The sequence below is a fragment of the Chrysemys picta genome, chromosome 3 (genome assembly GCF_011386835.1).
Source record: "Chrysemys picta bellii isolate R12L10 chromosome 3, ASM1138683v2, whole genome shotgun sequence".
In the NCBI taxonomy this organism is placed as follows: domain Eukaryota; kingdom Metazoa; phylum Chordata; order Testudines; family Emydidae; genus Chrysemys; species Chrysemys picta.
In genome coordinates this window covers 181,824,428-181,896,516 of record NC_088793.1, presented here as the reverse complement: position 1 = coordinate 181,896,516, position 72,089 = coordinate 181,824,428, and the positions used below count along the sequence as shown (strand labels likewise).

At 43.4% G+C, this 72,089-nt stretch overlaps 1 pseudogene; it reads left to right on the top strand.

Moving 5' to 3' along the window:
- The first annotated feature begins 32,058 nt into the window (after window positions 1–32,058).
- LOC101936917 (histone H2A-beta, sperm-like) lies at window positions 32,059–32,434 on the top strand (annotated as a pseudogene).
- Window positions 32,435–72,089: the final 39,655 nt, after the last annotated feature.

Here is a 72,089-nt window from a genome sequence, read left to right as displayed (position 1 = left end):
TTGGACAGCAAACATTAAAAGAGAAAAATTAGGGAAAAAAGTGATACTTTGATAATGCTCTGAGGCTACTTTGTTTTATTCTTTGAGAATTGACAGTTCTACAGAACAAACAAACCTTAAAACTCAAATTATGAATCTTGTTTTTATGAGATTGTGAATAGTTGAAAATGCCCATTTTCCCTCTTAGGACATTTAAAAATTTCCTGTATAAATTTCTCAGACTTTGATGACAAACCAACACATTTTGGGGTTTCTAAAACAGTTTTTAGTTAACATTTTATCCTTTATTTTTTGCCGTTGAAGAACGTGAAAATTTCTAGTACAATGAAAATTTTCTTCAATGTATATCACAAAAACATTTTTTTGTTGAAAAAGACGTTTCAAAGAAAATATTTTGACTAGCTTTAAGGTAAAACTTTACAGAGGTGAAAGAAGAACTAGTGTCATTTTACTCTTAAGAATGAGCCCTATCTTCAGAGGTGCTAAGTGACTTCAACTCCCATATAATTTACTGGAAAAACTCAGTACCTCTTTCTCAGGGGATGCTGTTTGACACCTCACAGGTTTGGGCCTCAAAGGAAACCTCTAAATGTAGAAACCTAATTTAGAAACAATCTCCTCTTTCACTGTGTTTATTCCTGTAGTATGAACAGGACAGGCTACTTATTCCAAGATTTATAGTTAATATACTGTGTAATTCTATAGCATGTTCCACCCAGGATTTCATTGCACTTAGACATTAATGAATTAAGTTTGACAACATCCATGCAAAATAGGGAAATAGTAATAGGCCCATTTCACAGAGGAAGAAACTGAAGCCCAGGGAGATTAAGAGACCTTAGCTCCCATTGAAAATGCTCAGCACTTTGCAGGCTTGAGTCCTAAGAGATAAAGAAACTGATTCTGCCTCTTTCACTCATACCTTACTCTATAAGTAGCCCTATAAGTACCCAAAGTACTATTCAACAGAATCAAGCCAAAAGGCTCCCATCTTTCAAACACTTACACATGTTCTAATTTACTCATCGGAATAGCCTCACTGAAGTCACTTGCAGGATCAGGGCCTAAATTTGTACTGGAGTTGGAAATAAAATGCAGACATACCAACTCCCTGACCTTTGCTTCAGCCACAAAACCACCCATGCTCCCCTTAACTGACTGGAGGTCCATGTACTGAGGCAGATATTTTGTATAGGTTGACTATAATAGCAAATAATATAGACAATATACTGAGCCTCAGAAAGTTCATTCCCTTTATTCATACTCTACTGAAGAATTGCACCATTCCACATATAAAACTTCCTAGGCACAGTTGCTTTTTCTGAGACTAGAAGAAGCTAAAGAATATTTGTGTTTCTCAAGGCCTCTGTGCCATTATAAAACATTCCGAAGACTGAAGAACTTTTAAAAACATACACTTGTTTCTAGGAGAGTTGAACAAAAATGTAACACCTCATTTTTCTAAATGAAGTGATCATTTTCAACTTTTGGGATGAAAATAGTGCATATGAGTCTCCCTTCCACTGTAAGCTCTGTGGGATCAGGGCTGTCTTTAACATGTGTTTGTACAATGTCTAGCATAATGCAAGCCTAGTCTGTGACCTGGGCTTCTAGTTGGTACCAAATGTAAACAAGCAGCATCAACTGCCAGGCTCCTAATGCTCCTGTGGCTGTTAGCTTATTCAGTCCTACTTTCCCCAAGTAACCAATTGTTAATCATATCTGTTTTTCCTAGCACTGGGGAATACAATTATTCTCAGGTCCCAATTTATTTCCATCTAGAGGAGGCCCTCACACCTGTCCCTTCCACTGTTTGATCAGCTCAGCTTGCTGCTCTCTGGTGGTCAATTTGGAAGCCAGCAACTGCTGCAGTTTGCAGCTTTTCCTTTACATGACAAAATATTTCAAATGTTCCCTTTAAGCTCTTTTCAAGGACTACTTAAGACATGGAAGGGAGGGCAGGGGTAAAGTTTTTAGGCTACATTTTAGCCATTTTTGCTAGATTTACCAGGATAAAACTATTTGTTGGACAACAAAGCTCCAGACATTTGTTTGCACTCAAAGTTCGACTGTAAGAGAGATATTACCAGCCTTTGCAAACTACTTATCTGATATTAGCAAGTGAAGCAACAGGCAATGCATAGTCAATCATTTCAAAGCAATGGGCAACATAGTAAAAGGTTGAAGACTCAACAGGATGATCATATGATCAGGGCACTGAGCTGGGATGCAAAATATGGATTCAATTACTGGCTCTGCTACTGACTTCCTGTGTGACTATGGACAAGTCACTTAATCTGTCAGTGCCCCAGATCTGTCTGTAAACTGGAAATAATTATACAGCCTTTGTCTTTCCTATGTATTTAAATTTTAAGTGTTTGGGGGAAAGGGTGAACTCTTGTTGTGTGTATCTACAGCACCTAGCATAATAGCTCTGATGTTATTTGGGATTTCTATGTACTACCATAATAGAAATATTAGTGAATAATAAAATACAGCAAAGCAGAGTATTAGGCATATTGCCAGCCATTCACACAAGTAGGTACCTACAGAAATGCCTGTACCCAGGAACTAATACAATTAATCAGATGGGTGTGACAGTAACACAACTACACAGATACTCAAAATCCTGAGAAAAGGGAGCTTCCGACTTTTCGACTTCAAAAGGAGCTGGATATCTGGTAAAAGGCACCTGATTGAATCTGAGTGCAGTGCCCCAGGGGTCGGTCCTGGGGCTGGTTTGGTTCAACATCTTTATTAATGATCTGAATGATGGGACGAATTGCACCCTCAGCAAGTTCGCAGATGACACTAAACTGGGGGGAGAGGTAGATATGCTGGAGGGTAGGGATAGGGTCCAGAGTGACCTAGACAAATTGGAGGATTGGGCCAAAAGAAATCTCATGAGGTTCAACAAAAACAAGTGCAGAGTCCTGCACTTAGGAAGGAAGAATCCCATTCACCTCTACAGGCTGGGGACTGACTGGCTAAACAGCAGTTCTGCATAAAAGGACCTGGGGATTTCAGTGAACGAGAAGCTGGATATGAGTCAACAGTGTGCCCTCATTACCAAGAAGGCCAACAGCATATTGGGGTGTATTAGTAGGAGCATTGCCAGCAGATCGAGGGAAGTATTTATTCCCCTCTATTTGGCACTGGTGAGGCCATACCTGGAGTATTGTTTCCAGTTTTGGTCCGCCCACTACAGAAGGAATGTGGACAAATTGGATTGCATCCAGTGGAGGGCAACAAAAATTATTAGGAGACTGGGGCACATGATTTTACAAGGAGAGGATGAGGGAACCGGGGTTATTTAGTCTGAAAAAGAGAAAAGTGAGGGGGTATTTGATAGCAGCCATCAACTACCTGCAGGACGGTTCCAAAGAGGTTGGAGCTTGGCTGTTCTCAGTGGTGGCAGATGACAGAACAAGGAGCAATGGTCTCAAGTTGCAGTGGGGGAAGTCTAGGTTGGATATTAGGAAACACTATTTCACTAGGAGGGTGGTGAAACACTGGAACGGGTTACCTAGGGAGGTGGTGGAATCTCCATCCTTAGAGGTTTTTAAGGCCTGGCTTGACAAAGCCCTGGCTGGGATGATTTAGTTGGGGTTGGTCCTGCTTTGAGCAGGTGGTTGGACTAGATGACCTCCCGATGTCTCTTCCAACCCTAATATTCTATGCTTCTATGATTCTATGACTGTTTATGTTAAAAGTCATGAACCCCTACTGTTTCCCTTTTGAATTGAGCAGACTCAGTGCATAATACAGAGATACAAACACACTAGGAATGGGTACTTAGCCGGGTGAGTCACTCTAAGGGGCCAATTTCTACTTTCTTAAGCAACGCTTGCAAAAGGAGCCAATATATTTAGGTAAACAGCACATTGTACCTAACTGATACCATTCTTTACCAATTGTACTTAATTGGTACCAATTTCAGGCTACCATTTTTTTTGGCTGAGCTCACCAAAAACAAAAATAATGCCAATGATAAAGTAGATTTTTTTAAAAAATGCCCTATCCCTTTCTAATAGTTACTTGTCTTGGCATTAGAATATATTTTATTGCAACTGTGTTTACAAAACATTTGATTGTGGGATCTCTCTTTTTTGCCCACAGCCTGTCATTGCTAATGAGCAAAGAATGCATGAAAGAAGTTACAGTTCTTTTCTTTCTCATCATTCCTCAAGGTGAAATGTGTTTTTTTTCAAGAGCTTTGCTTCCAGAACAGTAAAGATTTTGTGAAAGGCACAGAGGTAAAAATATTAATTGCTTTTCCCACTTTACTGACAGTTCCAATAGAAGCAAATGTTATCACAAAGGGGGGAAAAAACTTAACTGCAAAATCAAATCTGTCCTGAAGCTGACTCAACCATTGTTGTCCACTCCGCTTCCTCCCCCACCAATAAAGCCCCGAGAGAAACAACATACATCTTCTCTTACAGGGCCATGAAGGAAAAAAGGTCAAGATCCTTAGCCAGATTAAATGAAGCTGTGAATATGATTCCTGCAGAAATGGAATGCATAGGAATCTGAAAGATGGAACAATGGGAAGATCAGGAGGGACCCTTTTATTTCTTTCATAATATATCAACTTTCCTCCCACACTTTTGATTTCAAGACTGAGAGTTTTCACTATGAACTGCTTGTTTCGTGCCTAAGAAATAATGGAGGAGGAAAAACATCCAACATCTGCAGTCTATAATAAAACCTTAATGTTTATATCCAGCCTTCTACTTGAATGAGATCCTACAAACAAACCCGGAGTGAAGGCAGACTTAGTGGCAGATATAGGTCACCACAATCCTCCGTAGCAATTCTCCTTGTAAAAAGTCATGATATAAAAGTGACTTTTGTTCTCCTTAATTATATCAATTATTACACCCCTTTTCCTCCCTGCCCCGCATAGTGTCCCCATGCATAGTTAATTAATAACACAGACCTGGGCTGAGGCATCCACCATCATGGCCTGAACTTTCAGGCATACTAAGGTCCCTTTTAGAATCAAAGAATCATAGAAGGCAATAAAGAAACTGTCTTTTGGAAGGGATCTCAGGAGGTCATCTAGTACAACCCCCTGCTCAAAGCAGGACCAATCCCCAACTAAATCATCCCAGCCAGGGCTTCGTCAAGACTGACCTTAAAACCTCTAAGGAAGGAGATTCCACCACCTTCCTAGGTAACCCATTCCAGTGCTTCACCACCCTCCTAGTCAAAAAGTTTTTCCTAATATCCAACCTAAACCTTCCCTTCTGCAACTTGAGACCATTACTCCTCGTTCTGTCATCTGGTACCACTGAGAACAGTCTAGATGCATCCTCTTTGGAACCCCCTTTCAGGTAGTTGAAAGCAGCTATCAAATCCCCCCTCATTCTTCTCTTCTGCAGACTAAATAATCTCAGTTCCCTCAGCCTCTCCTCATAAATCATGTGCTCCAGACCCCTAATCATTTTTGTTGCCCTCTGCTGGACTCTTTCTAAATTTTCCACATCCTTCTTGTAGTGTGGGGCCCAAAACTGGACACAGTATTCCAGATGAGGCCTCACCAATGCTGAAAAAGGGGAATGATCACGTCCCTCGATCTGCTGGCAGTGCTCCTACTTATACAGCCCAAAATGTTGTTAGCCTTTTTGGCAACAAGGGCACACTGTTGACTCATATCCAGCTTCTTTTCCACTGTAATCCCGAGGTCCTTTTCTGCAGAACTGCTGCCTAGCCACTCGGTCCCTAGTCTGTAGCAGTGCATGGGATTCTTCCATCCTGAGTGCAGGACTCTGCACTTATCCTTGTTGAACCTCATCAGGTTTCTTTTGGCCCAATCCTCTAATTTGTCTAGGTCCCTCTGTATTCTATCCCTAACCTCCAGCGTATCTACCACTCCTCCCAGTTTAGTGTCATCTGCAAACTTGCTGAGAGTGCAGTCCATGCCATCCTCCAGATCATTAATGAAGATATTGAACAAAACTGGCCCCAGGACCGACCCTTGGGGCACTCCACTTGATACCGGCTGCCAACTAGACATGGAGCCATTGATCACTACCCGCTGAGCCCGACGATCTAGCCAGCTTTCTATTCACCTTATAATCCATTCATCCAGCCCATACTTCTTTAACATGCCGGCAAGAATACTATGGGACACCGTATCAAAAGTTTTGCTAAAGTCAAGGAATAACACGTACACTGCTTTCCCCTCATACACAGAGTCAGTTATCTCATCATAGAACCAATTCGGATAGTCAGGCATGATTTGCCCTTGGTGAATCCATGCTGACTGTTCCTGATCACTTTCCTCTCCTCTAAGTGCATCAGAATTGATTCCTTGAGGACCTGCTCCATGATTTTTCCAGGGACTGAGGTGAGGCCGACTGGTCTGTAGTTCCTCAGAGCCTCCTTCTTCCCTTTTTTAAAGATGGGCACTACATTAGCCTTTTTCTAGTCATCCAGGACCTCCCCCGATCACAATGAGTTTTCAAAGATAATGGCCAATGGCTCTGCAATCATATCCACTAAGTCCTTTAGCATCCTCGGATGCAGCACATCCAGCCCCATGGACTTGTGCTCGTCCAGCTTTTCTAAATAATTCTGAACCACTTCTTTCTCCACAGATGGGTGGTCATCTCCTCCCCATGCTGTGCTGCCGAGTGCAGTAGTCTGGGAGCTGACCTTGTTCGTGAAGACCAAGGCAAAAAAAGCATTGAGTACATTAGGATTTTTCACATCCTCTGTCAATAGGTTGCCTCCCTCATTCAGTAAGGGACCCACACTTTCCTTGACTTTCTTCTTGTTGAAGAAACCCTTCTTGTTACTCCTAACATCTCTTGCTAGCTGCAACTCCAAGTGTGATATGGCCTTCCTGATTTCACTCCTGCATGCCTGAGCAATATCTTTATACTCCTCCCTAGTCATTTGTTCAATCTTCCTCTTCTTGTAAGCTTCTTTTTTGTGTTTAAGATCAGCAAGGATTTCACTGTTAAGCCAAGGTGGTCGCCTGCCATATTTACAATTCTTTCTACACATCATGTTGGTTTGTTCCTGCAACCTCAATAAGGATCACCATGGCAGTATAAAGGGGACTTAAAGTAACTTTAAGGCCTCTTAACTGCCAGAGCCATGTAAAGGGTCCTTATTATAAATGAGAAGCAGACTCCATGGCTTTATCAAAGGGTCATTTACTATCACTAAACAGCCACAAAGAATAGATCCAGGCTCTGCATGTAGTCTCATTGGTTTCAATGGAACGAACTGCAGTCAGGCACTACACAATTTATCAAGGGCAGCAGAACTAGCCCTTAGCAACTGTTTAACCATGTGCTGCTGAGAGTGAATGTTACATGGGGAACAAATATGAACTGGGATCTGCCACTTATACCAAATATGCAAGTTGTGAATTAATGCAATTCTTTTGGAAGTCTGATGCATTTTAATGCAGCACAGAAGAGAGTAGGTAGAGACAAGTCTGGGACTCCAGATGAAGAAACAGCACAGAACTATGGTGGGGGAGTAGACACTACTTTCAGCATAACAAAGAATGAGTTGTCCAGACAATTCCCACAGAGCCTCCCATGTAGGACAATTTTAGGTGCACCGATGAATGCCGCTAGTGTTGCTGCTAGATTGATAGGACATACGCATCAGCCATTTTTACCATAGTTTTAAATGAAGTATCTATTCAAATATGTTGAGGTTACACTGAAGAAGTGAGTTGTATTTCCTGGAAATACCTGGCTCACCTGGTAGAGCGTTAATGAGGCTACTGCTTGGAAAAAAGAAAGCCATATGTCACTTGACTGTTAGAAAAACCCACCCATGTAAGGACTGAGTTGATGAGAATCCAGAAATTTATGGGTAGGGAAGTGGAGAAACAACACTCAGCAGCAATTACTGTAACTGTAGTATGGTGAGAGGGATTCAATTTTGTGGTTGATATTTTGTTTTTTTTACAACAATTTGTAAAATGTGCTGTTATAAAGAAATCTGAAAATATTTAATAACATGGGATCCTCTGTGGCAAAATCTGGATGGATGGTGACATAGTGGGTTACTTCCTAATGAACCATTTCCTTGGTTATAGACAACACATAACAAAAGCAATTACCACTCTTATAAAATAGTTACAGAGCATCCATCAATTCTAAGATGCTGACGATGAGTCTGGAAGCAAGTGACCACAGTCTTATATGAATTCCATTGAAAACTTTCAGAACAAAATCAGGGAGAAATGTTTTAATTCAGAAAATCCAAAGCAGTACAAAAACTGGTGTTTGTGCTACCCAGTGTTTGCCAGCCATCTGATCCTGGGGGACATGTGTTACAGCAGGTTTTGGAGAGCATCACACGCCCACAGAAACTTCTGATACAATCATCCAATAGTCAGGTTCCGATTCTGTCAATGAGTATTGCAATATTTTCCATCTGGCAGCATTTGGCGGGGGATTTACTCTGCTCTGAATCACAACTTCACAATTATAAGCTATGAGGATGGAATAACTAAAGCTGTATTCTGGAAGATAGCATGGGCTAAATTACAAGGAGATACTTGTTCCTTGCAGCTGTCACTGGGAAATTGGTAGCCATTCCTGTTTTGATCATAAAATGGAGCAACCTGACCCAAGACGTTGGAAGAAATAACAACACCCCCCCCACACACACCTCATCTCTCAACATTACAAATATCAGAAGAGGGAAATTTTTCAAAATGTTTAGGTTATTTATTGGAAATTTTAAATATCAGGAATTTACTTGGTAGAGGGTTCTAAAAAGAGGTTATATTCAGAAAAAACATAAAAAGGTTGTTTTATGATTGTAACTCAAACTAATTGACCTGAAAATTTATACTGTGCCAAAAAAAAGAGATGTAGGTTTAGGGAGGATAAACTACATTATTCATACAGAACAAAGAGGTTTATTCCTTATGTGAATGCAGCATTAACTAGAGACTCCATAATAAAATTGAATACATATGTGTTCACATGCATATGCACAAAATTGTATTTAACAATATATACACAGTACAAGATTCTACCAAGAGAAGGTAAGAGGAGAACAAGCTATTTGTTTAAGAAAAATATATTAAGTGCTTGATTATGCCCCCAACAAAGTCAAAATCAAAACTCCCAGGGATGAAATCTCTTTCCCATTAAAGTTAATGGCAAAACTCCCATTAACTTCAATTAGACCAGGATTTTGCCCTCCAGTGAAAACGGGATCAGGCCCCAGAGCTGTTAAGCAGATCACTGGAGTCTTTAAAGCCAGCTATTTCTGAGGCTCTGTTGTCTATCTGCATCTGCACAATGAAGTATGCTCCACAAACAGTGGAACACAAGAAATCCTCTAGTGCAGGTTCTCTTCTCTCTCTCTGTAGTATCCCATTATCTGGAAATAATAACAAATGTTTTCAAGACCATTGTCTTAAGAGTAAAATTCAGGAGTAGGCACAGTCCAGCCATCTCAATGTGCTTTCCCTTTTTGGTTTATTTTTTTCTTTTTCAGTGTACCTTTTACCTTCTGCTTCATAGCCCTCCCAGTCAGTGAAGATGTGCAGCTATAGCATAACCTATATGGTATACCTTGGAATGAAAACCTTCTTTCAAAGATGCTTCTGTTCTTTTTTTTCACATGTGGTTTTGTTAAGTACATACTGTATTTCTGAAATCCAGCTGGGAAAACCTAGAAAAGTCATCCAATTGTAATCCTTGATATTTCCCCTAAAGCTAAACCAAAGCCCCTTTGAACAAGAAAAATGTCTTTCAAAAATGAGAAGAGTAAGACCTGAACTTTCCTATCTGCAGTCTTCTGGTCCAGGACTAGTTTCTTCACATTTTCCCTCAGCAAAAAAAACCACTATTTTTTTTCCTGTGACTATTTTTAGCTAATTTGACTATCCTCCTCGATATATGTCCCAGCCAATGCTTGTGTTAGTCACATGAGCATTATTTACATTATGTGTTTACATCAACAGTAGCAGCTTCCCTGGTGTATATTTGAAAGCAGTACAGGAGAGGTAAATGAGACTTTATAGTGCTCTTTGTCAAAAATCCATAGAGACAGGCAAGTTTATTGATCCGTTTTTCCAACAATGAGGTTTACAGATTAGCCTATGTTCATGTTAAAAGATAGTTTCCATTAGAAAGCCAGTGCCTCCATAAGATACAGATGGATTTAGTATATAAATCCAAAGCTATTTTGAATGGCCGCACTGTGAAGTTACTGAGTGATTTCAAGGAAGAAAGATTTCATCATACTCATGTCCATCTTAGCTAATGTTTTTTTCTCCCTGTGGATCCTTTGTGTAGCAAGGCTTTAAAAATCTATGCGCTGTGTTTGTTAGCATAACTACTCCAATGCAGGTGGTTTAGAAAACATATAGGTAACATTAATGTGAACCTTGTAGTTAAGAATAACAAGGTGCAGTAAGGGTGTAATTAATAGAAAGGGCATAAGACCAATTTTTCTAATGGGCTTTGAGTCCGCATATGAAGAAAGGCAGTTTAGCTTCTTAAATGATTGAAAGTAGCACCCTTTGCTTAAAACTTATTACTTTTGTGCTTGATTTAAATTTTGAACATAATATTATGCCCAGAATCTGAACTAAAAAGGAAATCAAGAAACTGACTTTTGGGACCAGGACAGCAATGAAACTTCCATTTTCATAACTCACCAACACGGAGTGCAGTGGATCAAATTTGTTCTCGCAGAATGTTTAACAACTAAACAGTGAAACATATTCAAGCAAAACAATGTTCAGTATTTCAACTCAAGGTCTATATGAGGGCAAGTAATCATCCATTTTGGTTAATTGCTTCACACATATTCCTGTTTTTTAACACCTCCCTGGCAAATTAGACAAGACTCCTCAATGTGTTATTGGAGCTGTGTCAAAGATCCTCCTCGTACATTTTATCCAGAAAAGTAAAAGTCCAGGAGTTAGGCAGAGGACAAAATAGACCATATTGAAGCAAAATGGCTGCAGAGTCATTTGGCCACAAAAGAGAAAGAGCGAGGACCCAAGTATATGACTCTATAGCTTGGTGATTAGAACACTCACGTAGGATATAGGAATCATAGAATCATAGAATATCAGAGTTGGAAAGGACCTCAAGAGGTCATCTAGTCCAACCCCCTGCTCAAAGCAGGACCAATTCCCAGCTAAATCATCCCAGCCAGGGCTTTGTCAAGCCGGGCCTTAAAAACCTCAAAGGAAGGAGACTCCACCACCTCCCTAGGTAACGCATTCCAGTGTTTCACCACCTTCCTAGTGAAATAGTTTTTCCTGATATCCAACCTGGACCTCCCCCACTGCAACTTGAGACCATTGCTCCTTGTTCTGTTATCTGCCACCACTGAGAACAGCCGAGCTCCATCCTCTTTGGAACCCCCCTTCAGGTAGTTGAAGGCTGCTATCAAATCCCCCCTCATTCTTCTCTTCTGGAGACTAAACAATCCCAGTTCCCTCACCCTCTCCTCATAAGTCATGTGCTCCAGACCCCTAATCATTTTTGTTGCCCTCCGCTGGACTCTTTCCAATTTTTCCACATCCTTCTTGTAGTGTGGGGCCCAAAACTGGACACAGTATTCCAGATGAGGCCTAACCAATGTCGAATAAAGGGGAACGATCACGTTCCTCGATCTGATGGCAATGCCCCTACTTATACAGCCCAAAATGCCGTTAGCCTTCTTGGCAACAAGAGCACACTGTTGACTCATATCCAGCTTCTCGTCCACTGTGACCCCTAGGTCCTTTTCTGCAGAACTGCTACCTAGCCATTCAGTCCCTAGTCTGTAGCAGTGCATGGGATTCTTCCGTCCTAAGTGCAGGACTCTGCACTTGTCCTTGTTGAACCTCATCAGGTTTTTTTTTGCCCAATCCTCTAATTTGTCTAGGTCCCTCTGTATCCGATCCCTACCCTCTAGTGTATCTACCACGCCTCCTAGTTTAGTGTCATCTGCAAACTTGCTGAGAGTGCAGTCCACACCATCCTCCAGATCATTAATAAAGATATTAAACAAAACCGGCCCCAGGACCGACCCTTGGGGCACTCCGCTTGAAACCGGCTGCCAACTAGACATGGAGCCATTGATCACTACCCGTTGAGCCCGACGATCTAGCCAGCTTTCTATCCACCTTACAGTCCATTCATCCAGCCCATACTTCTTTAACTTGGCGGCAAGAATACTGTGGGAGACCGTATCAAAAGCTTTGCTAAAGTCAAGGAATAACACATCCACTGCTTTCCCCTCATCCACAGAGCCAGTTATCTCATCATAGAAGGCAATTAGGTTAGTCAGGCACGCCTTCCCCTTCGTGAGTCCATTCTGACTGTTCCTGATCACTTTCCTCTCCTCTAAATGTTTCATAATTGATTCCTTGAGGACCTGCTCCATGATTTTTCCAAGGACTGAGGTGAGGCTGACTGGCCTGTAGTTCCCCGGATCCTCCTTCTTCCCTTTTTTAAAGATGGGCACTACATTAGCCTTTTTCCAGTCATCTGGGACCTCCCCTGATCGCCATGAGTTTTCAAAAATAATGGCTAATGGCTCTGCAATCTCACCCGCCAACTCCTTTAGCACCCTTGGATGCAGTGCACGTCCAGTTTTTCTAAATAGTCCCGAACCACTTCTTTCTCCACAGAGGGTTGGTCACCTTCTCCCCATGCTGTACTGCCCAGTGCAGCAATCTGGGACCTTGTGCGTGAAGACAGAGGCAAAAAAATCATTGAGTACATTAGCTTTTTCCACATCCTCGGTCACTAGGTTGCCTCCCTCATTCAGTAAGGGGCCCACACTTTCCTTGATTTTCTTCTTGTTGCTAACATACCTGAAGAAACCCTTCTTGTTACTCCAAGTGTGATTTGGCCTTCCTGATTTCACTCCTGCATGCCTGAGCAATATTTTTATACTCCTTCCTGGTCATTTGTCCAATCTTCCACTTCTTGTAAGCTTCTTTTTTGCGTTTAAGATCAGCAAGGATTTCACTGTTTAGCCAAGCTGGTCGCCTGCCATATTTACTATTCTTTCTACACATTGGGATGGTTTGTTCCTGCAACCTCAATAAAGATTCTTTAAAATACAGCCAGCTCTCCTGGACCCCTTTGCCCTTCATGTTATTCTCCCAGGGGATCCTGCCCATCTGTTCCCTGAGGGAGTCAAAGTCTGCTTTTCTGAAGTCCAGGGTCCGTATTCTGCTGCTCTCCTTTCTTCCTTGTGTCAGGATCCTGAACTCGACCATCTCATGGTCACTGCCTCTCAGGTTCCCATCCACTTTTGCTTCCCCTACTAGTTCTTCCCTGTTTGTGAGTAGCAGGTCAAGAAAAGCTTTGCCCCTAGTTGGTTCCTCCAGCACTTGCATCAGGAAATTGTCCCCTACACTATCCAAAAATTTCCTGGATTGCCTGTGCACCGCTGTATTGCTCTCCCAGCAGATCTCAGGGTGATTAAAGTCTCCCATGAGAACCAGGGCCTGCGATCTAGCAACTTCTGCTAGTTGCCAGAAGAAAGCCTCGTCCACCTCATCCCCCTGGTCTGGTGGTCTATAGCAGACTCCAACCACGACATCACTCTTGTTGCTCACACTTCTCAACTTTATCCAGAGACTTTCAGGTTTTTCTGCAGTTTCATACCGGAGCTCTGAGCAGTCATACTCCTCTCTTACATACAACGCAACTCCCCCACCTTTTCTGCCCTGCCTGTCCTTCCTGAACAGTTTATATCCATCCATGACAGTACTCCAGTCATGTGAGTTATCCCACCAAGTCTCTGTTATTCCAATCACATCATAGTTCCCTGACTGTGCCAGGACTTCCAGTTCTCCCTGCTTGTTTCCCAGGCTTCTTGCATTTGTGTATAGGCACTTAAGATAACTCATCGATCGTCCCTCTTTCTCAGCATGAGACAGGAGTCCTCCCCTCTTGCGCTCTCCTGCTTGTGTTTCCTCCCAGGATCCCATTTCCCCACTTACCTCAGGGCTTTGGTCTCCTTCCCCCGGTGAACCTAGTTTAAAGCCCTCCTCACTAGGTTAGCCAGCCTGCTGGCGAAGATGCTCTTCCCTCTCTTCGTTAGGTGGAGCCCGTCTCTGCCTAGCACTCCTTCTTCTTGGAACACCATCCCATGGTTGAAGAATCCAAAGCCTTCTCTCCGACACCACCTGCGTAGCCATTCATTGACTTCCACGATTCGACGGTCTCTACCCTGGCCTTTTCCTTGCACAGGGAGGATGGACGAGAACACCACTTGCGCCTCAAACTCCTTTATCCTTCTTCCCAGAGCCACGTAGTCTGCAGTGATCCGCTCAAGGTCATTCTTGGCAGTATCATTGGTGCCCACGTGGAGAAGCAGGAAGGGGTAGCGATCCGAGGGCTTGATGAGTCTCGGCAGTCTCTCTGTCACATCGTGTATCCTAGCTCCTGGCAAGCAGCAGACCTAGGATTCAGTCCCCCTGCTCCAGTGACTTTCATTATGTATCCAGAGTGCAACAGTATCACCAGGAAAGATTGTGGGAGTTCCCCCACCAGCATAGTCCAGTGATTAGAGAACTCACCTGAGACATGGCAGATACCTGCTCAGCCCTCTTATCCCTCTCAGGTAGAGGGGGATTTGAACCAGGGGTCTTCCACATCCTAGTGAGTACCTTAACCACTGGACTAAAAGTTATGAGGGAGGAGCTGCTCCACCTCCTCCTTCTAATAAGAGGGTTCCCATCTATGAATTGCTAGCAGAGGTAGGCACTTATCTGCTTGAGACACGTGGGGTTTAGCATATATCCCTCTCATTGGCATCTCCCATTGGCTAGTGTAGACAACACCCTGCCTCGTGTGCTGGCTTCTGTGAATTGCAATCTAAGGTACCTATCTCTCCACATTCATTGTAGAGGAAACCTAACTCCTAACTGCAGCTTTATGAATCACAGTGATTTAGAAAATCACCTAAAAGATAGGCACTGTGATGTTGAACCACAGCAAGCTTCTGTGCTGCTTCAGGGTATTGGAGTGAAGACCCCTAATGGACTTTTATAAGGAAAATACATGTCTTCTGGAGTTGATGGGTCTGAGAGTCTCTCCTCTTAGCCTGAATTGCCATATTGGAGGGAAGCTTTGAAGCATAGACTGGTTCTCTCTAAGCTGACAGTGCAATTGGGAGCTGTCAGCCTCCGAGTTCTCTGGGTGACCCATATCAGTCTAATTATCGTCAGTCAGCTGGAGCAACCTACCCACATACTTCATTGGGGGTATTCCTCATGGCAATACTAATATATGCAGCTTGAAGGTGGGAGGGAGTCATGGTAAAGGCTCTACCCTGGGCAGGGATGTAGCCATCCTTGAGGTGAGAGAAAGGTCTCCACTCAGGATCTGAATTGGCTGTGGAGGCGCAAACCAGGGTGGGCTAGAGCATACAAGAAATCATTGCAACATCAGGGCATTTATAAACTAGGGCAATTTCCTATACTTAGAAGACAGTATCTCAGTGAGTGGTTTATATCACTGTCTCCTCTCCAGGCTGCCTATTGTGCAGTACATACTTCAATAGAATGTGTATTTAAGTACGGTAAATACAAACTAAAATATGGACTCCATTTTTGTGAAGAAAACTGAGAGGGGAAAAGGATAGCTGGCATTCAGAAACACAATCTACTAATTATAATCGATTAATTTATTAGCTATATAGAAACACTATCAAGGGGGCACCTATCCATATGCATCACTGACATAACTTACAAATGCATCCTAAGTGCAGCAGCACAATTCACGATATCTCACTACCAGCAATAAGCCAAGTCCCCCTATCCTGTAAATAGTTCCTTACACTTTTAAGTCCCATCTCCCTGCTGCCCAACTAATTTCAAGGGCCTAGAAAAAAAATGAGTTTTCCAAAGTCCCCTGAAAGTCAGACCAAGGGGATGGGAACAAATTTCAGAGCAATGGGGCACTCTCATAGAATATCATTCTCGAAACACCCTAATTTAAATCAACAGGGCTCTGGCTTAGATCAGCTGCTGATCACTTCTGGGGTTTACTATGATTAGGTCATTAGTATTTTATGCATTTATGTATAGAGGGACTACGTGTTCATAGGCATGTTTTAAGAGTATCAATTTGGGACGGCCCCATTACTCCTGAATGGCATGTGCATGTGTGCACACACACATGCAGAATTAAATCACTATGGCCCATTTGTGTGTTATCAACCTAGCCAAAACATCTATTGAACATTACCAGGAATTTTGTTTGGCTCAAGAGAGCAAGATTAAGAACATAAGAATGGCTATACTAGGTCAGACCAATAGTCCATATCATCATCATCCCCTGTCATCCAGCCCCCACTTCTGGCAGTCAGAGGTTTAGGGACAGCAGAACATGGGGTTGCATCTCTGACCATCTTGACTAATAGCTACTGGTGGACCTATCCTCCATGAACTTATCTAATATTTTTTTTGAACCTACTTATAGTTTTGGCCTTCACAACATCCCATAGGAGAGAGTTCCACAGGTTGATTGTGCATTGTGTGAAGAAGTACTTCTTTTTGTTTGATTTAAACCTGCTGCCTATTAACTTTATTGGGTTACCCCTGGTTCTTGTGTTACATAACACTTTCCTCTCTTTCTGTACACCATTCATGATTTTATAGACCTCTATTATATCCCCCCTTTAGTCTTCTCTTTTCTAAGATTAAAAAGACTGGGACAGTTTATCTCTCCTCATATGGAAGCTGTTCCACAACAATAATATTTTTTGTTAACCTACTCTGTACTTTTGCCCAGTTCTAATATATATATATTTATATTTAGATGGGGGCAACCAGAACTGTATGCAGTATTCGAGGTGTGGGCATACCATGGATTTATATAGTGACATTATGATATTTTCTGTCGTATTATCTGTCCCTTTCTTTGGTTGCTAACATTCTGTTAGCTTTTTTGACTGCCACTGCACATTGAGCAGATGTTTTCAGAGAACTATCCACAATGACTCCAAGATCTCTTTCTTGAGTGGTAACAGCTAATTTTGTATGTATAGTTGGGATTATGTTTAACAATGTGCATTATTTTGTACTTATCAACACTGAATTTCACCTGCCACTTTGTTGCTGAGTGACCCAGTTGTGAGATCCATTTGTAACTCTTTGCAGTCAGCTTTGGACTTAACTATCCCGAGTAATTTTGTATCATCTGCAGACTTTGCCACCTCACTGTTTACCCCCTTTTCCAGATCATTTATGAATATGTTGAACAGTGCTGGTCCCAGTAAAGATCCCTGGGGGACCCCAGTATTTACCTCTCCCCACCCTGAAAACTGACCATTTATCCCTACCCTTTGTTTCTTATTTTTTAACCAGCTACTGATCTATGGGAGGATCCTCCTTTTTATCCCACAACTGCCTACTTTGCTTAAAAGCCTTTCTGAAAGTCCAAGTACACTATATCCACTAGATCATCCTTGTCCACATGCTTGTTGACACCCTCAAAGCATATTACTAGATTGGTGAGGCATGATTTCCCTTTACAAAAGCCATGTTGACTCTTCCCCAACATATCGTGTTCATCTACATGTTTGATAATTCTGTTCTTTATTATAGTTTCAACCAATTTGCCTGGTACTGGAGTTAGATTTGCCATCCTATAATTGCCACGATTGCCTTGACAGCCTTTTTAAAAAAGAGGCATTACATTAGCTACCCTCCATTCAGCTGGCACCGAGACTGATTTAAGCGATAACTTACATACTACAGGTAGTAGTTCTACAATTTCATATTTGTGTTCCTTCAGAACTCTTGGGTGAATACCCTCTGGTCCCAGTGACTTATTGCTGTTTAATTTATCAAGTTGTTCCAAAACTCTTCTACTGATATCTCAGTCTGGGACAGTTCCTCAGATTTGTCACCTAAAAAAGAATGCCTCAGATGTGGGAATCTCCCTCAGATGCTCTGTAGTGAAGACCGACATCAAGAATTCATTTAGCTTCTCTGCAATGGCCTAGTCTTCCTTGAGTCCTCCTTTAGCGCCTTGAGCATCTAGTGGCTCCACTGACTGTTTGGCAGGCTTCCTGATTCTGACTGTTAGAGGGCTTTCCCTTTACCCTCTCCCTCGTTCTTGTCATGCAGACAGAAAGCAGAAGAACAGAAGTCCAAAGTGCAGCAATGTGATGTTTATTGGGGTTAGTTCCAAGCAAACATATCCATAGCGCTACATGCCAGCAGAGTGTTTCCCAGTGTTTGGTTCCCAGCTCTGACAGCACAGAGCCTTTATCCCATATGTCCCTTCCCAGCTCTGACACCACAGAGCCTTGTCTGTGTACCCCATTTCCCAATTCCCACCTCCTCCTCCTTAGCAGGCCTAAATATACCTGCAGTGCACGCCACTAGTCACACCCCTTACAACTTATGGTCATGTTCCATTCTGGAGGGTCATGAGTCTAGGGTCTTCTTCCCACCTCTTTTGTATCCCATAGTAAGGAGTGAGGTTGTGTTCTGGCAAAGACCAGGCTTTGCTTTGGCTTTTAGTGTTTCTTATGCCACCCGTCCATTCCTCCTTGCCCCTCCGAAATGGTTGCTTGACCCTGGCTTGAGAGAAGAGCCAGACAGCCTTCTAGTGTATACCCTGTAACACTTTAATTGCTCTATCCCTTATCTCTTCCCATTGTATTAACAAAACCATCTGGCTAGAGAGAAGCAACACAGAGTGTCTTTTGTTCTTTTTTCACACATATTAGTATAAGATATAAGAGTATCAAAAAGTCAACCCCAAAATTCTATCTCAGGCTGACAAACAAGCCTATATGCTAACACTCCACCCCTCTTTTCTTTTCTTCTGGGATCCGCCTGGCCAGGTATCCTGGGAAAAGTATCAGACATATGGGAGCACATTTCCTGATAGGGCTGTGTAGCAGTGCGGGACTCACCCCTGCTGGTCTCTTCTGGGAATTAGCTATTCCAGTGCCCTGGAACACCCCCTACAGGCTGGTGGTCCTCCTCACCACTGGCCCCGTGTCCCTCCCAGGACCCCGGTGCTCCTTTCTTTGGGTGCTGCCCCTCCAGCAGTAACCCCCAATCTCAGGATCTCCCCTCCCAGGGGAACCCCCACCCACTATCCCCACCTCGCCTCAGTATATGGCTACTGCCAGTCATTGTCTAGCCCCCGTGCCCTGGGACAGACTGCAGTATCAGCCTACTCATCACTGGCAAGGTTGGGTTTGGGCCTGCTGCCTTTGCCTACCCCTGGGCTGCCCTCAGCAACCCCCAGTACCTATTAGCCTTATGCTAGGCTGCAGCCTGGGGCTTTCCACGCTGGAGCTCCCCGGCTCCTCTGCCTTTCCCCAGCCCTGCTCCACTCAGGTACTCTGTCTCTAGCTCCCTACAGCCAGACCCATCTCTCTCTACAGCTAGAGAGAGACTGCTGAGCTCCTGGCTCCCAGCTGCGGCCACTTCCCCAATCAGCCTAGCTTTTAGAGCTGCAGCCCTCTCCAGGGCTGTTTTCAAGCCCTTCCAGGCAGGAGCAGGTGTCCACCCCGCTACAGGCCAGCTATCAATATGGAACGTGTCAGTACTCCATTTGCCCCACTGCCCCCTATGCAGTACAGTGCCCTGCACCTTCCCTCATAAGTACATACTGCGCATATATTCCAATTAGTGTGTCAAACTCCCCATAGTGACAGGCCTGAGAAGGTTGGGTCTGGGTATCTGTTACACTTTGGTGGAGGGCCTATTACATTACTCATATGTTAGCCACCGCAGTATACACACTACAGGATTAGTATATTTAGTAATAGGTTAATAGCCATAATAATCCACAGTAACATCAGGAGCCCTGACCATTGTAATTTAGTCCAACATTTGGGCCATTACCAAAACCACTGCTTCTCTTTTGACAGGGTTAAAATCCTGTAACACCATTCTGGAGTGTATATTTTAAATGTGTCCAGTTGTTGGCAGTTGCAGTGAGCTGCTTTTGCAGTGTTCATGTACACTTGTCCATATCATAAGTCCTCTGGATATTCACAGAAAGATGGGGTATTGTCCAAACCAGCTTGACCATTTGGTATGGAATTGGGTAGTATGCACTGGTTCCATTATTCACAGCAATGAGTTCCACAGATCCATTTGTGCATCAAAGTCCCAATGGCAGCGTGTAAATGTGTGTTACTGTGCCAGATGCTGGTGCACTTGTACTCCCAAGTGTTATATTACAGAGTTATGTACTTTCCCAGCAGATCACTCCATATCCCATATACATTACACCCAATCATCCACCCCGGCAACAGGCCATTGGGTCTGCTCCTCCATGGCCATCGGGGAGGGGCACATCCAAATATTTTCTCTGGACAATTACTTAACAGAATTATTGTCCAATTTACACCATTTCATCCTCCCCATCTATCCCCCAATGGGTCCCAGTGAGCTCCTCCCTTTCTCATTACTCCCACAGGGCTCATGGGGACAACCTTAATTGCCGTCCCATTCCAAGGTACCACATAACTATTACACAGGTGCTAGCCCCCTAGTTGCGCATTTTGCATTCCCACACACACCTTCTCCCCCGCATCCCAAGTTAGTCTTTTGAAGCCATCCCCGAGCCATGTCATAATGTTTCCTGTCCATTGAGCTAGGGTCAGGTTTACCTCTGCGGTCCTTTTCCATCCCATTGCAATTGCAGATGTTTGCTGTGCCAGTAGTTCATTGATTTGCTGCTACAATTTCACATTTCAGCTTATCAATTGCTTGGTTACCCAACTGCCCCCCAGATTCCATACACCCAGCCCTGTGTTTCCTGCTGCCGATAAATCCCTTTTCCGGTGATGATTCCATGTGTGTCCCCTCACCCACCAATTAAATTGTTGTTTCAGCCCTTCTATGTACGTGCTGCAATTGGGGTGTACCACCCATATAATGGACTGGAAAGACATGTTGAAAAGCATTGGTTGCACCCGCTCCCACTGTAGCTCCGACATGTTCGCCCATCAGTAAGTATTTCCGGCTCCAGGCTGCAACCAGCTTAAATCAGGATTTTCCCAGCTTGGCATCCATATTACCTGTAGGGTTACATTCTGCAAAGTGGTTAAATTGTGAGATAGTCAACATCCCAGGGGAGACTTTATGCCCAATGTGATGTGTACATAACTGCATGCCCAGAGATTGTCTTCTATGGAGGTACCATTATGATTACCCATGGTACTATCACACTCCAACTGCGGGACCCCCTAACCCAAACACCCCAGAAGGTCAGAGGGTTATATTTTTGGTCCCTCCATGATAAACCACATGTCTGGATGACTGTTTCCCACTGTCATTCATTATGGCATATCCTAGGGAATACCATGAAATGATTACTGATCAATTTGATATTCTCCACCAGGTTAGGATCCCCCTCTTCCAATCAGTATACCACATACCAACACTGCCAAATTCCCCTGCGGGGGATCAGAGGCACAATTTTCTACTGGTAGATCCTTAAAGTCCTCATCTGCGTTATTACCATAACTTGGGGGTGTAGCAGTCCACGTATTTCCTCCCTTTGCCATCTCACATCGCTGTGTTTGGGTAGGGCTTACAATAGCGACAATTGTGATTAGCAACAGTGATTGTTCTCTTCTGGGCCAAAGGGGTCCTTGTTTTCCCCTTGTGGGTTCACCTGTAAGATGCATTCAACATAATTTATCCATCCTTCTCCTTAATCCCCATTCTGTGCCTTTTTATTTGCATGCAATGAACCCATTTCCACCGTTTATTCTTTGATTCCAATAGCAGCAAGCTGGGCCCCAATCGGTTAAAGACTAGGTAAGGGCCCCTCCATTTAGGAACGGGGAATGGGAATAGATGGTATTCTTCTGGAATGCAGTAAATCATTTGATTTCCCCCTCTTGGATAGGCTGTGCTCGCCAAGGAGGCCATACCATGCGTTGACCTTTGCTGCTATATGTGCTAAACCTCCTTGTACAATATCCACCAAAATAACAGTAATAACAAGACAAACAACACAAAACACACAACACAATCTTCGTCGCAACAGTAGAATCATAGCGTTCTGGGTTGTTCTTCCACTGGCGTCAGCTTGACTATAGAGAGTCTGAAAAACAAAAGAAACATTTCCCAGCCCCTTGGTGGGGACAGATTATTGCTTAAAAATACCCCTTCTTTTTACAAATCTCCTTGCTGACTGCAGGAAAAACAGAAGAATTACCTCCATACTTTCCTTGTTTCGTTCTATTGACAGGCCAGGTTTCTACCCTTAAAGGAAAGGGTGAATTATCCCACTGTTCATTTATGAAATTCATAAGGTGGTGTACCTCAGTTTCCCCTCTTGTACAACAGACTGGGTTTGTGTTGGTTTTTCTGCTGTGCCAAGCTTTAAGGTTATTTACAAGTAATAGCTGAGAGGCAGCATTACCATGAGATCTTTGACATGAGATTTGCTTTCAATTACCATTTTTAGCATGCTTAAAATTTCCCCCCAAAACCATACACATTATTAATTCTTATGGGATTACTCACTAGCATTTATCCCAATGTTTAACACTGTGATAGTTTGATTACTCAGAGCCACCTCAAGGCTCGGTGTTTCTGACATTGCTTCTTTTGTGCATTCCACCCCTGCCTATGCTTCAGAGGTACACTGTCTTTTAACGGTTTGTTCCCCTCCTGCTATTTCTTACCAAAAGAGGATCCAGAACCTCTTCTGATTCTTCCAGTTCTGGCTGCCCCAGTCAGGGCCACATTCGCTGGTCCTTATTTAAAAAGATATTAAACTTTATAAAAACATGGAAGTACCCAGAGAGTTACGTGCTAAATACCAAAGCCACATCACACTAGCTGCCCATGTCTGGCACAACATGTCAGTGTTGCAATTTTGAATGAGAGATTCAAACGGAGTTTTAGTGGCATTGTTCTTTTTATTAAAAAAAAAAACAATTTAATTTAAACCTACAAACAGGACTTTGCAAACCATGAGTGTTGGTTTAAGCCCTTAAAATCTTACATAATTACAAACACACACAAATTCTCTTTTGCCCAACACCCCTCGCACTGCTTTAATTATTTTTACACAACTGTACTCAAACTACATTCCCATCTTGTACAATCAGAGACAGTCAAGTTAAGTTCCAATAGAAACCCCTTATATTTCTTTAGTGAATTTGTTTAAATCATATTTACAAACCATTCCTGTGGGAAAAAGAGCCAATTTTCCTTCAGAATAGCTGTAAAGTCTCCTGGGGACAAAAACATAGTGGTGGTAGAAGCCACCTGACCCCCTTGTATAATTTGTTTAACTAACAGGTTTCCACCTAATCTGACTGTACCAAGTGCCACATATAATTACATTTACATAACTGGATTTTTTTTATCAAACCAAAAACTTCCTTTTTATAACACCAGAACTGTTATTCTTTAACATCTTCACTGCGTAGACTGTCGGTCCTTCATCAGTTGAGACTGAGCCGATCACGACACGTCTTCCAATCTTCTCTCGCTCTGGCCATACTTGCCATGTTTGTCCATATCTCCTTGTTAGGAAATCATCCCACCTCTTTGGAGGCTGACCGCATGGCCGTTTCTGTTCTTGTGGATACCACTCGGATATAGCTGCGATCCACCTGTTGTCGCTGAATCGGGCCACATGTCCCACCCACCGCATTTTGCTGAGCCTGCTTTCAACAACAACATCTTGCACTCCAGACTGCTGCCTGATTATTTCACTGGGGATGTGATCACAGAGCAAAATGCCCAAAAATGTTCGTTCCATCGCCCTATGTGTGACAGACAGTTGATGTTCTTCAATCTTTGTCAGTGACCATGTTTTGCTGCCATATAACCTTGTGGAAACACGGTGGAGTTGAAAAGATTTGCACAAGTTGTTTCGCTGATCTTTCCTTGGAGGATGTCCTTGATGTCACTGAATGCGCATCATCCAGCTTTTTTTCTGCCTTTCTGATCATGGTGCATGTTGACTTCCTGGCCCAAATAAACGTATTTATCAACCTCTTGGATTTCCTCTCCTCCAAGAGTTATTTGGGTTCTTGGCAGAACATCTGACCTCATGTATTTCATTTTCGACCGATTCATTTTTAATCCGACTTGACTACTTTTCACATTCAGTTCTTTAAGCATTCTCTCAAGCTGGGCTGTATTTTCAGCTATCAGCACTATATCAGCTGCGAACCTGAGATGGTTTAGCCACTCGCATTGATATTAATCCCATCTTTCAAGTCTGCTTGTTGAAAAACCAATTCAAGACCGGCTGTGAATAATTTTGGTGAAACTGTATCTCCTTGTTTCACATCTTTCTCGATGGGGATTCGGAGGGGAGTATCAAACAGAAATATATCCATGCTGCAGCCAGAGTTTGCTTCCTTTAGTAATGTGATATATTTCTCGCTGATGCCCTGTTCAGAAAGAGCTTCAAGAATGGTGTTAGTCGCTACACTGTCGAACGCCTTCTTGTAGTCCATGAAGGCAATGCACAAAGGGAATTTATATTCCCTTGAATGCTCTAGTAGTTGGTTTAGAGTGAAGAGATCGTCTATCGTGCTATAATTACTTTGAAAGCCGGCCTGCTCTCTAGGTTGCTGTTCATCCAGGTTTTGCAACAGTCAATTTGTTACTATTTTAGTGAACAATTTATAGACATGCAAAAGCAATCAGATCGGGTGATAGTTCTTTAGATTTTCTCGATCGCCTTTCTTATGCAGCAAGATGGTATTGGACTCTTTCCTATTGGACGGTATGGTCTGGATTTCCAAGTAGCAGCTGAACCTTTGGGCGAGAGCTTTCCAAAGTTCCTGACCTCCCGCCTTAAGCACTTCTGCTGTCAGACCATCCTTACCTGGAGCCTTCCCCTCTTTCACTTGATGGATTGTGTGACAGACTTCACTAATGAGAACTGGGAATATGTGTTCATCGGTTTGTTGAAGTGATGGCATTGGGACGTCAATACAGGATGCAAACAGTTGGGTATAGAAATCCCTGCAGATTGCCTTCATCTCTATTTGATCGGTTACTGATTCTCCATCCCTGTTCTTCAAAGCCAATAATGATGACCTGTACAACGCCAGTTCCCGTTTGCATTTTTTGAGACTTTTATGGTCTTCAGCAGCCTTTAGGAGCTTTTTGGTTTGAAATTTCTCAAAGTCTTCCTTCAACTTCATTCATATGAGCTTACAGAGAAGGGAGTGCTCGAGTCTGTTGCTACCATTTCTTTTCATTTTCCTCCTCTTCTCTAATAAAGTCTTTGTATTCTCCGAGATTCTTCCGCTAGCTCTTCTTGGTCTTTCACGTTCAGCTGATTTCACACACTATTTCAGTCTCTTACTGAAGTTCTCATAATCATCATTGCAGTCGTCCAGGAGGCTCCAATCTTCCCTAGAAAGCTTGAAAGCTACCTGGTGGTGCCTTCTGTTTGCCATACACAGCGCCTTTTTCTCCACCTTCACAGTGAATATGAGCCTGGCTCTCAGTAGGCAATGATCGCTACCGATATTGAATGATGTCACTACTGAAATATCCTGCACGATGCATCATCTATCGATCAGAAAGTAATCGATTTCATTTTTTGTCTTTGCATTTGATACGATCCAGGTCCATCTTCTGTTGGCCTTCTTTCGGAACCAGGTGTTACCAACGAACTCCCTCCAAACTCTATAGTATTAACTTCTGCAAAAGCTACTTGTAACTCTTCACTCACTTTAAATCACTTGCTTCTGCATTCAATTCTTTAAAGTATTTTGCCTACAGTGACTTAGCTACCAAATACAATCTGTGCAGCACAGCTGCCTTACCCTGTGCTGTTTTAACCTTGGGATTGTTTAAAAAGACAGTAAAGCATTCGTATCCATGGTCACCCATGGGTGTTTTACTCCAAAAATTTCAACGGAACCCAGCAGACTTCTGTCATGCTTTGTCCAAACAAACTTTTCACTAAGTATCCAAAGTACCCTCCATTAAAACTTCAGAAGAACAAAAGTGCAAGGGTGTGTGTGGAAAGCAACCATTTAACTCTATGAGGTTAGTTTAAACTAAAGGCTGACAGCAGCAAATTAAGCAAACTGGGAAGCAGGAGGAGGAGGAGAAGAAGAAGAAAAGGATATAGTTAGCTCTGAGCAAAGGGAAGGGGTCCCTAGGTTTAAACAGTTGGGGACCTCTTACCCCTAGGTTTTTATCCTGGATCTGGGAGAAGAGTGGAGATTATTACCTGCTCCTACAAACCCTGAATTTGTTCCACCTGTGTCTGTTTCTTTTGTTTACACTCCAAGTGAATTACAGGAGTGCTCTTCTCTGTTGCAGTTAACTGTTTCCAGGCAACTCCATGGGTTAACCCCCTCACTCTCCACTTTTCATTTTGAAACTTTTTTTTTCACTCCCCTAGGACCAAGTCTCAGTTCCCATCTCTTAATGTGGTCTGTTAACTCTGCTTCTGACTCCAAACGCTGCTTTGCCAAGTTATCTTTAGCCACTCCTAACTCTAATTTACAATCCTCCAGTTGCCTTTGGTGGAGTAGCACTAAACATTGATTTATTTTAAAAAAATGTTAGTTTTTGTCTTTTGCTAATTAGTCTAGAAATTATTTTTTGGCTGACCTAATTATACTTTTACATTTGACTTGCCAGAGTTTATACTCCTTTCTATTTTCCTCTTACGGATTTGACTTCCAATTTTTAAAGGATGTCTTTTTGCCTCTAACCACCTCTGTTTCTCTGTTGTTTAGCTATTTTGGCTTTTCTTTTTTTTTTGATCTTGTTATTTTTTTTTATTTGGGTATACATTTAGTTTGAGCCTCTATTATGGTGTTTTTAAATAATTTCTATGCAGCTTGCAGGCATTTCTCTCTTGTGACTGTTCCCTTTAATTTCCATTTACCTAGCTTCCTCATTTTTGTATAGTTTCCCCTTTTTGAATTTAAATGTTACCATGGTGGGTTCTTTGGTATTTCCCTCCTACAACAATGGTAAATTTATTTACACTGTGGTGCTATTACTGAGCGGTTCAGTTATATTCACCTCTTGGCCCAGTCCCTTTAACTTAGGACTAAATGAAGAATTACCTCTCCCCTTGTTGGCTCTAGGACTATCTGCTCCAAGAAGCAGTCATTAATGGTGCCTAGAAATTTTATCTCTTCATCCTATCCTGAGGTGACATATACCCAGTCAATAAGGGGATGGTTGAAATTCCCCATTATTATTGGGTTTTCCATTTTTGTAGCCTCTCTCTAATCTCCCCGAGCATATCACAGTCACCGTCAGTGGTATATTCCTGCTGCGATACTCTGATTATGCAGGCATGGAATTTCTATCGATAAAGATTGTATGGTACAGTTTGATTCATTTAAGATTTTTACTATATTTGACTCTACACTTTCTTTCCCCCACTGGCAGATCCTACTTTGTCATTCCCATATATTTTGTACCCTAGTATTACCATGTCCCATTGATTATCATGAATCCTCCTTTAATACCAGGCACTAAAGTTCACTCATCTTAGTATTTAGACTTCTAGCATGTGTATACAAGTTCTTATAAAATTTGTCAATATTTACTTGTCTGCCTTCATGTGATGTAATTGCATAGGATTCGCTTTCACTTGACTGCCTCTCTTCAGTACCTACCTATACTTTATCAACTTCTATCCTCTCCTCTTTACTAAGTATTGATTTTCCCCTTTAATAAATCCTCCCCCTAAGGGATGTCTCTGTCTGAACCATGTTGTATTTCCCCCAACCCTTATTTTAAAAGATGATACGGGATTTTTTAATGTTACATGCTAGCAATCTGGTTCCATTTTGGTTTAGGGGGAGCCCATTCTTTTTGTAGAGGATCCTTAGAAACATAGACTATCAGAGTTGGAAGGGACCTCAGGAGATCATCTAGTTTAACCCCCTGCTCAAAACAGGACCAATCCCCAATTAAATCATCCAACAGATTTTTGCCCCATATCCCTAAATGGCCACCTATTTAGAAAAACTGGACGTGCACAAGTCCATGGGGCCGGATGCACTGCATCCAAGGGTGCTAAAGGATGGTGTGGACTGCACTCTCAGCAAGTTTGCAGATGACACTAAACTAGGAGGCGTGGTAGATACACTAGAGGGTAGGGATCGGATACAGAGGGACCTAGACAAATTAGAGGATTGGGCAAAAAAAAACCTGATGAGGTTCAACAAGGACAAGTGCAGAGTCCTGCACTTAGGACGGAAGAACCCATGCACTGCTACAGACTAGGGACCGAATGTCTAGGTAGCAGTTCTGCAGAAAAGGACCTGGGGTCACAGTGGATGAGAAGTTGGATATGAGTCAACAGTGTGCTCTTGTTGCCAAGAAGGCTAACGGCATTTTGGGCTGTATAAGTAGGGGCATTGCCATCAGATTGAGGAACGTGATCGTTCCCCTTTATTCGACATTGGTGAGGCCTCATCTAGAATACTGTGTCCAGTTTTGGGCCCCACACTACAAGAAGGATCTGGAAAAATTGGATAGAGTCCAGTGGAGGGCAACAAAAATGATTAGAGGTCTGGAGCACATGACTTATGAGGAGAGGCTGAGGGAACTGGGGTTGTTTAGTCTCCAGAAGAGATGAATGAGGGGGGATTTGATAGCAGCCTTCAACTACCTGAAGGGGGGTTCCAAAGAGGATGGAGCTCGGCTGTTCTCAGTGGTGGCAGATGACAGAACAAGGAGCAATGGTCTCAAGTTGCAGTGGGGGAGGTCCAGGTTGGATATTAGGAAACACTGTTTCATTAGGAGGGTGATGAAACACTGGAATGCGTTACCTAGGGAGGTGGTGGAGTCTCCTTCCTTGGAGATTTTTAAGGACTGGCTTGACAAAGCCCTGGCTGGGATGATTTAGTTGGGAATTGGTCCTGCTTTGAGCAGGCGGTTGGACTAGATGACCTCTTGAGGTCCCTTCCAACCCTGATATTCTATGATTCTATCTCAAGGATTGAACTCACAACCCTGGGTTTAGCAAGCAAATGCTCAAACCACTGAGCTATCCCTCCCCCACATCCTTCTTTCCCTAAAGGCTCCCCAGTTCTAATAAACCTAAATATGTTCTCTGAACACCATTGTCTCATCCATGCACTAAGACCTTGCAATTTTTCCTGTCTAACTGGCCCTCTGAGTGGAACTAGAAGCTTTCAGAGAATGCTACCATGGAGGTTCTGAACTTTAATATTTTACCTAGCAGTCTATATTTAGCCTTCAGGACCTTTCTCCTAACTCTCCTTATGTCATTGGTACCTACTTGTATCACAACCACTGTGACACACCGTACCTCAAAGTAGCACCCTGTAACTCACATATTAGTCATTCATATATGGTTGTGATATTTCATACAAAGCATGCCAAGTAAGATATCATATGAAAGGTCATGATCTGCTGAAAATGTCAGAATATGTGTTTGGTTAGTGGGTATGAAGTTATAAGCTTTTGCTGCATGGTTGTTATTGAAATATGTTGTAAGTCTGGGAGTTGTCAAATGCTAGTTCTCCAGTGACAACAAATGAGGTGATCCACCCTTAGGTGGGTGTTACGTGACCATTAATCAACAGGGGAGTTGTAAACAAGAGATTTACAATTCTGTAAAAGAGTTGCGCAAGCACCACAAAATTGGGATTGCCTAAGTCTGGGACACAGCAAAGCCCATCAGGACATGTCTGGGCTAGTAATTTCCATTTTCCAGGCACATGTGGGCATAAAATAAAGGACAGTGGCATCATGCAATTACCTTTTTCCTCCCCCACATATTCTGGAAGGAACAAGAATGCTGGGAAGACAAAGATTTGAACTGAGGAGACTGGTCCCAGACTTAAAGGGAAAGTCTGTATTAAGGACTGTAACCTACCTGTAACATCCAGTGTGGTGAATAAAACCTGCTTGAGCCAAATATTGCTCAGTCTAATAATGTCTAGGATTTAGAGTGCATGATTACTTTTTATTTTCTTTGGTAACCATCTCTGACCTTTTATGCCTACCACTTATAATCACTTAAAATCTATCTTTCTGTAGTTATTAAATCTGTACTATATTTTACCTTAAAAAGTGTGTTATGATTGAAGTGCTTGGGAAATCTCAGTTTAGTTTACAAAGGCTAGTGTGTGTCCTCTCCACTTCGAGGGAGGGGAGGACTGGGTAATGAACTTACACCAGTCAGGCTTCTGACCAGGGCAAAATGGTATAGTTCTGGGATGCAAGACAGGGGTTTGGGAGATTTGCTGGTGCCTTTCTTTGTGTGATTCATGAGTGGCTCAGGGATCACTAATGCATTTTAGCTGGTTGTGGAGCACCACATGCTGTTGTATTGAGTGATAACAGTGCCCGGAGAGGGTTGCTGCTTGTCACTAGCAAAGCATTGTGAGAGACAGTCCAGGCTGGAGAGTTAAAGGGGCACAGAGGTACAGGGTAAAGCTATAGTTTGTACCCCAGGGATACCATCACACCACTGGCTCCTCTCCAGAACTGCTCATAAGTCTATCTAGATGTCTCAAGAGGTCCACATCCTTTGTACCCAGCAGGCAATTCACCATGCGGTTTTCCCAGTCATCACAAACCCAACTATCTATTTCTAATAATTAAATCCCTCTTTAATATTACCTGTCTTTTCCTAATAACTGGTGTCTCGTATGTCCATTCAGCAATGGATTTTGAAATGAATCCATACTAATAAGGCCATTCGAGCTAAGCTCTTCTGAGAATTACTCACTTCAGTTGGAATGTTGGTTGTTTAAACCCTTGGGCTGGCTAGGTTAAAGTTGGATCTTAAGAGTCCGCCCCCTCCCCCATTATGCAGTATTAGTCCCCAGCTGGGAGACTTAGAAAGACAATTCACTGACCTCTTCATCAACTTAACACTTCATAGCATAAAGAGGATGCAAGCTTGTCAACCTGACACTCCTATTGCCATGTCTTTCGAAATTGGCCCTCAGAGAGCATTACAATATGGCTGAAAGCTCTTTATTACAGATGTATAAATAGGATACATCAGACTCAGCTATTATAGAAAAGTCAAAGGGTGCTAATCAGAGTCCCTTCACCCAGATTAACATTATCACCTTTTTTTTTTACTAGTACTACATGCTATTGATTAAAAGTCTTTACCGTCTGTTTTGGTTCATATCTACTTTATTAGAATTTTTTTCCCCTGAACTCCATTCAAGCCCTCCTTAAATTAAAGTAGCATTTCTATCTATTGTGCCAGGTAGTTGGGGTTTTCATTAAGTTAAAAATGTGTGTCATGCCAGTGACCAAGCCTTAAGAAATTTGATCACCTCATTAAACTCAAAAGGAAATTCATCCATAGCTAATTGTTATGGCAGCATGAAAACTGTAATTAAAAACAGAATACATCTAAAAAATTAAAAGAAAAAATGAATTATAAGTGGATATTTAAAATATATTTGACAGCATTTTATGGATGATCAGAAAGGCTGGCTGTCTCCTCCTACTCACATACTCCATGTGGCTATGTAAATGATCAAAGATAAACTAAAAAGAACAAGAATTTGGCACAATACTTTTAAAAAATTCAGAGCATACATTTGAAGTCTTTTATTAAAATAATATTTTTAAGTCACAGCCTTTATATTAATTGGTCTGTTAAAGCCTATTGTCAGCAATCTACGTTTTAAGTTGGCTTTTCTGGGGGCTTTCTGTATCAACATTTCCCTGGGAAAAATCTTTGATAAAACAGAGTAAGTCTTGAAGAGCACCCAATTCAGGATTTAGTGGACTAAAAGGGCTATGTTCTAGAACCAAAGATCACTTACCAACAACCTCTTGCCAACATACCTCTCCCGTTCACAGCAGGGTACTATAAACTTGAGCACCTCAGATGATCACAATGCCTGCAGTGTCACATATGGAGAGAGAATAACTTGCTACCAAACCTTTTATAGCTTTACAGGTCAATACCAGCACTTCAACACCACCCAGCCATCCACAGATAGCCAGTGCTAATCAAGGTTCATAGGTGTAATTAGCTACATGTGAGAAGGCAACCAGTAACATTCTGCTCCCGCTGCTGTTTTTCGTAAGGGATTATTTTGTTGTTGTTGTTGTAAGAGAAAGCAATGGTTTAGAAGATCAGTGTGATGTCTGGCTGTGGAAAGCAGGGAAGGTCAGCACAGTCCAAGTCTCATTCTTCTCACGCTGGTTTGCTGTCCCCCTTGGGCTGTGTGCACCCAATGCTGCACAAAGAGAACTATGTACAGCAAGTAGGAGCCGGAGCCCCAGTTTATTTGGTTGCAGTGATAGAATGTCTGACAGCTGAAATACTAGAGTTGACTGGTAACATGGCTCGGGGTAACAAGAAAACATAGATTATCCCCAAGCACTTGCAGCTAACTGTTTGTAATGATGAGGAATTGAACAAGCTACTCGGGGTGGGGAGGGGTTACTACCACTCAGGGCATCCATGCTGTACTGCTGCCCAGGAAAACAGAGAGCCACAAAGCCAAGGACAAGTGAGACTGTGTGAATGAAAGCATCCTTAAAACCACTGTTTCAGAATGGTTTTAAGATGCAGTCTAATATAGGAACCTACAAGATCAAAGAGGAAAGGATGCAACCTTCATGTGAAAAACAAACTTAGAAAGCACCCATAGGCAACCACTAATCCCTGGACATCCAAAAGCATCTGGAGACCCCAAAGAGCCCCAGGTTGTGAAGCTGAAATCAATATCAAGCACCCAAACCATCATTTCATCTGGTCATTTCTCCATCCCATGAGCACTCTCTTAATCTTTTCTGTATTGAGAGTTTCAATCTCTGTAAAACACTGTATAAATCATTCCATTGCATGCAAAGAACCTGTAGCCATGGAAATGTTTACCCATGAAAGAATACCCATATGTCCGGAAAAATTTAAAATCCTCACTAGGATATCAATGGAAATGTTGGGTGCAAGGATGAAGCATTAAGCCCTAAAAACAGGACCACAGTGTGTGATTTACACACAGGGAAACAATTGGGGTGGAGGTGGGGGAATGGGGATGTATCATAGTCCCAGGGATTATGCTTTAAGGATACATACACTGGCCTCCCTAGGCATACATAGGGAGTGCATACCACACTGCCTTGGAATGGTGTATGCTCCCCTCTCTGGAGCTGGCAGTCTCTGTGGGATGGTGCAAAGTGGGGAACTGCATGGCATGTTTTTACCTCCTCCTTTTCCCCTTTGGGGTGGTTTGCACCCCAAGGAGTATTAAGTGGGTGCAACCTTTGCATTCCCTTGAGGTCCAAGGAATCTCATCATAACAAAGGAACACAAGCAGGATGGGAACATTTCTTACAGCCTCCATACAAAGATTAGGGACAACATAGATTTCTCAACCTTTAGGCAGCTCAAATTGGGCACCTCATATTAATGGACTCTTGGAAATTAAGGCTTTATAATCGTACATCTCAGTTTTACTAGCTATAAAATAGGAGCTAATGATACTTACTTTCCTTTGTCAAGTGCTTTGAGATATATAGTTAAAAGCACTGTATACATGCTAAATATTATATGCCCTTGAAATCAATGAGGTTTGATCCTTGGTTTTCACTGGGGCAATAAAACAATGCACTGATATCCCTTGCTATTTTGCCTAAATGTTTTCAAAAGCATTCTTCATGAAAGTGTCACTACTAGGTTTCTAAGTGGGAATGAGAACTGCATTGCTGCTGGAACAATGACATGCTCTAGACTTTCAAGTAATCCTAAACACTGTCAAATTTTGCTGTGTTGCTTCTATCACTGTAGGATTTTCACATGCTCACAGTGATAAATTTATGAAACCAGTGATTTGTGATTTATCATCCTCAAAGCTCTTTCTTCATTGCACACAAAAAATGATGAAGTCACAGTTGTCTGCTATGATTGTATCACAGTGAAGTGCCACCTCAGATTGAGCTCAGATGTGTTAAAGTTTCTCCTAAAGGCAATGCAGCGTTTCAACTTTAAAGAGTTAGGGCTTGCCACAAACCCTGAACAAGGGGCAATTCAGAGTGGTGCTGCTCTAGAAATAGACCAGTGTGACCCAGGGAGCCCCCTTAATGCCAAGTGGCAGAGAGCACATCATACCATAACTCACATCTGGCCTGACACACTCATTGCCTGAACACACTGTTCTCATAATCTGTATCTAAAAGGTGTCATGCAAGATATCATATGCAAACTGGTAACACCCTGGTCATTAATATTATTGCATGGTGTGTGTACAGGTGGTGTTTAAAGAATTATAGATGGGAGCTGGAAATATGTTCTTAAAAGATTTTTTGCAATCAGTGGACAAGCCCAGTCTGTCCTAGACAAAGGGTTGTTATTTCACCTATTTTACTGTGCCTCCAGTGTAAATAGAGCCCAGAAATACCTTAGAGGACAAGGAAAAGTACATCTTCCTATAAGGTAAACAAAGCCATCATGCTAAACAAGTGGGAGTGGGGAAGAACATTTAACAATCACAATGGGGGATGGAGTCTGCACCTCCAGGAAGCCTTCCTGACTCTTGAAACAGAGAATAAATTTTGGGGAAATATAAGCAGAAAGAGAGACCCATTTTGGCATATATCATGTAAGGGACAAAGAAAGAGCAGCACCATTTGAGATCATGCAAAATGGATCCTCTTGGCCTAAAAATCAAGTGTAGCTGGAACTGACTAGGGGAGAATCCTGCTTAGGAAAAGATCATAACTTGCTGAAGTTATTTTAGTCACTGGAAAGTGTGGTTATTTTTATTTCCCCTGTAACCATATCTCTGTCTCCTATTCTTACATATTATCCCATAGATATCTATTCTTTGTTAGTAAAGGTATTCTTGTTTTATTTCCAAACCATGTCAGTATTGTGTATTAAAAGTCTGCAGCTAAACTAACAGGCTGGCGTGTGCTCTGTCTCTTTGTAGGCAACAAACTTAATAACTTCTGGGAGTATCAAGTCAGAGGGACTGGACACTGCTGAGGATACAGTTTTGGGTTGTCTTAGCACTGGAACTGCTGTTGGTATCTCCCTGAAAGGAGTAACCAGGCTGGTGGAAGCCAGGGTGAGCCCATTGTGCTGTGAGCTGGCTACTCGTGTCAGGGGTCTGAGCCAAAGTTGTGCAGCACAGGGTTACAAGGCAGGAGGTGACAGAGCACCTTACTCTCTGGGTGAACCCGCATAGCATCAAAACCAGGAACAAAAACGGAGACTCAGAGGAATAACAATCTGATTTCCAGTTACTCTCTTGCTTCCAGGTGAGTAATCTTCACCAAACCTGGTGAGGTACAGTAGCCGGTGTGTTGGGGTGAGTGGTAGACATAAAGCTCTGCCCACTCCCTTCCCTGCCCACCCACCTGCATGGGATGGGATGCAATGGCTCTGTAGATGCTGTCTCCCCCCTGCACTGCTACTGTCAATCAGTGGTGCAAGTGGAATCCATTTTTTACCAGTTCGGGAGGGCCACGAGGGGCATGTGATTCCTCCCCACCCTGCCCCCAGACTGGGGCCCCCACTCTCTCCCCATCCCCTTTTCTTGATCCACCCCACCTTACCCCACCCCCGCAGCTCCTCCGGTATGGATCTACCCCCCAGCCCTTCCACGCAGGGTCTCCTCCATCTGTACAGCAGCCAGTCCTGCTGGAGCACAGGGCTGGGGGGCGGGGCTGGGAGTGGTACAGCAGTTGTGTTGGAGGAGCCGCCGGCTTGGGGCTGCCCAGTGGCCCCACGTTCTGCTCCTTTCCCTGCTGCAGTTCCTGGGAGAGCCCTGCAATTCAGGGCTCTTATGGGAACTGCAGCAGGGAAAGTAGCAGAACACTGACAGCTCCTCCAGTGGCTGTATTGCCCCCAGCCCCACGCCCCCAGTCCTGTCCTCTGGCAGGGCTGCTGCTGGGAGTCGGAGAAGATACAGCTCCTTGGAAGGGCAGGGGCTGGGGTTGGGGGTTCTGCTCCTTTCCCCTCTGTGGTTCCTGGGAGAGCCCTGAACCACAGTGCTCTCCTGGGAACTGCAGTGGAAAAGGAGCAGAACATGGGGCCACCAGGAGGCCCCATGCCCGCAGCTCCTCCAGCATGGCTGTACCACCCCCAGCCCTGTCGTCTGGCGGGGCTGGCTGCTGTACAGATGGAGGAGACCCTGCGTGGAAGGTCTGAGGGTGGTACAGCTGTGCCAGAGGAACTGTCGGTGTGGGGCTGCTCAGCAGCCCGACATTCTGCTGCTCCTCTTCCCGGTACACCATACCATCTATAAATATCTTGCTGGAACAGCGTACCAGACTGTACCACCCTACTTGCACCACTGCTGGCAATGTGGGTAGGAAGCACAGGGGAAAAAGAGAGAATCTCACTTCCCTGCATGGGTGTGCCATCAGGGTCACAATATAGCTAGTGAGAAATTCTAACCTCTGCTCTGACTCAGGATGCATCATGGATCTGCCTACTGGGTCCTGCAATGATACCTTGCCCAATTTGGGACATATAAATGTAAAGGAAAATATTGGCTTTCAGTGAAAAAAAAAAGCTTCCTGGGCCTGGCTGATTGCACAGATAGCCTTGAAAACAGAAACCAATGTAATCCACTCACTAGGCTTGAGAGGAACACACAGCTTGGCTTGACGTCTGCAGGACAGTGGTCCAGGTTAAGTGTACCTAAAGAGCCCCTCCCACAAGCTTTTTGTTGTGAAGTGAGTCAGGTAACTATGGAGGGCACTCCAAAGAATTTTCCCACTGACTTTCTCCAAAGACCTCAGACTGGCAATGAAGTGTAACACTGCTCTACAGCCAAAATACTTCTGAAAAAAATGTAGTCAAACTTTACTAATTCTGGGTCACTGAGAACAAAAATGATGCTTAAAATTGTTGATTGGCTCTAGTTTTCAAGATATGCTATTGGGTCAGTATATACGACCTTTGACTTGGGAATGGTGGAGGGTAAGTGAGTTATAAAGGGAAGGGATCTCAATTTAAACCAGAAATGACTAAAATACATCTTTGACTGGATCTATGAAGAAATCTATGCCTGGGTTTGGACAGTACTTGCTTTTTAGGCAAAACAATGAATGATGCAATCTGAAGCTGGTATTGCGTCATACATGATATGAATTGCATCATGTTATTCCTAGAAGTCATGGATGATGCAATCATAACGAAGCTTACATCACTCTGCTGAACAAATTGCCCTATATCAGGTCTAGAAATCATACAGTGTCATGCTCTCTTATTTGTCAGTGTTTGATTTTGCAAAGGGACACATTTCTGTTTAGCCAAAGTGAGCAGAGATGCCTCGTACTTGTGTGAACAGTGCAGATAACTTCTGCTATGTTTGTGGTGAAGTGGCTTTTGCATCATAAAAGCGCAATATAACCACTATGGTTAAGAAAGCCTATCACCTTTATTTTGGCTGCAAAATTGGAGATCAGGACAAGAGGCGGGCCCCACGCATATGCTGCAACACTTGTGCAACAAATCTTCGCCAGTGGTCGAACAGGAAAAGGAAATTTATGCCTTTTGCAGTGCCAATGATTTGGAGAGAGCCAACAGATCATACCAGCAATTGGTATTTCTGCATGGTGCCTCCAGTTGGGAAAGGTGTGTCAAAGAAGAAAAAGTGGACTGTGAATTATCCAAACATTCCATCAGCTATATGCCCAGTACCTCACGGAGAAGGACTGCCGGTTCCTGATGCACCAGAAGAGGATGAAACTTTGGTCCTGAACCATCAATGTCATAGGACCCACATTTTCTCCCATCCTCCTCCTCTGAACCACACCTCATAACACAAGGTGAACTGAATGACCTTGTCAGGGATTTGGAACTACCCAAGAGTAAGGCAGAGCTGTTAGGCTGCAGACTACAGCAGTGGAATCTCCTGGCAGGTGATATTAGGGTTTCCATGTTCTGTGACCGTCAAAAGGATCTTGTCCCATTCTTCTTCATGGAAGGTGATCTTGTAGCCTGCAACAACATCGATGGTGTGATGGCAGCCCTCAACATCGTTCACGATTCAGATGAGTGGAGACTGTTCATTGATTCATCAAAGAGGAGTCTTAAAGCTGTTTTACTGCATAATGGCAATGTTTTGCCATCAATTCCAGTTGGTCATGCAGTCCATATGAAGGAAACCTATGACAACATGAAACAACTTTTGGGGTGCATAAACTATGACCAACATCAGTGGCAGCTTTGTGGCGATTTGAAGGTTGTTGCTCTCTTGCTTGGTCTGAAGACTGGATACACAAAGTACTGCTGTTTTCTCTGCGAATGGGATAGTCGTGCAAGAGATTCCCACTACATCAAGAAAGATTGGCCACTCTGACAGTCATTGGAGCCTGGGAGGAAAAGTGTTCAGCATCCACCACTTGTTGAATCAAGGAAGATTTTGTTACCACCCTTACACATCAAGCTGGGTCTGATGAAGAACTTTGTCAAGGCCATTGACAAAACACAAGCAGCTTTCAAGTACCTCCGCGGAAAATTTCCAAGGTTAAGTGAAGCTAAGATAAAGGAAGGTGTCTTTGTTGGTCCGCAGATTCGTGAACTTCTTCAAGATGATGCATTTGACCATGCACTGCGTGGCAAGGAAAAGACGGCATGGAAAGCCTTCCAGTTAGTGGCAATAAATTTTCTCAGAAACAACAAGGCAGACAACTACAGGTTGTTGGTGGAAAACCTCCTCAAGGCACACAAAAGCCTTGGTTGCAACATGTCACTAAAGATACATTTTTTGCACTCTCATCTAGATTTTTTTCCACCGAACTGCGGAGCAGTGAGCGACGAGCATGGCGAGTGATTTCACCAGGACATTGCAACAATGGAGAAACGCTATCAGGGCAAATGGAGCCCATCAATGCTTGCAGACTATTGCTGGACAGTGACAAGAGATGCTCCATTTAATGAATACAAGAGACAAGCCAAGAAGCGCCGAGTAGACACTGAATAGGACTAAACTATGTACATAATAGTTTTTTGCCTTTTGTTTCATAATAAATTTTATTTATATAACCCTTTTGCTGATTTTTAAAGTGTTACATAAACAGGACAGGTGAAATTTTATCATGTAAAGCAACCATAAACACATGAAAAGACCTAGGTTTACAATTTATGATTAAAACTTTACTATCTACACAATATACATAGACATAAAATGTAAAAACTTAAATATCTTAGAAACAGTAGCCAATCAGTTGTTTTAATTGTCATATTTGAATTCAGCACATCAAAATACATAATAAATAGCACATTTTATCTCTGAAGCAGACGACTTCTCAAAAATTGTAGACCAGTGTAATCAGGGGATAGGAATCAGTTATTTTGGTTAAGGGGCTGGCAAAATAATGTTTTGCAGGCCCACACACAAATTCTAAGGCTGTTGCCACACTAATAGTTTCAGTGTTTGCAATGGCCTAAAGTTTAATTTATCAATTTCTTATTAAAAGCAAGAATGTATCCCCTACACTTAGTTACATGGTAAAATCAGTTAGCCAGACAGGAATGTCATGCTCAAACATACTAATTATACAGCTGCTGCTTTTTAAATACCGGACAGAAGATCTGACAAAATGTTTGGCAGGCAACATGCATTTCCTTTTGGCATCATTCTCCCTGTAACAGCTGTAACCTCACACACAGCCAGAGGGGGAGCCTGATGCAAAAGGGAAATGATACTGCTTCTTTAAGGGGATGTAGCGAGACGATGGGGGGAGAGGAATGGCTACTCCTCCCAACAGTGCCTGTGCACAGTGTGTCCATGCTCCCTTAGAGAGGAGGCAGAGGAGAGCTGATCAAGAGCCCAGTCAGGGTTTACTTTGTGAATTTCCAGTCGTGACCCTTCTGCTGTCTCAGTCCCCTGGTACTCAGACTACTCCAGCTTCCCAGTCTCCCCACTGCTCCTGCTCCATGCTGACTCCCTGGACCACCTCCTTCCCCTACCATTTCTGCTGCTGTTGCCTCCCATTGCTGGTCTCAGTTCTCTCAAGGACTTTCACCTATCGGTCTTCTGAGCAGGGCCTAGTGGCTTTTAGCCCCTCACCATTGCCTTCTGGTTTACCAGCTGGCCTGCCTTCAACTTCTTTAGAGGGGATGCTCCCCCTGCCCTTCCACCAATAGATAGAGGACACCATTATCTTTGGATAGGGCTCCTGTTCCTTCCCCACCTATATATTCTACACTGAGGGAGGTACGGGGTGTCTCTCCTGTTCAGGAAATGCCACCAAACATGGGCAGGCTCTACTGCAGGGCCCTGCTTAATCAAGTCAGGTCCCAACTCAAGCAAATCCAAAGCGCCAAGCAGATATTTGCAACAAACAGATCTTGAGGAATACATATGCAGAAGTTTGTTTCCATAAATTGTTTACTGAATGAACGAGAAAAGCAAACAAATAGGTAACAATTGTGTATTTGCAAAAAGAAAAAAAGGGCTACATTTGAGAGATGTTATTTGTTGTAAATAACTCAAGCAGCTGTACCAGAATGCATGCTTTTCTACATTTCAAGCACAGAGATAATAATGAAGCTAGTAGTGATGAAGAATCATAGTGAGCACAGGTGGATGCAGTACTCCCCCAACTGAAATAAGCACATGCTAAGTAGTCATTTTCATGGAAGGTTAAAAGCTTAGACTTGGCACATTGGTTGGGGAGGTGCTCTGCTCTGTGCACCACTTCTCCAGTAAAGATCTTGGTGACAGGGATGGTCAGTGTGCCAAAGAGTGGTTTGTTACTTTTCCTGATGTACTTTCAGTTCAGAGTTTTTGCCCAGGGGACACAATGCTAGACTTAGGACTTGTGTAGCCTCGGTGGCTCAGAAGCCCTGCCCACATTCACTCATGACTCCAGATTGCCCCTCTCTGCACCCAAGGAGCTGAAACACTCTCCCCGCCAACTTTTGGGCACTCAGCCAGCAATACAGAATTGCAATCTTATCTCCACAGGGCTATCCAGAGATGAAGGGAGGTCACAGTTCATAGGTGGGGACAGAGCTGAACAGGGTGCTCCAGATACTTCCATAGCCTTGCCCTGCTCCCTGACTGAAAGCTAGCCCTTAGTGTACATGATTACAACAGTTTCTTTCCTCATGGCATTTCTTCTGTAGTCTTTTGTTGTATTGCTGGCATTGCATAATATCCCAGGATATTAGTGATAAGCTATCCCAGCACTGTATGATTATAACTAAACTTTGTGGATTTTATTTTATTGTTTTTGAACTTTCATTATTTTTCCTGTTTGTTTTTATTTGCTGCAATTATAATTATTTATTATACTGATTTTGTATTGCATTAGCTATAATTTACCAGGCACAACTTTGAGATCTGATACAGCTCTTAAATGCAAGAAAAAATTTAAAAGAATCAGAATTAGGTTTGGTGGCAGCTGAGCTGTGGAAACCCACTGAGCCTTCATGACTAGAACCCTGAAACTTGAAATGTTGATGAATAAAGGGCCATTATGAATTTCTGGCTATGAGCATATGGCAGCAGTCTCTGTATGGCCAGGAAAACAATGTTTGCTATATGCACTTATTTTAATGTTAATCAGAAAAGCTTTGCCTGCATGTTTTACACAAAAGCATAAGAGGACATTTTATTGACTCAGGATAGTCCTAAAAGCTTAGTGAAAACTGTGGTGCATTGAAAACTGTGTTAAAATTGTGATCTATCACTTTAAATTCAGGGTTATTCCTGTTTGTGCTTGTAGACTAGGAGGCTCTGAAGTGAAGCCTGTGCTGTGACGAGCAGAGTCAATCAGCAGACAGACAGTGTATAGTAAGGTGGGGTGAGCTGTGCCTCAGTTTTAGGGAGCAGCCTGCTTTGTCTCCCTGTTTTGGGGTTCTTACATATTATCTTCGAAATTTAAAGGAATAAAACAGTGCTATGTTGCAACCTCCCAGCAAAAGTATTTATGTTTTTATCTACTTCTCTGTGTTTATGTCATGAACATAACAAAAACAAAGCATCAAAATGTGTACCAAAACTAGTCTTGAAGGGTAATTGCTCCGCTGGTTTCCATAAGAGGTGAGAGAGCCTGGTGATAGCATAGTTATTAACTATTACTGAATAGGCTGAATTTGGTGCTGGAAATTGTCCTTTCAGAGGCCTTTTCATTCTTGGACAAATGCTCAACTTCAGGCAAACCAGATCAAGTGATTTGCACTAGAGTAGTCCACAGGAATCAGAGATGGAACTGCACTGCTATCAGAGATATAATCTAATATCTGGCATCTCCTTGTTCCTCTTCCTCCATAAGGGATTTCCTCCTCTACTAGGCCTTGCAAAGCTCCACAACCTCCTTCTGATTTTAATGCAGTTGCTCTAGATATACCCAAGTGTAAAGTGCGAGAAGAATTTAACCCATAGTTTCTAATAGTAAAATTTGGAAAACTAACATCAGAAATTACACTTGTGGCCTTTTTTATTTTCTGTTTTTCAGAGAACACTGTGTGGTTTATTTTTAGTTTTTCAGGCTGCTGACATGACAGCCATCTCTGTACCGTCATGTTCAGAAATGCTGAATTATTTAGCACATACGTGTTCGACAAGTACTGTAATCAGATTACATTCCTTGAAGAAATCTATGCAAGTCTTCTATAGCAATGATCCAACCTTTACTAGTGTTACTGCTGTGTGTTGGACCATTGCTATGATATACATTAATATATAATTGTATAAGGGTTTATATAGCACCTCTCATCCCAAAGGGTTCATGTAACACTTTACAAACTGATATACCAATTATGGAGCTAGATCATATCACCATAAAATGCACCCACTTTTTAACACCATACTACATCACTGAGAATAGTGGCTATTCAGGTATACAGGCTTGTCAGAGATACCAGTTTTAACACCTCTGCTCCTACGAATGGTCAGGACCTTGATTTTATATCTCATGGGTAAGAGACAGCAATTCCAGAGCACACTACTTCCTAAAACTATCTTGGGGCATTGGTTCAGTACTGACTCAGTGAGAAGAGTGCCACTTGCTGACTCACCACCACTTCCTCAGGCATCTACTTATCACTTAGAGTTCTTCTGTCCAATTACTGACTCATCTTAACCTGTCTTCGTTTGTGAGAGCTCAAGGGGCAAACAGTGCAAGGAGGGAATTTATCAGTAATGTTATAATCACATTAAGAGCCCATAGAGGTAATTACTAGTAATATTAGTGTTCAGATTAGAACTTCATGCCATTTTAGTTAGGTATTGGTGCAGCTCCTATGGGATTTCATGACATTTCCTATTAGATTTGTTGACCGGAGATCATATGCTCTGCAATAAAGAGACAATGTGAGTCTTAGATGCAAGTGAGATACTAAGCATTGCCTTTCCTGCTCTGTCAGTTAATACTAGACATAACTTTCATGTAGGATTCTTGCCTGTGAATTATGCAGTTGACAATATTTTTGGATGTTAGAAAAAAATGGAAAAGGTGCAAATTTTAGCTACAGAAGCACATTAGAACAGACTGTGACAAAGTCAGACCGGACAGCTGCAAGAGGGTCCTCCTATTGGGTTCCGGCACCTGCCCATGGCTAAAGGACTCTCCCCTAGGCTATGGGGAGAATCCACTGAGCCCGGGACTCAAATAATTACAGGGGACAACATAAAAAATAATACTGACAGGTGTGAGGGTCAAAAGTAGGAAATCTGAAGAGGATACCGAGCAGAGAAACCCGGACAGCACCCACTGCTTCTCAAAGATGTCAAGGGAGCCAGCGGACACCACCAAAGGAACTCTGCCCAGATAGGTGAGCGGAGAGAGGAATGGAAATAGGCCCCTTAGTCACAGAGAACCCCCTCAGCCAACATCATCTCCCTGGAGTTATAGATAGCCACTTTGGCCATATCAAGTAGAAGGTTGACAAGGAGGTCCCGCAACTTTGTGGGGCCATGGATAAGGTGGACATCTATAAAAAGGTGGGGGGAGAAGTGCAGCCAAAAATTTAAAAGAAGGTCCAGGAGGAGCCGGAATAGGGGCTGCAGCCTGGCTCACTCAAGATAGGCATGCACCAGGGTCTCCCTCATGCCGCAAAATGGACAGGCATCGGGGACAGGGGTGAACCATGACAGGTACACACCCGTGCTCATGGCTCCATGAAGGAGCCACTAACTGATATCCCCGGCGGGCTGTGGAACACCAGGGTTCCTCACCCTTAATAGGTCCCACCGCTTAGTGTCAGGGCAGGACACGAGGATGAGAAGATGGAGAGTATGGAGCATGAGCATGTACAGATGTGCCCTTGGCGTGGTTCAGAAGTGAACTGGCTAAAGGTTGCACAGCTGGCTCGAGGCGGATGGGTGGGTGCACAGAGCGGGGCCCAATGAAAAGGTTCAGAGGGCTTGTGGTGTAGGGTGGGCGGGGATGACCCACTCAAGGTAAGCCCGAGAGGTGGGCAGCAAGGCTGCCCTCATCTCCTGAAGTACGCACTGGGGAGTACAAAGGGTGGAGTGCCCCCATGCACTGAGTGAGCATCAGGGGGTACACCCAGACTCCCTGGTTGTAGTCCAGGAGGTCTCAGATCCTGGTGATTCCAGCAAGGACCAACCTCTGGCACCTGAGCGGGACTCCGCCACCTGCACACTGAGTTGGGGATTGTGTAGCAGGGGCTCCGCAAGATCTACCCCCTCAGTAGCTGCCATGGACCTGATTGCCAAAACCAGCTTCCAAGTCCGGAGGAGATCCTTGTAGGAGATGGGCCACTCAGAGAGGTCTCACAGAAGACCTCTCAGATGTAGATAAAAGAGCTGCTGGTTGTATCGGAGCTCTCGGAAGTGGTGCAGGAAGGTGTGCACCAACATGTATTATGCCAGACTACCTGCACTATAAAGAAGCTTCTGCAGGGCCTGGAGGCAGAAGACATGGACCTGAATGTGAAGGCAGATCAAGCCCTGTCCTCCCTCCTCCTGCCAGTGCAGTCCTGGCCAAAAGAACTCTAGAACTAGAGTCTGGAGATGGTCCAGGAAACCTGGAGCCGGGATCAGGGTGCTGAGCTGGTGCCAGAGCATGGACAGGACTAGCTGATTCAGCACCAGTGCCCTCCCTGCCCAGGGAAAGGCACTGGAGCAGTCTTGTCCACCTATGCAGGTGCTCAGCCATTCTGCCCTCCAAACCTTGCCAGTTCTCTGGCAAAAGAAGATGCGTGGCAGAAAGGAAAATGCCAAGATAGAGCAGCGGAGCCATGCTCCACTGTCTGACCTGAAGCGCAGGTGGGAGGAAGCTTGCCTGCCACCCATCTGCAACCACCAGGCCAAAGCTCTTGATCCAGTTGACCCGGGCGGAGAGGCTGCCAAGTAGATGGCCTGGCAGGCCTCCACCCGCACCAGGTCACCTGGTTCCTGGACCATGAGGAGCACGTTGTTGGCGTACGCTGAAAGGACCAGCCACAACTCTGGCTCACGGAGCACCAACCCCGTCAACCTCCTACAGAGGAGATGGAGGAAGGGCTCAATGGCTAGAGTGTGTGCAGCTGGCCTGACAGCGGACACTCCTGATGTACCCTTCGCCCGAAGCTGACTGGTTCAGTAAGGGTCAAGTTGAGCTTGACCAAACACTCTGTGGAGGCATACAGCACCTGGAGAAAACCCCCAAACTTGGGCCCAAAGCCAAATGCTCTCACAATACCCAGGAAATACCCTTGGTCCACCCTACCAAATGCCTTCTCCTGGTCCAGGGACAGGAGGACAAATGACAGACTGTCCCTACACCTGATTCTGATGTTATTGACATGAACTGTGACCATATAGATAATTCTTGCAACCAGGGTCCTATGGTTGCACCAGGTCTTGTACAGAGGAGGTCAAGTGGGGTGTCTATGAAAAGGGTGTAGTTTGCTGGTTATGATTATACTGTCTGCGTGTGTGTATCATTTTTGTATTTGAAGTTATGAATATTAGCTATGTACTTGTATCTCAATGTGTTTGATTCTAAGTAGCCTCAGTGACGCATTTGGTCAGCTTCTTGAGAAAGGATTATTGCCCAATCAAGAAACACTTAACTGACAAGGGACTTTGGGAGATGCCAATCCACATCTGAGCTTTCCTGGGAATGTTCAAACTAACATGTAAACAATGACATCGCCCTGCAAAAAGCTGAATCATTCATGGACATGTGACTTGCCCAGGTGGCTACAAACGCCATCTTGTTGCTGTGATTTTGCACAGGAGAACAAAGGGGGTTTCGCCCACAAGAGAAAGAATATAAAAGGCTCTGGAAACCCCTCCATTTTGTCTTCATCAGGCTCAAGAGATGGCCTCTCCATCCCCAAGAGATGCCTGAAAGAAACTGAAACAAAGGACAGTAACTACGGGGGTTTGAGTGATTGCTGGACCCAGACTAGGAAGGAGTCTAGTCTGTGAAATAAACTTATTGGAACATCTCTGGGGGTGAGATTTCATCTGTAACCAGCAACAGAGGGTCCTGTGGCACCTTTAAGACTAACAGAAGTATTAGAGCATAAGCTTTTGTGGGTGAATGCCCACTTCATCAGATGCGTCCAATACTTCTGTTGGTCTTAAAGGTGCCACAGGATCCTCTGTTGCTTTTTTACAGATTCAGACTAACATGGCTACCCCTCTGATACTTGACATGTGTAATCAGTTTCTTAATGTATTAGGCTTAGACTTGCATGTTTCATTTTATTTTGCTTGATAACTTACTTTGTTCTGTCTGTTATTACTTGAAACCACTTAAATCCTACTTTTTATACTTAATAAAATCACTTTTGTTTATTATTGAACCTAGAGTAAGTAATTAATACCTGGGGGAGCAAACAGCTGTGCATATCTCTCTATCAGTGTTATAGAGGGTGGATAATTTATGAGTTTACCCTGTATAAGCTTTATACAGTGTAAAATGAATTTATCTGGGGTTTAGGCTCCCAGAGAGACTGAATACTGGGTGCTGGGAAAGTCTCTGTTAACTAAGAAACCCCTGAGCTGAGTGGATCTCAGTTTCAGTGAACTGCAGGGGGGCGTGGCCCAACCTCTTGGTCTGTGCTGTAGTTACTGGAGTGTATTACTATGCAAGACAGGAGTGGAGGGAAGCCTTCTCTGGCTGGGGGGGTTTGTTCTCAGCATAGGCGCCGACTCTGGATGCGCCGGGGCTGGAGCACCCATGGGGAAAAATTAGTGGGTGCTTAGCACCCACCGGCAGCTCCCTGCCCCGTCCCCCCTGCCCCAGCTCACCTCTACCTTCACTCTGCCTCTGCATCCTCCCCTGGGTGCACCTCATGCCTGCTTTTCCCCCCTGGCTCCCAGTGCTTGTGCCGCAAAACAGCTGATTCACGCGGCAAGCGCTGGGAGGGAAGGGGAAGAGGGGGAAAGTGGCACTCTCAGGGAAGAGGCAGGGCTGGGGCAGGGATTTGGGGAAGGGGTCCAATAGGGGCAAGGAGGGAGTGGAGTTGGGGCAGGGACTTTGGGGAAGGGGTTGGAATGGGGTGGGGCAGGGGTGGGAAAGGGTGGGGTCAGGGTGAGGCCAGGGATTGAGGGGCGCGAGCTCCCACTCGCGCCGGGGAAGTTGGCACCTATAGTTCTCAGTGGTATTCCAGCACATCTAGTAACAGTCTTAAGGGGGTTTCTGTGACTGAACCCATCACACCGATCTCTAAGAGGTTCTGGACCAAATACAAATTGTCAGAGATGGGACAGTATAGTCGGTAAGGCCCAGGACAGTGTAGATAGTGATTGGGGTGGACCACGTCTGCCAGCACAGACCTCCAGCCGCAATGAGTTGGCCTTCGCTACGACCTTGTAGTTTGTGCTGAGGAGTGAGATGGGACGTAAATTCCGAAGGTCGCGGAGGTCCCCCTTCTTCGGAAGCAAAGCCCACCTGCACAACATAGGGAGGACCCCGCTCCCCAAGGACTCAGCCCTGACAGCGACAAAGCCCAGGATGATGACGTCCGAGAACATGCAGTAGAACTCCACGGTCAGCCCATACATGACCGGAGATTTATTAAGGGCATGAGATGGGGGGCTTTCGAGAACTTGGCTAGAATGAGAGGTAGCTCCAGCCGGTCCTGGTCATCCACACTGACCATCAGGAGTTCGTCCCAGTGCACTGCGCAGGCATCGGTGTCAGTCAAATCTGGGAAGAAAAGGGCAGCGTAGAAGAAAGTGATTGTCTATGATCTCTTGGAAGACATCCGCGGCAGCCAGGCACAGCTCAGTTCGTGAGTGGTCCTGCTCTTTGAGGGTGGTGTTGAAGTCTGCACCCAGGACCAGGCACTTGCGAGGATCCAAGGAGTCAAGGAAGGCAGACACCTGCTGAAAAAAACACACCCACTCCAGGCCCAAGGTTGGGGCATAGACATTGACAATGTTTAACGTCAGCCCCGCCACACGAGCCTGGAGGTGCAGCAGGCGACCTGACACAGCCTCATCAACCCTCAGCACGTTGGACTGCAGATCACAGGAGAACATGGTGGCCACTCCAGCCTTGGCAGCTGGATCTGTGTGGGTCTCCTGTAGGAAAACCACAGAGTACCCCCTGTCATGAAGGAAAGAGAGCACCTGCCATCTGCGGAGACCCACCTTACAGCCTCGGCTGTTCAGTGTGGTGAAGATGATCGATGCCATAGAGAGGGCTGGGGAGAATCCTTGCAGGCAGGGCGATTAACATCCCCCATTGGGCCCTGCAGCAATATGTGACTGACCCTGAAAGCCATCAGGGAATCACAGAAGCAACGAGCCTTTACCTTTCCCCAAAATGGCCCTTAAGGCCTGGAGGACGCAGTGGAAATCCCCCCAGTGCTGGAGAGTGAGCTGCACCTTATTCTGGGAACCACAAGTGCCCAGGAAAAAGGCACGCAGCTCGTCTCACAGCACATCGGGGGCCGGGGTCACAGAGCCCCGGGCATCCTCCCACAACAGCCCCAAGGCCTATTGAGATGGGCAGGCAGTGAGAAGACCCTCGATGTAGTGCTCTTTCTGCCAATGCTGTACAGCCCATCTCAGACTCTGGCACAGGAGGAGGCGGCAGAGGGAAAACAGCAGCCTCTAAAGGGTCGATAGAGGGTAACATGAAAACCGCCTCCCAAGGGCTCTCCAGACATGTGCTGTTGCTCAGCAGAGATAATATCTGGCCTCCCCCTAAGAATAATATACCCTGTAACAGGCCCCCTGGTGGGGCACCAGAAAGAGCTCCTCTAATGACTCTTTGCCACGCGTTGGATCTGGACCTGCCAGTGGAAGGACAGTACATGAGGGAGGGAGGGATCCTTACAGCATAGTGGGAGAGGGCTGATCACTGACAGAGGCTTCCCCAGGGTGGAGAGGAAGGGCAGAAGGGTGGTGTTGGGAAGGAAGGGTGAGATGGAGGTGAAAACCACCCACACTGGGAGCTGCGGGCAGCCGTGCAAATTTAAACAATCTGTCTCGTGGCCCACCAGCGAATTACCCTGATGGGCCGCAGGTTGCCCATCACTGCCTTAGGCTGACCCTGGGGCCTACCCTGAAAACACAGCCAAAGGAGAACAGAAGGGGGAAGGTAGACACTGCCCAGGGTGGGGCTGATTTACCCAAGGCCTGCCATTGCCAGGGGGAAAGTGTTAAGACTGGCAAGATGAACAAGGTGCCTTGCCACAAGACCCTGCAACTGTATAATACCTACCAAGTAAACTCTAATAGAGTTTGAAAATATTGACATTTCTTTTTCCAAAACATTTAGGTTATTCTTTTACATTAGTATCATACTCCCATCCATGATTCATACTCTGTGGGTCTTTTCATTGCAGCTAATATTGTCCTATATCAGATGATGCCATGCAATCCAGTGGGAGCTGTTGTGACACCTTTACATGGTGGCATGAATAAAGGATAAAGTTCTTGTTTAAAGTGGATTAACATCTCCTTTGGAGCCACTACAGCTAAAGCTTCTAGGCTCAGGACTCAATTGGTATTACCTGTACCACTGGGGGACAGACATTAATCTTCCCCATTGCCAGTAAATATTGTTTTTTTCTGAACCATAAAAATGCCTCACTTATCTGAATCTCAGCATTCCCTTGTTTCTCTTCTTCTCTGGATTGGCCTAAAGTAATGGAAAGTCCCCTGAAAATATCACAGCGAAGTCCAGTGCACCCAATACAAAATACTGACAGAGCCTTCTAATGTGGCCCTCCTTCAATTGACCGGCCTTGTAAGTTCCATGGAGTCTCAGGATCCTGTATGACCAGCTTTGCTTAACCGCTCTGCCTCCCTTGTTAGGCTAGTGTTGCCTCACACATCTCAAATAAAAAAAAAATATAAGGCTTAGATGAGGCCTTATTAGCAGCAGTTTCTATTAACTACTGGATTTAGTGCTTTTGAAGTGTTTGACTTGGTCAGCAGACAGATTCCACTGGGCTCTTCATCTCCAAGGCCCACTCCTGCAGTCTTTACCAAGGGCAAAATTCTACTCGGCCTGATTTTGACCATGGAAGGTAGTAGGGGTGGTGGCCATTCAATAGATTTATGAGTTTTATAGCTGGTGCAGGCAGGATGGCACATGCAGGCTGGGAAGGGGGATGCTCTGGTGAGCGTTCTCCTGAAACAGTGCATGCCCTCACCCTCCCAACATCAGCATATTGTGTGTTTATGGCAAATTCTAACATACAGTGTGGGTCACAGCATCATTCTAGCAGACTTCAGGCCATGATGAAAAACCCAAGGGGATGTCAACCAAACCCACTTCCAGAAATCGAGGAGGAAAAGGAAAGTATCCTGTTCCTGTTACTATGCAGATGCATGAGATTCTCCTTTCACCTTCTTTGACTTGCAAATTTGTGCAACACAGGGCAGGAATTACAAAAGTTAAAATCCCAGTGAAGTTTTGCTTAAGTAAGAACTGCAGAATTGGATCCCATGGCTAACATTTCATCCACTGATTTTTGGGTGCCCAATGCCACACACCCAAGCCAGAATTAGCGGAGGTGCTGAGCACTGGCAGCTCCCCCTGACTTCAATTGGAACTGATGTTCAGCACCTCTGAAAATCAGGGCCTAGATGGGAAGTTAGATACTATAAATGAGGTATCCCAAATTAGAGGACTTTTTAAAAAAAATAGCCAACATGCTTCCCTGGGAGCACTTCCCAGCTTGTAATGCATACCTAACAGTGCTCTAACCTTGTTATTTCACTCACAAACCTCAGGCATATATTGGAAATTCCTGTGAACAGTTCACTACAACTCTACATATTAATTATATAAAACTTGATTGCTGATCAACATTTTTAAAAGGAACCAATAATTCTTACTTGGTTTTGAAAAATCCTAAGATCAGGTCTTGAACCTATCATAATCTATTTTAGAGGCTTGTATTTTTTGACTAAGGCATACTTCATTTTCACACATCCATCATTTTTCAATTGAATGCATACTGTTACCCAAAAACCATTAAGTGTAGATTTAGTCGCTTATGTGCAATATTAAAATCACATGTTTCTGAATTGTAAGTGCTGGCTTCGTTTCCAGTTCCTGGCTGCCAAATTCATTAGCTTTTAACAAAGTACTGTGTCTGTAATACTAATACTCATATTGATGTGTTATTTAAATTTTAGTAGAGCAGGCAGGTGAACTGAAATTTAAAAAGGATGGCTTATTTTGGATTGGTCTTATTAGAAGGCTATGGATAGTTATTTAATGAATTATGAGTTTCTGAAGAAAAAAACTAATTTGTTTTTCTTTTAAAGGTTTGGTAAATTTACTACATTCAAACAGCTTGAACATCAATTTCTTCCAGTCAGTTTCTAAATTACAGAAGAAATCCATATCAGTATTAAAATTAAGGGTTTTTTTCTTAGAGTGATCATTATCGAAGCATATTGTGCTGTAATAAATATTTGTGCTCATATATCAATGTATCAGATTATTCCACATATGTTGTGAAGGGCACAGTAACATTTGGAATTTCACTCCCCTCCCGCATTCACATGAATCCACTAGAGTGTTGTAAGACAAAGAGACGGAAATGTGTCTGTTTCCTGTTATAACATGCTTGGACTTCATTTCTTGTGAGAATCTATCCACCAACCTAAACTACTCCCTCCCTTCCCAAATATTACAAAAGCATTTCTGAAGCTGAATTTTGCTAAAGCTATAAAGTAGACTCAATTTCACTAAAGAGCAAATATTATATATATATATATATATAAAGGAGGAAGCTATGTGTAAATTTGGAAATTATAGAGAGCAACATCGTACTATGCAGCCTGTCCCACTATGGGCTGCTGCTATTGGCTAAAGAATTATTACTCAATCATGGATTTATTCAAATTCATATTTTGAACAACATCTAAGCACATTTTATGAAATGCATCACCAAGAAGCCATCTGTGCATTTTTAACCACACCATTTATATTTCATTAAACCAAGCAGCTGTTTAGCAGTGATTTTTCTGATCTTTTAAAAGTGGCTTTCAAGACCCAAAAGCCATTGAGGTTACAGAACATAAACTGCAAATTGGCTTTTAGTATGTATGCCTGGGGGGAGGAAACCCTTACAAGTTGTCTTAGAGAAATTCATAACACTGAAGATATTTTATATGAGACCTATAATGTCAATTAGAATGAGAAGTAATTGCTAAGATTATATTGACCTTCCAGTGTAATTGCCCAAACACACCGTCAGTTAAAAAAGTCTAATAATAAAGGCCAACATGAACTACTTATATACCAATTAGCGTAAGTGCTAAGGGAAGAAAGTCTGGCAATTTGTTCTGAAATAGTTGTGTTAACTAATTCTTCTTCCAGATGTAGTGAAGAACTCATATAGCGTATATCCAGTATATTGTGAGGTGTGCAACTACGTAACTGGAAGGCCTATCATTCTGTCCTCTGGACACTGCACTTAGAATGTAGAGGAGTCTTCATCTATTGCATGGGCAGCTGTGAGGCAGCTGCCATTTTAATTTTGCCGTTTCAATGGAAAGACATACACTGAGTCACTTTGTTCTCTTTCTGAGGCATTTCTGTTCTCTGTTGCTTTCCTTAATCTGATATAAAGTATCTTGGTTGAGAAATACTAGTTTTGTTCTTTCAGTAAGGCGAAATCATAGCACGTACCTTGTGCTTAAATACTACATTTTATTATGATATATTAACTATTTCATTTATGCTAATACCATGCATGTTGTTATAATACAGGGTCATTAACAGGAGAGCTATGGTCTAAAGTTTTTATCAGATAAATTCACAAGATACCATGGGGATGGGCCTGTGAGAAATTAGATTGAGTAGGTAGATTAGAGGGGGATGAGAAGAAATCCACATATTGAAGTAGGCCCTACTGTAGAGACAAGTTTTAATGAATATAAATTGAAGTTTAATTTTATTGGGAGCACTAGACCCAGGCAAGATCCTGTAGTTCGCTCTGGCTCACCAACTCCTGGACTAACTGAACCCCACTTGGGCTGCCTAGTGTCATAAACACAGTGTGAAATCCTGACTCCACTGGAGTGAATGGCAATACTCCTGTTTTCATCAATAGGACCAGGATTTCATCCAGGGTCTTTATAAATTTTGGCCTGATTAAATAGTCATGGCATGGAGTACTGACTGCACTACATATAATTTGTGTGGCTAAATATCTTGACAAAGACAGGGAAAGATAAGTCTGCTATAAGTCAAATGACTCAATGCAGTTCCACCACAGATGGATTTGGCCCAGGGCTCTTAGATGACCAAGGTCAATAATTAAAACTTTGAAGGCAAATAAATTTTTAACTCTGTAGCTACTTACTGCACATCTAAGATTTTACAAGTACTTAATTTATTTACTGTGCCTAAGACAGGAGTAACTAGCTGCCATACAATACTGTTTAAGGAATTAGGTTAACAAATTTACTGGTTTAATTAGATGCCTCTTTTTTTTTTCCTTTTTAAAGGAAAATTTTTGACTGTAGAAAACAGAATTTAATTTGAAGTGAACAGAACCTTACAAGATACCACTTATTTTTATATGATTTATGCTGTATGAAAGATGGTTATTTATGGACTATTAATATGACTTTGACCAATGAGATGTGTTTACATTTATGTCCTGCTTCAAATTTTCAGTCAGTCTCTCCCATCTGTCAATTTTTTTAGTGCTGCTAAATGATAAAGCCTTGTTGCTATGGCAATTAGATCCATTACCTAGGTGACAGTGTTGATGTGATGTCACTGCTAAAGTGATCTAACTCCTGAAACATTTTTAGTCTCAGTTGCAGATGGACCAGAGTCAAAACATCATTCATCAATAGCCCAGAGGTGAGGGGAGGCTGGGTATAACCTGAGTAGTCTCTTTACCACTTGAAAACGTGCACCTCAAGAGTTGAATACCTGAGCTGTATTTCTCAAAGCTGGCTGCCGAGTACCATCTCATCAGCATTCAGAAGCACTGCCACAGGATGAAGGAGAAGAACGAACAAATATGAGCAAAGCTAAAAGCAGAACAGTGAGGAAAGGAGGCAAAAACTGCCTTTTGCCTCTTCTCTGGTGTTTGTGTCTTAAATGAGCCTGCCCCACACCAACCATAAGAATGTGAAGGCACGATCTGCAGATAAATGCACTGGTCTATTTAACATCCATGCATATTTGGCATTATTACTTATATTTTATTTATTATTTGCATTTTAGTAACACTTAGGAACCTGAGTCAAGGATCAGTTTACCAAAGTGCTAGGTTCTATACCGACAAGTAACAAAAATGACAATCCCTGCCCTTAAGAGCTTACAGCCTTGTGGGAACTTTAAGGTGGGAGGCTGGATAGATGTGGACAGCCAGGAAAATGTGAGCAATAATACTAATAATCTTCCTTCTCCCCGAAGTGTGTCATCATCTCATATACAATTTAGTGATAGAACTGAAATCCATGGGGAGGAGGTTTGGCTACAATTAAATGGACCATGATGGTGGCACCTGTTATGTTTTTTCCTTGGCTCTACCTCAGATTTCTATGACACACACAAGTTTCAGATCATATTTGTTAGTCAGCAGCCAGATTGTGTGCTTGTAGAGGGCATTGGTGGGAGGCAGAAGGTGATGGAGGGACAGCTATAGTTGCTGCATTAACAAAGATAGAAAGTGCTTCATTAATTATCCTTAAATTCTCTATTTTCAAGGCAATTATTGCAAATGCCAGTTTAAAGATGTATAATCTGGACTCTTCGCCATTCCCAACCCCAATTTAATTTTTAAGGAACTGACTAGACCTGAGTGAGCAATTTGCATCAAATAATCTATTACATGAAACTTGCCTCCCTTTTCTGTTTGAAAATTTCTCATAAAGAAGCCAGTAATTTACCAGGTTTATCCATTATTAAAGGTTATCAGCAAATGTCTACAGAAAGTAATCCTTGCTCTGTTAATCAGCAGTAAACAATTCATTGCAAACACTCATTGTTTGGACTCTTTTGATCAGTCACATAGTCACATGGCATCCTGAATATGTGAATGGCAGTTCCTGAAGGTTGCAATTCTTTGCCTTTGTGCCACTTTCGTCAATATGCCTTGATGCCAACAATGCTGTATCCTACTACTAGTGCACCAGAAACCTTTCTTCATTCAAATCCCTTCTCTCAATCAGTGATCACATCTGCACCTGCAGAATATACATTTAGACTACTTTGTCCGCATGGTTCAGAATGTAGGTACCCAATAATTGGGGCCTGTGTCTTCCTTTATGTGTTATACAGAAGCAATCACTGTGATAGTACTGAATAAATAAATAAATATAATTCCACCATGGAAAACATTCTTCTGCTGATGTAGATATAAGTGGACTTTGATTGCATGGTACTACTCTACTCTGGGTTGATGACAAACAGTTCAAGCAATCCACATGCCTAATTCCAATTCAGCTGTGGTCTGGGGCTATACTAACAATTTCTGGCAACCACTAGTGTCCTCATAGTGGCTACTGTTTCATGCTGACCTTCTTCTACTAGGATATTTCAGGAAGTTGACATTTATGATATGCCCTTAATTTGCTAGTATAAGTGCCTCCTTTACAGTGCTTTGTTGGTTTTGGAGGGGGGCGGGTCTTTCCGCCAAGCCTGTCTGCTTTCTAGCCTGCCTATGTATCTGCTCTTTCTGAACTGCTCCCACTCTGTTGGGCTGTTCATATCTGATTCATTACTTCCAGCTTTCCTATTGCTGTATTTACTAACACTGAATTCAGAATCCAGTGACATATGACTGCATGCTGCAAATCAGGGGGAGGGATAGCTCGGTGGTTTGAGCATTGGCCTACTAAACCCAGGGTTGTGAGCTCAATCTTTGAGGGGGCCATCTGGGGCAAAAATCTGCCAGGGACAGTACTTGGTCCTGCTAGTGAAGGCAGGGGACTTGATTTGATGACCTTTCAAGGTCCCTTCCAGTTTAAACCTGCTTTGAGCAGGGGGTTGGACTAGATGACCTCTTGAGGTCCCTTCCAACCCTGATATTCTATTCTATGAAATCCTGATACACACAGTTTTGCAACATAGTGGTAGTCCCTCCCCAAAACAAGTGCTCTCACAAGAGGTTCATCTTCTGAAACTATTTAAAAGCAGATGTAATTTAAGTGGGCTATATTGCCCTACTGCTTGGCAAAAGAAAATTTTCCCAGGAAGTCCTGGGAAATAGAAAAGGGATTTCAACTACACTCTGAAGTATGGGGGAGGTCAGGGCTTTATTCAAGACCTGGGCTGCTTCCTGAAGCCTAACTGAAATTATGGTAAGTATAAAATAGTCATAAAAAAGAATAACACCATCTGCTCAGTTCACAAGCTTTTCTCCTCCTCAGCCTCTGGAGTGGCCCTAATTTCTCCCATTTCTGGGAGAAGGTTGTTGCTCACACAGAAAGTGATGGGAAACCTAATTCCTGAGAACCACACGTTCTCTATACTAGGGTCTTCTACTGCATTTGTTCTGCTCTACGGCCAAAAAATAGTTTGCTACTCTCTGTCAAATAATGTATTGACAAGACAAAATATTTTTACAGAGAAGTTACTACTACTTTGTTGAGCAACATCAGAGTGCTTGGTTCTGTCCAGTATGTAAAGGAATATGTGGTCTTTTTTTCAAGGAGTTTATTTTCCCAATATGTCTTCCTTCTTTTGCCAAGAGGGTAGATTAGATGGCACACAGCACAGATATATGGGCTTTCAATGTCTGTGAGGAACACCAAGCTTTCTAGGGCTATATGACCTGAGCAGTATCTGGAATGACTGCATGTTCCTGCTTACCCAGATATGCCTATATCATTTAAACGGTGACAGGCTTGCATAATAGAACAGCTTTGTAACCCAGCTCAGTCTCTTGGGGCCTGATTTGGTTTACATTGACATCTGTTCCAAAACCTCTATTGACTTCCATGGTACAGGATCAGACCCTTACACTGCCACATTGACAAGACACTCATGTTTCTAAAGGAAGTTAAGGTGTTCATAGGTTTGTAATTTCTCTTATGTCCACTAGTATGACATAAGATTATAGTTATAGAGGTCTGCTTGGGCCTAATTTTAAAGCCCAAACCTAGTCTGACCTGGATCTGGACCCAAGTCAGTTTTGCTGCTGTCATCCCCTGCCTGTGGGGCCAATGAAGTGGTGTCTGAGTGCCCCGCCACTGCACTGCCATGCCTGTGTGTCCTTGACTCAGTGGTGCAGTCACAGCAAACACACACCGTGCAATGAGGTGGTAGTGGCCAGCAGGAGCTGGCACGCAGCCGCGGTTGCACCAGTTCCATGGCAAGAGGAGGAGAGCTGATCCAACCTGAGCCTGCGAGGGTTAGTTGTTTTCTCACCTAACCCCACCCAGGGCTGGCTCCAGGGTTTTGGCTGCCCCAAGCAGCCAAAAAAAAAAAAAAAAAAAAAAAAAAGCTGTGATCGCGATCTGCAGCAGCAATTCAGTGGAAGGTCCTTCGCTCCAAGCGGGAGTGAGGGACCATCTGCCGAATTGCCGCCGAATAGTTGGACGTGTCGTCCCTCTCCAGAGTGGCCGCCCCAAGCACCTGCTTGCCAGGCTGGTGCCTGGAGCCGGCCCTGACCCCACCCAGACACTTGTAGTCACGTCCTGTTGGGTTTGGGTTGGGTTTCAGGGCTATACAGATTTATACATGTTAGTTTATGAGAGACAATAAGAAGTGTGTACATAAGAAATGTAATATGATTATGGTCTTACTATTTCACAGCATCTTTCACCTTAAAAGATTCCAAAAGCACTTTTCAAACATAGGCCCTGATTCAGCAAAGCAATTAAGCATGTGCTTACAATTAAGCACTTACATCCCATTCAAGGATGTATAGGATGTAATAGGACTTAAGCACGTGCTTAAAATTAAGCATGTGCATAAGTGCTTTGTGAATCAGGTTAAACAGCAAATTGCTACATTATGCAACAGTTATAGATTAGAAAGTGAAATATAAATCCATTTGAAACTGTAAAAAAAAAAGTTTAGATTGTTTTGATCCTGTCTATCAAGTAGGTATTTGGCCAGGACACCGTTGGTACTGCTCCCCATGGGAAATTAGTTAAATTGGAGAAAATGGGAATTAATACAAGAATCAAAAGGTGGGCGAGGAACTGGTTAAAGGGGAGACGACAACAGATCGTGCTGAAAAGTGAACTGTCAGGCTGGAGGGAAGTTACTAGTAGAATTCCTCAAGGATCAGTCTTGAGACCAATTTTATTTAAAATTTTCATTAATGACCTTGGCACAAAAAGAGGGATTGCGCTAATAAAATTTGTGAATGACACAAAGTTGGAAAGTATTGCCAATAGGGAAGAAGACAGGAATATCACACAAGAAGATGTGGATGACTTTGAAAACAGGAATAATAGAAATGGCATGATATTTAATAGCGCACAGTGCAATTGTGATGTGTCATTCTATATTCTTTATGAAAATATGCTTATTATATGAATGACATAACTGAGATATACTTTATGCAAGATGGCTCATGTGAGATATCATTGGAAAGGTTATGATTTACTGAATATGATTATCCTATTTGTATGCATGTATCATTTCTGTATCTGAAATTAGGACTATTGAATATGTATCTATATTTCAACTATGTTACTTTGAGTGACGCTCCCTGCTAACACTTCAAATACAACAATGAAAAGGTCCCACAGTATTGCTGGCCCATCAGCAAGAGACAATGGACTCTAAAAGACCTTAGTATTCCTGTGAACGTGTGGGTCAGCCTGCGAAGAATGGCTATGGGGGCACTACAGAGGCATGTGACCATGTCACCTGATACTGGAACCCATCTTGAATTTTGTACTTTTCCATGAGAAGCTGGGAGGAGGGGTCAAACTAGGAAACAAAGGACTCCTGCCTTATGCAAATCCTATTTAAGGGTGGGGAGTGAGGTAATCCAGGTTATCAGTTCTCCCCTGCTACTCCACCCAAGATGACTGCTGGAAACAACTAAGACTGAACTGGGGGAAAGAACTGGACCCAGGCTGGAAAGATGTCTGGCTGGTGAAAAAGATTATTAGAACCACATTTAGGGTGAGAACTTACATGTAACCAGTTGCTTTAGTGTGTTAAGCTTAGTTTGCGTGCTCCGTTTTATTTTCTTAATAATCTGCTTTGTTCTGTTTGTTACCCCTTTTACCACTTAAAAACTGCATTATATAGTAAATAAAATATGTTTTCTTTTTTATTAAACCCAGTTTCTGTAATTTCTAACTGGGGTGGGGAGGGGTAAGAAGTGTGCCCACACCTCTCTCCACATTGAAGGATGGGGCGAATTTCATAATATATCTTTGAGTCTGCACTCCAAGGGAGGTGGACATCTGAGTGCTGGAGCAAGTCCCTTAAGATGAGTCTTCCCAGAGCTGATCTGCAGCTGGGTGTGGCCCTGCCTGGGTGTGTGTTAGAGGACATTTTAAGAGCCTGGCTCAGCAAGACAGGTTAATTGGGGCCCAGGCTGGTAGAACAGGTAGACTCAGTGGTATCTCAGCACATCAGGTGCCTTCCCAAGAGGTCCAACCCATCACAGAAATGTCATGCACTTAAAGACTCACAATAATAATTTGTGCTACAAGCTGGGGACTTAACAGTTAGAAGCACAGAGGAGGAGAATGACCAGTACACCCAGGTCTATAACAGGATGACTATGAGCTGCCACTGTGATGCCGCCATAAAAAAAGTAATGAAATCCTAGGATGCATAAAGGGAAGCATTTCCAATAGAGATAGGGAAGTATTATTACAATTGTACAAGGTACTGGTGAGACTTCATCTGGAATACTGTGTGCAGTTCTGGTCTCCTATGTTTAAGAAAGATGAATTGAAACTGGAACAGGTACAGAAAAGAACTATAGAATGGTCAGAGGAATGAAGAACCTGCCTTTCAAGAGGAGATTTAAGGAGCTTGGCTTGTTTAGCCTAACAAAATGAAGGCTATAGGAAGATATGACTGCTCTCTATAAATACATCAGAGAGATAAACACCAGGGAGAGAGAAGAGTTATTCGAGTTAAGGGCCATTGTTGGCACAAGTACAAATGGATATAAACTGGCCATAAACAACTATAGATTTGAAATTAGATAAAGATTTCTAACCATCAAAGGAGTGAAGTTCAGGAACAGCCTTCCAAGGGGAGTAGTGGGGGCAAAAAACCTAATTTGTTTCAAGATTAAGTCTGATAAAATTGAGGGGCTGGTATGATGAGGTTGCCTACAATGACAGAAGGCCCATCCACCACCACTATTAGCAAATATCTCCAACAGTCAGAGATGTGACACTAGATGGGAAGAGCTCTGAGTTACTACAGAGAATTATTTCCCAGGTATCTGGCTGGTGGCTCTTGCCCACATGCTCAGAGAATTCACCATATTTGGAGTCAGGAAAGAATTTCCCCCAGGTCAGATTGGCAGAAAGCCATTTTGTTTTGTTTTGTTTTTTAACTTTCTCTTTAGTGCGGGGCTTAGATCACTTGTAGTTGGAACTAGGGTAAACAGTGGACCCTACCCTCTCTGTAACCTGAAGTCTTTAAATCAAGATTCGAGGACTTCAGTAACTCAAGTAGAGGTTATGGGGTTATTACACAAGAGGTGTGATATTCAGGAGGTCAGATTAGTTGATCATGGTGGTTCCTTCTGACCTTAAAATCTATGAGTCTGTGAAGTACTGTGGAACAGTACTGACCAGAAGCAGTCAGAATTTGAGTTTTATATATCAGCTGTAAATTAGATGATCAATAAATACTGCTACAATTCTTTATATATACACAGGTAGGTTCAAATATATGCGGCAAATGTTTCTAGGGGAACATGTCTAGGAGACTGTTAAGTGGCTGGAATAATGTGTCAAATCAAATCACCACCATGCTTACATCTTACACAGTGAGCTCATTAAAAGTATCTGATAAGGCTCTCTGGCTCCTCTCATGAGGGAGACATTTAAATAAGATTTTCTATAGATGCTAACTTTAGACCATCTAAAGAAATGCTATCCAAGCTTGCAATAATGGGTTCAGTAACATAACTACAGAAATTATTGCTGCAGCCAATTTTATAAACTGCATTTATGCATAATGTCTATAATATACCATCAACACAAAAATCCAATTTGAACATACTAAAAAACTGGAATAAAAATATTGCCCTGTGATGGGACAAAACCATTTCCAGTACAAAACCTTAAAAATAACACTGCTTTACTTCCATCTGTACTCAGCTTTGGTACTGTTTTTCAGCAACCTCTCTGAGATAGCCTAATCTAATCCTAGACTGTCATCACATTAGCTAAGAGGTGATTCTATTAGACTTTTCAAGCAATGAAATATGAATTTGATTTTCTACTGCCTGTGGTAAACTTCCGGGAGAAGAGAGAATGATGAGGGGCATTAACAAACGTCTGCCATGATTTTCCATGGTGACCAATTGACTTGTACATTCTGTCTTTAAACACACACACACACACACACACACACACACTGACACAGCACAAGCATTGTGTCAGCATTGCCTCACCTTGTGTCACAGAAAAGAAAGTGTTTAACATATGTAATACCAGCATGAGTGCCTTTAAATCCACTCTTCATATTGCCTTATACATTACCTTTAGTCACCAACTCCAGACATACTGTCTTTTAGCAGATATTTGTGTAACACTATGGAAGACTGAATTTCTTTGGATATTTTCCACAAAAACCCATTCTTCTGAAAAATTCGTTCTTACAGAATTCATTTACTCTATAAAGTGCATTTCTTCAGGATAGATAAAAATCTCATGCTACAATATGAGAGATTCACTTCTTCTGCTTCAACTTTTAGAAAGTTCTGGTTCTCTCCACCCCCACTTTGCTTAAAGAAAAAAAAAGCGGGTTCTGCAGTTGTCCCTACTTGCTATCATATTACAGGCCTTAGACATAGATGGGTATTCTATCACCTTAGGGACTAATCTTGCAGTCCTTACTCATGTAAAGCTCCCATTGATTTCAGTGGAAATTTGTACTTAGGCAGATTTCCTTTTAATTGGGTATCATCAGCCCATGAAGTCCATTTAACAATGTAATTGTTCTTTGTGTACTCTACTTTTAAATTTAGGGACAATACTGTCAATGCAGGCAGCCAGCCATTTTATGTTCTGTTTAGTACAGTCCGTTACAGAGAAGAGTCACAGTGTGCTCTTGTCATGAAAATTAGATTTTTGTTTATTCTCTTTAACTAAAATATACATTATCTCAACAGGATTTGTGCATGGCAAAACGTAACAGTCACGGGGAGCAGAGCTCCCTTTTCATGTTAATTCTACCCTCCTCCATTCCTTTGTCTGTCTGCTGCAACCCTTTGAGCAGCTTGTTGCTGAGTGGTGCATTTATACTAACAGAGGTAGTTAGCTCTCCCATTATTTCTATGCCCCTTTCCTCCTCTCTCCTCTTCAGATTGCATATTGCAGTACTATTGCCTAAAATGTATCAGTATGGGGCAGCAGAAAAGCAGAGACAAATATAGTCATAACAGCCATGAAAACCTTAAGGAGAGAGGCTACTTCTTTTGAGCCAACCACAGTTTCCAACAATCTGAATCACCCTTGGGGCTAAGATACCTGCACAAATCAAGGGCACATATTTGTCCGGTTTGTTGCTAAGAAAAGATGGCCTTGTGCAGCTGTCAGAACAGTGAGGGATTTTGATTGGCTACAAAAGAGAGTTCTTTCTTCATGGAGAACATTCCATTGGCGCAGTCTTGTTTTTTTGTTTTGTGGGTTTTTTTTAAGAAGTGAAGACAAAAGTCAATGGCGAGATTAATAACTCTGCCTAAAAATAAAGAAACATTGTATAATATATTAATATATATATCTTTGGGAGTAAGTACAGCCATACAGTACTCAAGCATTCTCATTCTGTGCTTCTCTCATCTGTACCACTTACAAGACACTTTTGTAACATAAGAGGTAACCCTGGTGATATGTATATTTTTAAAAAATTCCCACAATAGTCTGCCTTACTCAGATCAACTTTTTAGTGACACAAGCAGCCTAAATTACTTTAATTGTAGCCATTGCATTTTCCTTGATACCTGCAGTGTTTGTGTGAAATGTTTGAAGGAGAATAATATAAAGTTGAGAAAGAATCAAGGCCTCTGTTATGTTTTGGAAAGATTCTTAGTGGTGGACATAACTTTTGTGCACATATGAGACGCACATGGGGGCAAACTATTCCCCCCCCCCCGCCATGCTTACCTCTGCCTCTACTGTAACACTAATAGGGTAAGCTCCTTTACACAGAAGATACAACAGGCTAAACTGGCCAAAGTTTATTTGTTGCATCTAAACACTTTTCAAGGTAAAGCAGGATTCCAAATACTGGGTTTAGTTTGCCTGTAACAAGCCAAGTCAGATTACATGGAGGAATTCCTGTATTTGAGAGGTCTAATTTAGACCTCCAAAAGAAAGATGGTACCAGGAAGGTGATAGCAATGGCTCAACATCCAAGTGGCACATCAAATGAAGAGAACAAAAGCACGGACCTACCATCTAACACCAACACAACTCAGTTTGTTAATGGGCAAGGCACAACATTACAGGAAATTATCAAGGTATTCATGGTTCTGCATACATTAAAGTAACGCATATAAAGATACTTTGGAACTCATTGTTAATTACTTAAACAATATCTGCTCCTTCCCATTCATTCTTCATCCAGTACCAGTCTTTTTACACTGAATATGCTTTACTGTGCAATTGCAACACATTGTCTAATCTAGGTAATACAGCTCCAACAACATTTGGTTTCCAATACTTTTTATTAAAACTTATTTGTGATCAAAGATGTCAATCTAGCCTACCTATTCCAGGCACGTATTTGTCACTAAATGAAGAGGGACAGTAGGAGAGAAAGATGCTTGAGTAGGCTATGTTGGAATGCATAGCTTCTTAGGATTATTCGAAACCTACAAGACATTGGGGCCACTTGATTGTACTGGTTTTAGTTCTTGGCCGTAACTGTCCCATTCTCTATGATCTAAAGGAATTTTCCCCTTCAGCAGGCTCATAAGTAATTTGACTGATTTCTAAGTATGTTTGAGGAGGAAAACCTCACTAATGCTATAAATAATCATTGTTTTCAGTGCTATTGAACTGTAAAAACTGCAGAGTAGACAATTAATATGTGAACACCTCATTTGGCATTGTTACTTTAACATATATTGCAAGGGATAGTTTTTGTTAAAATGTAAATGTTGCAACTCCCTGTTTGATCACTCACTAACTAGGTAAATGCTGTGGGCTATATAAGTTGTTGAAGCTAAGGATCTAATGAGAGTTGAGAAACACATACTGACTGTATGGCTATAGGGTAGTTATGGAATTAATCCACTTCTAACCCACCCAACTGAACACCACAGGTACCTTAGATTGTGTGTGTGGTTTCTATATCTGTTCTCAAACTTAGAAGAGCATATAGAATATTTGATGGAAAAAGATGTTACATCAAACTGGAATACAATGGTGGTATTCGTTCATAAGCAGTAAGACAAACATTTCAATCACTATATACATTTGCCTACTCTCAGTATAATGTTCACAAAAGCATTGGTAAAATTCTGGCAACTTCTGAACTTTAATAAACTACAAGCACAGGATGAATTTCAGAAATTATTTCTTTATCCTGGGTCACTTGCACAGAGACCAGGTTCTGGAGAACTCTGCCAAGTACTATAAAAGATACATGAATTGATTTTGTACAGAATAGAAAGGTCTTTGAAGCTGTGGAAATAGAAGCATTGTTGAAAGTACAGAAAGATGGAGCAAAAGAATGAGATGTACTGCAAAATGCTGACAAAGTCAAGTTGAAGCATCAGATTGAGCAAGAATAATTTCCAGAATCTTATTAAAAAACTTTTCCCATCTTGCCTGAAGATATTCTGAAGCCAGAGCATCACTCTGCTAAGTGACTTTGTAGAAATGTTGATGTGAGGATCAATATTTATTGTAACTAATTCCCAGATCACATTTGCTCAAGTTTACAAGTAAAAAGATGGGTTTTCTCATGGTCAATAGTATAAACTTAGTCTGGGATCTTAAAGTCAAGATGCAGGTTCTTTCTTGCTCATATGCCATCACCAATAATAGAGGCTATTCCTCTGCAACCCAGTTGTCTTCAGGTTAAGCATTAAAGGCAGAATTTGGCTCTTGCACTGGAATTTAGTTAACAGTTCAGAGATAGCTATAAGAAAGTGAGTTGGATTCAATCTTAATTCTGCAGTGCTAACAGGAATAAGAGGTAAAAAAAACCCTTACTTTTGCCGTGAAAGGAAACAGATATGACTGAGTGCAAACTGGGATCAGATATATTGGTTAAAAAAGAATTTTGTTATGCAGTCACTTTTAAAAGTAGAACTGTGATTTAATGGAAAGAAAATAAATGAATAATAGCTACCTGACTTCACATTTTGAGATCACATTTTTCCCCCAGAAACCTCTTGAGATATTGTAGCAGCAATCACAGAATGAAACTCGAATAATCAGTTTCAATAATCAGGATTCAAGAATCAGATGACTATATAAAACAACTGGAATTATGTTTGAGACAAATGTAGAAGAGAAAAATACAATGGGTTAAAAAAAGGTAAAGCCTATTTAAGAATTCCTCTAACTGATCCAAGTATTGAAAGCTATTCCAAGCAGAAAGATGAAATGATGCTGTATGGACAGCCTCTAGAAGACTGATTGGAGAGAAAATGAAGATAACACCATGAAGAGGACCCTTTACACCTATATACTTGGTGAGATACTCTATAAAGCAGAAATATAGCAGTATTTAATTATGTTGTACAGTTTCAGTCAAAAGGCTATAACTTTTGAAAATGGTTTCCCACCTCTGCAGATCTGATCAGTCACCTCAGAAAACCTTACTTCTGGAATAATGATCATTTTCCACACATTTAGACACCATAAGCAGGAATTTTCCCAGCCTGTTTTAAAACACAAAATAAATTCCAGATACAGTCTTGAGCTGGGGGTTGGCTTTAGTCAACCAAAAAACAACAATAAACTGACAACATTTAAACTTCACGGCTCCTAGTCTTCTTTTTCCAGGAGTACTGTCCCCACCCCCTGGATTCACTCTCCCTGAGAGACACTCCTATCTCCCTCACATCTAGGAGAGGCAACAAAGCAGCTGCACAAATGAGTCTGCAAAACCCACTTAATCCTTTCTCAGCAGGATCTCTACCTGCTTACAGGATGGGGTGTTTCAAGAAAACATGGTCACAGATATAGGAACATATTTTCCAAAAGATGCCTACTGCTTGCACACAAAACCAAGCAGCAAATCCATACTAATTGAACCACCAGAGTGTGGCACTGGACAGTGTACCTTTAGTGCGGTTTAGCTTCCCAGGAAGGAAGTCTGGAGCAGGAGTGCCACAGAAGCCCATTTTCTGTCATGCAGAGTCAGTTGGGAACTGTGTTCTGCAGAAAAGGACCTAGGGATTACAGTGGATGAGAAGGGGGATATGAGTCAATAGTGTGCCCTTGTTGCCAAGAAGGCTAATGGCATATTGGGCCGCAATAGTAGGAACATTGCCAGCAGATCGAGGGAAGTGATTATTCGCCTCTATTTGGCACTGGTGAGTACTGCATCTGGAGTACTGCATCCAGTTTTGGGCCCCCACTACAGAAAGGATGTGGACAAATTGGAGAGAGTTCAGCAGAGAGCAACGAAAATGATTAGGGGTCTGGGGCGCATGACTTACGAGGAGAAGCTGAGGAAACTGTGTTTATTTAGTCTGCAGAAGAGAAGAATGAGGGGGGATTTGATAGAAAAAGTCTGCATTAGCATGGTCCCTACCTGGGCGGTGTAACACAGTGACTTCATAGGGTTGGAGGGCTAGGTACTGTCTCATAATCCATGCATTCGAATCCTTCATGATCCATCGTAGGGGTGCATGGTCTATAATAAGATGAAAGGGGCTCACTCCCCAGTAGGTAATACTGTAGAGACTCTATCGTCCATTTTACCGCTAATGCTATCTTTTCGATTGTGGAGTACTTGACTTCTCGGGAAAATAGCTTCCAGCTTAGGTACAGCACCGGGTGTTCCTCCACCTCTTGTTCCTGCAATAGCATGGCCCCTAGCCCCATTTCTGAGGCATCCGTTTGTAAAATAAAAGGTTTTGAGAAGTCTGGGTGGAACAGGATGGGTTCCTGGGTGAGTTGCTCTTTCAAGGTCCAAAAGGTCCTTTCACAGTCCTCCAATCACCGGACGTTCCCTGGCCAGGAGTTCTGTGTTAGGTTGGAGATGGGCAGCTATCGTGGCAAAGTCTGGCACAAACCATCTGTAGTATCCGGCCAAGCCCAGGAACTGTCTTACCTTCCTTTTCATTGTAGGGGCGGGATAGTCCCTCAGGGCCTGTACCTTGTCCACCCAGGGATTGAGTTGGCCCACCCCTACCATGTATCCCAAGTAGGTCATTTCTTTCTGCTGAGGTGACACTTGGTGGGGTTTGCTGAGAGTCCTGCTTCCTTCAGGGGCTGTAGGCCCCTTGTGAGATGTTGTAGATGTTCCTCCCAACTTGTGCTGTAGACCACAATATTGTCAATATAAGCTGCCGCATACTGCCAGTGTGGCTGCAACAGTTGGTCCGTCAATTGCTGGAATGTAGCTGTGGCCCCACGTAACCTGAAGGGCATGGTATTGAAATGGTATAGACCGAATGGTATAGGGAAGGCTGTCTTCTCCCAGGAAGTCAGGATTAGGGGTATTTGCCAGATTTGGTCAAATCTAGTGTTGATAGAAACTTAGCACTACCCAGCCATTCCAGCAGTTCTTCCACCCACAGCATCGGGTAGGCATCAAAGTGGGAAATGGCATTGACCCCCCCCTAAAGTTTATACAGAACCTCACAGTCCCATCAGGGACCAGGACAATGGGGCTTCTCCATTTATTCTGGGATACTTCCACTACTCCCAGAGCGAGCATCACCTCAAGTTCTTTCTGGACCACTTCCCGCATTTTCCCGGGAAGTGGGCAATGTTGGTTGCGGACCTTTCTATGTCTATGTGGTGGCTGGTAATAGTCGTCCCTCCTGGATGAGAATATAAAACAGAGGGGAAGTCTTGTATCAGCCGCTGTAGGCTTGCTTGTTGCTCTGGGCTCAAGACCTGCCCCAATGTGATTGGTGTGGTGTTGGGGGCTCCACTGGCTATTGGTCCCAATTCAGGTTCTGGGTGGTAGGAGGCAATCAGTAGATCTTCCCGGGCCTTCCAAGCCTTCAGGAGGTTCACATGGTAGATTTGTAGGTCTTTTCATCGCCCGGGGAGTCTGACCTCATAATCCACCTGTCCCACCCATCGAACAATCTCAAATGGCCCCTGTCATTTGGCGAATACTTTAGATTCTGACAATGGCAACAGGAGCAAGCCCCTGTCCTCAGTCTTAAAGGTCGGCATCTTGGCCCCCCGATTATATTGGAGTTCCTGGGTTTGCTGGGCCTGGAGTAGGTTCTCCCAAGCGACCTCCCCAAGCTTCCGGAGACATTCCCTCAGTTGCAGGATGTATGGGACTGACCCTGTGTCCCTCGACTCTTGTTCCTCCCAGGGCTCTTGGAGCAGGTCTAGGATCACCCTCAGCTGCCTCCCACAAAGGAGCTCAAACGGGGAAAATCCTGTTGAGGCCTGGGGGACTTTGCGCACTATGAACAGTAGTGCAGAGAGCAGCTTGTCCCAATGTTGTGGGTCATCATCCACGAACTTCCTAAGCATGGTTTTTAGGGTTCTGTTAAATCTTTCTAGTAGGCCATCGGTCTGTGGGTGGTATACCGATGTCTTGAGAGCGTGGATATTTAATAGATGACATAACTTGGCCATCAGTTAGGAGGAGACATTAGTCCCTGGTCTGTCAATATTTCTCTGGGTATCCTGACCCTGGCAAAAATATTAAGAAGCTCTGTGGCTATGACAGGGGCTGTGGTGGCCCATAGCAGGACGGCCTCCGGGTAGCGGGTCACATAGTCAACTACCACTGGAATATATTGACACCCGGACACGCTCTTCTCCAAGAGTCCTGCTAGATATAGGCCTATCCATTTGAAGGGTACCCCCATGACTTGGAGTGGGATCAGAGGAGCCCGCTTTACTCGCTTTGAGCCGGTGAGTTGGCATTCTGGACACAAAGCACAGTAGTCCCGCAACTCCTGGTGTATGCCAGACCAGAAGAACCTCAGCGCTACACATTTCAGGGTCTTCTCTCACACCATGTGGCCACCCCAGGGCACCGTGTGAGCCAACCGTAACAGCTCCCGACGGAACATCTTGGTCTGCGGCACTTGCGTCACCCGGTAGAGGCGATCATTGTAGACCTCAAAGCATGGTCCCTGTGGTCGTCTTGGGCCGACATCCACCTGGCCTCTGGTATCCTGAACTTGTTCCCAGGCTCGGCTCAAGGTGGGGTCTTCCCTCTGTTCCTGTAGGAAATCTCCATCTAGTATCAGCCACTCTTGGCTGACTTGCTTTGTCCTTCCTTATCAATCCTGGCCTCTCCTGTTCTGAGGTTCGGTCCCCTCATTCTCGCAGGAGTTCCCTGAACCAGGGCCAATCACATCCTAAGACTACTGCATATGCCAATGTTGAGGCTAGGCCCACCCAGCACTCTTCCTCATGTTGGCCTATCTCCAGGCATACCTTGGTGGTGGGATAGGGCTGCACCTCTCCATGGATGCCCTGCATATATACAGGTATCACTTCAGGGTCTGGGGTGTCCACCAGGCTGGCCTGGACTAGTGTCTGGCTGAAGCTGGAGTCAATGAGAGCAGTCATTGGGGTACTGTCTACCCGCCCGGGCACAAGGAGTTTGGTTGGGCCCTTTTTCCGAGCCCAGCGGTCCGCTGTCCACACCTGGCCATAGCCACAGTCCATGAACGGGCAATCCCGCCAAAAGTGCCCCTCTTATCCACTCTCATAGCAGCACTCTTTGGGTACTTCAGCCCATGGGTCATGTCCTGGAACCCCCGATGTGCCCAGGGGAGTTCCATCACCTTGCAGGGTTAAGCGTGCCACCAGACTCCTACCGGTGTTCCGTGGGGGTCCTGCTACACTGGGTTTACGCTGAGGTCTCCCCATCTCCGGCCTCAGTTGTCAGAGCTCTGGGTTCTGGCTTCCTCCAACTGGTCCTTCTGGTTTGGGGGATTGTCGTTCAGGTCCTTCAGCAGAGAGGCAATCCTCCATCGAAGAAACAGCTTCATTGAGGGTTGCCGGGTGGTGGCGCTGCACCCATTCCTTTGCCCCAGCTGGGAGGATCTGTGTAAATTGTCCCAAAGCTATGGCCTCTGCCACCTGGGGTCCAGTTAAATTCTCTGGGATTCAGTCACTTCCAGCAGTAGTCCCGCACGCATTGGGCTATCATTCATGGTCGAGCTCCTAGCTCTTTGCAAAGTTGCTGTCAATAGGGGTATATCAACACTACGGGATTAATCCGAATCTATATAATTCGAATTTTGGAAACAGATTGTATAAAGTCGAATGTATGAGGCCACACTAAGCACATTAATTCGGTGGTGTGTGTCCATGTACCAGGGCTAGCATCGATTTCTGGAGCACTGCACTCTGGGTAGCTATCCCATAGCTATCCCATAGTTCCCGCAGTCTCCTACACCCATTGGAATTCTGGGTTGAGATCCCAATGCCTGATGGGGCCAAAAACATTGTCACGGGTGGTTCTGGGTATATCCTCCCCCCTCTCCAGGAAAACAACAGCAGACAACTGTTTTGCGCCTTTTTCCTGGGTGAATAGTGCAGATGCCATACCACGGCAAGCATGGAGCCCGCTCAGCTCAAGACAGCAGTCATGAACATTGTAAACACCTCACGCGTTATCGTGCAGTTTATGCTGAACCAGAACCTGCAAAACCAGGTGGCGAGGAGTAGGCTACGGCAGCGAGAGTGATGAGGATATGGACATGGAATTCTATCAAACCACGGGACCCGGTATGCGGATCTTTGGAGATCATGCTGTTAATGGGGCAGGTTATAGCCGTGAAACGCCAATTCTGGGCCCGGGAAACAAGCACAGACTGGTGGGACCGCATAGTGTTGCAGGTGTGGGACGATTCCCAGTGGCTGCGAAACTTTCGCATGCGTAAGGGCACTTTCATGGAACTTTGTGACTTGCTTTCCCCTGCCCTGAAGCGCCAGAATACCAAGATGAGAGCAGCCCTCACAGTTGAGAAGCAAGTGGCGATAGCTCTGTGGAAGCTTGCAACGCCAGACAGCTACTGGTCAGTTGGGAATCAATTTGGAGTGGGCAAATCTACTGTGGGGGCTGCTGTGATGCAAGTAGCCAAAGCAATCACTGAGGTGCTGCTACGAAAGGTAGTGACTCTGGGAAATGTGCAGGTCATAGTGGATGGCTTTGCTGCAATGGGATTCCCTAACTGTGGTGGGGCGATAGAACACTTCAGGAACACTAATCTGTTTAAACAGCTGCAGCAAGGGACTTACTTCCCGGACCAGAAAATAACCATTGGGGATGTTGAAATGCCAGTAGTTATTCTTGGGGACCCAGCCTACCCCTTAATGCCATGGCTCATAAAGCCATACACAGGCAGCCTGGACAGTAGTCAGGAGCTGTTCAACTACAGGCTGAGCAAGTGCAGAATGGTGGTAGAATGTGCATTTGGCTGTTTAAAAGGTCGCTGGCGATCGTTACTGACTCGCTCAGACCTCAGCCAAACCAATATCCCCATTGTTATTTCTGCTTGCTGTGTGCTCCACAA